This window comes from Cryptomeria japonica, chromosome 3 (assembly GCF_030272615.1).
Source record: "Cryptomeria japonica chromosome 3, Sugi_1.0, whole genome shotgun sequence".
Classification (NCBI taxonomy): Eukaryota; Viridiplantae; Streptophyta; class Pinopsida; order Cupressales; family Cupressaceae; genus Cryptomeria; species Cryptomeria japonica.
The window spans coordinates 99,445,177-99,517,265 of NC_081407.1; the positions used below are offsets into that span (position 1 = coordinate 99,445,177).

The window sequence follows — 72,089 nt, forward strand, 5'->3', positions numbered from 1 at the left end:
CTTCGAGACATTTGCCCCTATCAGCAAGATGAACTCCATTCGCTTTGTACTATCTCTTGCAACTTCTCAGGGATGGCCTGTTTTTCAGATGGATGTGAAGAGTGCCTTCTTGCATGGGGACCTATAAGAGGAACTCTACATGGAGCAGCCTCAGGGATTTGTGCAGGATAGTTCTTTGGTTTGCAGACTTCAGCGTTCATTGTATCGTCTTTAACAAGCCCCTCGGGCTTGGTATGAGAAGATGGATTCTTTCTTGCTCTCCACTGGTTTCACCCGCAATCATTCTGATCACACTATGTATATTCAACTTCTTGAGGCTGACATCCTAATTCTTGTGCTATATGTTGATGATCTCCTCATCACAGGTATCTCATCCTCTATGATTCGGCATATTCAGCGAGCCTTGATGGACCAGTTTGAGATGACAGATCTCGGTCTTCTGCACTATTTCCTTGGTCTTCATGTGATTCAGTCTTCTGATGGGATCTACATTTACCAGCAGAAGTATGCTCTTGACATGCTTCAGCGCTTTGGCATGCTTGATTGCAAGCCTGCTCCCACTCCTTTTCAGTCAGGGGTTGTTTTGATTATTGCTTGTCCCACTCCTTCAGTAGATTCTACACTTTATAGGTAGTTGGTTGGCAATTTATTGTACCTGACTCACACTCGTCCTAATATTTCCTTTGCGGTTGGCCTTGTCTCTCGATTCTCCCATGATCCTCATGAGAGTCATTGGAAAGCTGCCAAACGTATTTTGTGGTACATTCAGGGCTCTAGTTCCCATGACATTCACTATACATCAGGGGACCCTCACATTGTTGGCTACACTGACTTAGATTGGGCTGGTGATTTCACTGATCGGAAGTCTACTTCTGGCTTTGTTTTCTGTCTTGGCTCTGGTCCTATCACATGGTCTTGCAAGAAGCAGACTGCTAATGCATTATCATCTACAGAGGCTGAGTACCGAGCTGTTGTGCTCACCAGTCAGGAGATCTTATGGCTTCGACAGTTGATGACTGAGTTTGGTTTTCCTCCTAATAGTCCCACTGTTATTTGGTGTGACAATCAGAGTGTTATTCATATTTCCTGCAACCCGGTAGAGCATCAACGGACGAAGCACATTGAGCTTCACATGCATTTCATTTTCCAGTTGATTCAGGATGGTGTTCTCATTCTGGAGTACATTCCCACTTCCGAGCAGGTTGCAGACATCTTCACGAAACCTTTTGCATCGCCGCACTATCTTCAGTTGCGCTCTATGCTTGGGGTGAAGGAAGTTGTCCTTGGGGGGTCTTTATGAGGCCTTCCTTCCTTGTTCTTCTTTCAACACATGTTCTTTTATCTCTTTTTGGAGAGGAGTTTTTCCCCACTGGGTTTTCTCCTTTGTCTCCGTTTCATAGAGATTTCATTGTATTTGGGTACCTGATCAGGCCTTGTTGTCGGGACCCATCTTTCATGCTTTCAGTAGTTGTTCTAGGTTTTAGCTTCTCCTTAAGTCTAGCTTAAGGGGGGGTGTTAGAGTAATTGGGTCTTTACTTGATTAATTAAACAATATTTGTTTAATTCTTTAAGTTCCCTATTATCTTCTTACACTTAAGCTAACATTAGGTGCATAATAATTAATTCATTTATTATTTATTATGTGCAAGCCTAGGGTTTTCCCTTTTAGGGTTTCTTGACCTATTGGAGGTTAATTTGTTTTTCATTGTATTATTATCACAATATATTTTTTGGTGAATATTGAGCTCTCCTCTTTTGAGCATACTTTTCTTGTGTTTTTGTTCTTCAGATTATTTTGCTTCCTTGCTTCTCCTTGTAACAGATTGTTTTTAGCTTGTAGAAGATCTTTAGGCTCCTGTGGTGTTGTGTTTCTCAACTCTCACAGAATTTAACCCTAACCTTAAGGGACCATTCAAGGAACAATTGCAATCCACGAGTAGATCTTTTTAATCCAAATTTATAACATGAGAACATAAACTTCGCTGCAAGAATACAAATAACCTTCTCTCCTTTAGATAATATCACAAACAACTGCCTACGAAAAATGAGATAATCCACAACATACATGCAGAAGAAAAACGGTTGATTCTATTAAAACTTCAAAATGGTACAATAGTTTGCCAAAGGCTATCCTATGTATCTGATATCTCTTTCTCTTGCAAATTTATCTAGCATTCATGGCGTTTCTATCGGTTGCCATTACCAGTTGCACAACGGTCACAGAGGCATTTATTTGAATTCATGATGGAGTGACTTTATTAAGACTTGTATTGATTCTCGTGGAATGAAATAATTATTCATTTAGTAACACTTCATACTGGTCGTCAATGCTCGTCAGTCTTATGGCCGTACCCCTTTTCGATGGAATTATGCACTTCGGTATCTTAACCTTTCCTTCCCTCGAAATATCATGTTTCATCAATGTCACCTTAGTTTCGATGAAACTACCATCATCGTCAAGGAAATTCGTGAGTTCATCGAACTCTTTACTTTCATCGAAAGACTTTATCTCACGTGTTATATTTGCTCTGGCGTCGATGAAATCTCCTCTTTCGGTGAAATACAAATAGTCTCCTTCGACTCTTTATGTTTGGCCGATAATAGGTCTTCGATGGTAATCTTTCGTGTTTCATCGATGTCTTACTCTTCGGTGGAAAATACTTTTTCGATCAACGTCTTTTGCAATTCTTCGATACGCTCTTTTCCTCGAAAAGATCCTATCGATGAAATCTTTCTGTAGTTTGCTCGACATACCATCTGTCGATGAAACTAATATCTTAGATGAGCCACTTTTGGAACACACCGAAGCTCCAGTCTGTTCGATAAGTCATTTGTCGATGAAATACTGATGGGTTCCTTCAACACAGTGGGTGTATCATTTCAGTCAGATTAAATACCTCGGTAAAGGATTAATATGCATATTCGATGGCTATGGTTTGAGCGATAGTTTTTCTATTCTGATGTCGATGAAAATGTTAAGGCTTTTATCGAGACTCTTAAGGGCATGGTTGATTTTCATTATTTTTTAAGAAAACTTATGTAGCTTCTATTGAAACTATGAAATTCTATTGATTTAAAATCAATGCTCAACATGTGGATTGTATTATCGAATGATAGTGCATAGGTAGGTGTTTCTATAGGTTTTGAGTGCCCTTGTAGAATGGTGGATAAGATTAGACTGAGTCAATTGTATGCATGTTTGCGTAGATGTATTTTGTGTATTCAATGTGTTTTAATTTATGTCGGACGGGTGCCAAATATGGAGTAAAGAGAAGGGTGAGTTTCTAAAGAAGCTTAAGTCTCTTCTTAAACTCATCCGCCAGTTATTGGCTCAAAAAGAACTTTGGCCAAAGTTTATGTTGATCTCTTAGTATATGGTTTCTAATTGAATCTTATATATTTTCACTTTCTTCCATATCTTAGTGTCTTTACAATAGCATCATAGATGGTAGATACACTAAGTTGCACTAGATTCCATTCCCTGCCAATTTCGAGTTGCTAGGCGTCCTCATGCAAGTTCGGTGGTTCTTCATGTCATGAAGAACTTTGAGGAAGGGTAAATGTTTCACGGTTGGACGATAAAGTGCTTCGGCAATGTTCTCGCCCATGGTGTGCTCGTAGAAGATAGATGTTGGGAACTTCTATCAGAGTTATCATCAACCTTGTAAATTATGAGTATTGTTACATTTGACCATATGGTCTTTGGTAAACACATTTGATGTCTTATGTTAACATATATTTGAGCTTATGTAATTAGTTGATAGACTATTTTTAAGTGAGTCTCACACATCTTGTAAAAGTCTCACACATCCGTAAATATCTCACGTCAAATCTGTTAATTAGCGGTTTCCATATAATTGAGCTTATGTAATTAGCCGATAGACTATTTTAAAGTGAGTCTCACACATCTTGTAAAAGTCTCACACATCCCGTAAATATCTCACATCAAATTTGTTAATTAGCGGTTTCGGTTTGAGTTTTACTTTACGACCCCTCTACGTATGCATTAGCATGTGCCATCCTTATTGGCTGCAGCGGGGTGATGCCTCGCTTACTACCCACAATTTTACATATTCTAGTATAGGGTTTCTGTTTCGCGTGGAAGCAAAGCAAAATTTGTGGAAGGAACTAACATAAAGAGTAAATTTCGATAAGTTAAATCTGGTTCCTTATTATTTTTGATATATAATTCAACATAGAAAAATAAAATATTTAGTTTAATTTAAAATGTAAAGAGAGATATAAAATATTATTATACAAAATATTAGTTAAAATGTAAAAATAAAAAATCAAAAATTTAAAATTTAATGTCAATTATAAACATTTGATAATAATTTTTTTTAATATCTTTTATAATTAATGTTTATTTTTTACATAAATAAAATATTGATCTACAAAATACAAATTTTGATGTAAAATATAAAATGTGAAATTTAATATAAAATAGAGTTTAACGTTAAATCTAAAATCTAAAACATAGATTTCAATAAAAAAATTAAATTTATTTTAAAAAAATAAAAAATATGAAATTCAATATAAATAAAACATAATATAATTCACAGTTTAAATTTTTTATTATAATATAAAATATATAGAAAATAAAATTTAATTGTAAATATAAAATTAAATATAAAATATGTAGTTAATTGTGGAATATATAATATATTTTTTACTATAAAATGTAAACTTTAATATAAAAGAAAATTATAAAGTAATAATAAATTTTACATATAAAATTGTGTAAAATAAAAAGAATCAAAATAGATATTACCAAAAAAAAGTCACTTTTTATAAAATTAAATACAATATGAATTAATATTGCATAGTAATAAATATAGATTTAGTTTAAATTAACTATTTTAATTTCATTAATCATCAATAATATATAGTCATTGATTACAAAATTTTGATAATATAAGTATCAAATATGAACTAGTTTATATAATGTAATTATATAAATCTATTTTAAAAATACATAAAACTATTATATTATAAAATTCAATATAAGCACAAATAAAATATAATATAATCAAAATTTGCATATATTAATAATTTTTAAAAAATGTTTGTAATATATTAATTATATTTTTTATTACATATTTTATTAATATTTTAATTATTATAAATTAAAAAATTTATCTTACCTTTTTAATTTAGATAGTTATTGACTTATGAAAGTTTATTTTTATTAAATATAATTCTTTTGAATCTTGCATCTATTAAAACTATGAAAGTATATGGGCTATTAAATTTCTTAAATTTTATTATAACAACATTAAAATCTAAATATTAAACATATTCTTTTATATGACTCTCATGAACCTAATTATATTTTACTAATTTGCTTAAATTTTATTAGAATGGATATGATTAAAACTTCAAAATTTAAAAACAACATAAAATGATTTAAAAAAACATATTTAATATAAAACTAAAAATAGATCTTCTATATTATTAGTACTTGAGGCAAATACTATTGTAATGAGTTTTTCTTTTTTATAGTTAACTAGTTATTGAAAAATTTAATTTGAACCAATTATAAACAAGGTTTTTTTTTTTTTTTTTTTTAAATATTTTTATTTTCTGAAGTTACTTGTGCAATTTTTAAGTTTACATATTATAAAAATTATTTTTTGTATCCTGATTGGCCAATACAACTTTTGTTGTTATAAGCGGATTTTTCGGAAATCTAAAACAAATAATGTTCGTATAAGATTTAAGTGTATGAGTATATTAATTTTATCATTGAATATATTTTATTTAAGCTTTCCAAGTTATTAAATATTAAGCCTTCCTTGATATGGTATTTAATATTCAGAATTAAGTTCTAATCTTAAAATATAATAATAATAATAATAATAATATTATATCATTAAAATAAGAATATTAATATTTAACATAATTTGATTTAATTAATATAAGATCAATTATAAACTTAATATATGAAATTAAATTTTAATATAATATATATATATATAAATTATCAAATTGTAAGTGTGTATTTTAAATAGAAAAAAATATTAATATCTATTATATATTATTAATAGTATATTTACTAATTAAAATATTTAGGTTAAATCTATAGTATTAAAAAATAATTTAATTCTTATTATAAACTTCATTAAAATATATTTGTAATCTTAAAATTTAACTGGGCATCTTGATTTTATGTGCAACATTAAACCTCAACTATGAACAATGCTACATTTATACTATGTAGTTCCCCACTTACTTACTTGAATACTCTCACGATAACCTAAACTAATCTAATCTCATTTTAATATGCATTAATATTAGAAAAACTACTACAATGTTAGTTTTACTAGTTTGATATTATTAGCATATAAATAATTATGTGTTTTTATTATAAATTTTACAGTTCCAATTTTGCTAGTTTTACTATAAATTAAATGATTTTTTAATATATATTTTATTGTAAATTTTTTTTATATTATTTTTAATTTCTATTATAAACGTTGTACGTTTTCTATGATAAATTTGTAACTAATTACTTACTATAAGATAAATTAGGCAAGTACTTGCCACTATGTGGCACTTGTTCAAATGGTGCAACCAACAAAGACCCTTTAAACGAAAAACAAATCAAGTTAACTAATTAAATTCATTCAACATAATTGTGACCCAACTCATATGATCTAGAGATTAAAAAAACAAAAAGTAATTTTTAGTTATCTTTTATGTGAGGTAGAGTGCTTTCATTCTACCTGAACTCTCAAATAAATAAACCACTTAATCATCTTTTTTATTGTAATAAGATTTTGTACAATTTATATTTTCAAATTAATTTACATTTATTCGTATTTAGATTTGTATATTAAAATCATTTTGTTTACATTAGAAAAAAATATTGTTAAAAAATGCAATCTCTACATTCTATAATTTTGTACCTCCAACATTTTTCAAAATATATTTCATTGTTGGCTTTTGGCTTAACATTGCACCTCTTTTAGATGCAAGCGCTAGTTGACATTATATCAAAAATTATTATCATATTTCCATCTTGGTATTATGAGGAAAAACTATTTAATGTGTGCTTAGGTACGTGTGAGATTAAGTGCAATTATGTAGTTTAGTATTTTAAATAATAAGGAGGTCCTTACAAATTAGTAGCATTTACAGGGTTAGGTTTAGGGTTATCTCCTTTCCCATTTCTCTTAATTAGAGGACATTTTCTCCTAACATGCCCTTCTTTTCTACACAAGAAGCGAGCATTGATTCCCCCAAAAAACTCAATAGGGCAACAAATTACTTCATTAGGCAACTCAATTATGATTTCCTTTGGTAAATCCTTTCTGGGGTTCAATGATACCAACATTCTAGCATGCATGCGAGGAAGAAGTGAAGTAGTTTCATCTACACAAATTACATTCCCCAAATATTCCATAGTTTTGGGGATAACATTCCATATATATGGTGGAATGTTCTTAATCGAAATCCATCTAGCATGATAAAGCCATAATTTCTTTTGCGCTTGCTTTCGAATCCCAGCTCCCTAAAATAGGCGGTTCAAATGGACGAAAATTGCTGCTTAACGACTTCTTTCTAGCTATTAGGGCTTTTGAAAAAAATAATGAAAAGCCCTTTTTGTATCATTCTGCAAAATGAAAAGCTAAAGCCTAATTTATTACCCCATGTATTTTGGAGCCAATTGTTCATATAATTCTCAGAAGGTAACTTTATGTTTAGAGTTGCGAGAAAAATAGCATTATTCGTCAATCTAGACTTCTCAGAATTGATAACATTGAACATTCGATCATTAGGCATGACAACTAGGGCAAAGTTAGGGATAGTCTTACTCTTCTCCCTCCGTCATCTGTAGTTGTAAAGCGGAAAAATCGCGATCGAACCCTAGTTGTTCTCCCCTCTTCCGACTCCGAGGAGAGAGAAGGGAGGTTCGCTAGGATTCGATGGTTTTTCACTTAGGGGAGAGACTTTACATTCAAAAGAGGGGTTGAAACTCATAAGATCCAATCCCACGCAATGCAAGATTGGATGCTAAATGAATTTCAAGGGTTAGGAAAGCAAGGCTACCCTCTTTTGTAAAGAATGTTGTTAAGGAATTTAAGCTAAGCATGCATAGAAAGTCATAAAGATTCGCTTATAAACTGAGTTCGGGTTATAGGATGAAGCTGCGGACCTGGAATTAGCAGTAAAATGTCGATACGGTGCTGTCCTGCAAATTTGAGCAAAAGTTGTCGGGACGATGGCGCCCGGCGCCACGGTCCTCCGAAAAATCCGCGAAACGAAGGGGGATCTGTTCGTCTCTGCACAAGGATTCCAGATCTTCAATTTCAGCCGCGTACCTGCAACCTACACACAGAAAAGCGAAGACGATTGGGGGGGTAGGGATTGGGGGTTTTGCCTTTAGGTCAAACCCCGGTTTTGGAATTAACCAAGAAATGAGCAAGAGCTGTAAATGTAAATGACTGTAAAACAAGTACTAATACCTTGTTCTAAGGATGTTTGTATCCTTATGTGCGAAGGTTTAGATGTTGTATGTTGTATGTTGTATGTTGTAGCATGTAGTATGTGATCTCCTCTTCAATGGTTGAATCCTTGTCTTGAATGCAACACTTAGCCTTGAATGGAGACTTGAGATGATCAATTGCTTGAAGGAATGCTTGAATGCTTGAATGCTTGAGTATAATTTCCACGCCTTGTACATATATCCTCCTCATATCTCCCAAATGAGAGAGAAAAATGTAGTTTATATACTTGTCATTTAGGGCTGATAGACTGATTTTCCCGACCTTAGGCCGACCAGGGAAAGTTAATTTCCAAATTGCAAACAAAAAGACCCGAGCCCCTTAGGAGACCGGGCCCAAAATAGGACCCAGGGACCAGGGCGCTGGGCGCTCTGGTCCCAAATCCCGGGACAGCAGGGTGCAAGGAGGTTCAGGCCAGGGTGCTTGAAAAATGCAGTTTTCAGTGTCGTGAGCAAGTTTCAGGGTCTCCATTCAGGTTGCGTGTTGCGTCGCCATCGTGAAGACCGAAATGCAGTCGAAATTGCAAGTGTCGCAATTTTAGGACGCTACATTTAGCCCCCACTTTAGCGGGAGTATGTATGCTCATACTTCCGGTAAAGTACAAGGAAACAACATTGAAAGACTTTCACCACGTCAAGGAGGCAAGATACACCAAGCCCCCAGTGGACTAAGGATCTTACGACTTCGATTGACAAAGTAAAAGGGAAGATCACAAGGGAGAACCATGACTGTCAGTAGTAAGGCTCCCTCACTATGAGTCATGCAAGAAAGATATCAAAAATTTTCAAGGCAAGGCTAAATTTGCCAAGAAATTTTCAAGTATCTTGAAAAGATATGAACAGGATGTATGCCCCCCTACGTTAAAGCGATCGCACACGCCTCACCGGGGGTGATTGTTTTAACGTAGTGATACATATAAGAAAATGAGAAAGGAGCACGTTATCGCAAGGATTTAGCCCCCAAGTGTGAGATAAACCCAAGGATAATAGACACAAAACATAAAGCACAAGGTGACTTCGCTTTCCTCGGGGTCAGTATGTTGTATGATAATTCATGTATATATATCATATGTATGTATGCATAATTGTTCTTCATTCCCCAATCAAGGAAGGTCACCTAGAAGAAGGGAACACATGTGTCTTTTGAGTCAACATGAGAGAGATCGAGAGATCTCAATGCTTTGCATCGTCCTCAAGTAGACAACACCAAGGACAACAAATAGAAGAATGAGAATAACATATAGAAGAAGTAACAAAAGAGAGGGGGAGAGAGTCTACTATGCTAATGTAACTAGTCTAGCACGTCATCTACCCCCCGATCTTGCTGATCAATGTTTCGGGAAGGCAGGGAACACGCTAGAGGAGGAACATCCAACACAGCAGATGGAGCTATCACAAGATCCAAACAAGGGCTATGTTCATGTTCCGAGCCACATTGTTCTTGTCTAGGAGCTAGGATAAGTGCTTTAGAAAAATCATTAGATAAATGGTTATCAACATCAACAAGTTCATATTCACTATCAGAAGCAAGAGGAGTAACATTTTCATCATGAATAACATTTTCATCTATATCATCATCAAGATTTATAAAAATAGGATCTTTAACTCGCACCGGATCAAGACCATCATGCATCTTATGTTTAGGAGATTTTGGTTCAATTCTCGGTTGAGGAGAAAATGAAATAATGCTTGTTGAAGGTGTTTTTGGAGATTGCAAAGTTTGAGAAGCAGCTGCCTGAGCTCTAAGACGACGCTTTCGTCGGCGTTCACGTGTAGAACGATTTCGTCTAGTCTTAGTAGGAAGTTGCGAAGACTGAGGAGGAGGAATGTTCTCATCCTTAGCACTTGGGTGTTTAGGTTGTGGTCTCTTAGGCTGGATAATAGGAGAAGAAGAAGGTCTCTTCTCTCTATAAAAAGAAGGAGGAGGAACTGCTCCATATAAAGGAGGAATATTTGGTTTAGGGAGAAGACCAAGTCCATCATGACGAAAAGGTATAGGTCTACTCTTAGGAAGTTTATTAGGTATAGACATAGTCACATCCATAGGGATGGGTTGGGAATCTTCTTGAGGAAAGACATTAGTTTTATCTTTCAAAGGAAGAACTTCCTTCTCAAGAATGATAGGAATGTTAAGTTTAGGTGTTCTAGGTTCACTTAGAGATAAGATCATATCTGTTTTCCACTTTTGATAAGATTTGAAAAGATGATCACTTCGCGGAGGAAGAGATTGGAATTGTTTAGGCCAAAAGTAATCAAGAGGAACACTAGAGGTTCTTTCAGCTGGTTTAAAGAGACTATGATTGACAGTAACAACTTCACCATTGTGGGGAAATTTCAAACACTTATGAATAGGAGAAGCAATAGCTTTCATGGAAGATAGCCAAGGATAGCCAAGCTTCACACGAAATTGTTCGGAAGATGGAATAATAGCAAAGTTCACATCAAGGGATTTGTTATGGACTTCAATAGGCAATGTAATAGAACCAATTGCAGGAGAAGAAAATGCATCAAATAATTTCACAATCACATCTGTTTTGTCATAGATCACTTGATTCAATTGCAAAGTAAAAAGAAATTCTTCAGTAATAATGTTAACCATGCACGAAGGATCAATAAGCACTCCACGGCAAGGTGTATTCTTAACTTTTGCAACTATGTATAAAGGACCATCAGGTGCCCTAATGGTTTCGCTAGAATCAAATGTGATGGAAGGTTCTTCAGGGATTTCTTGCTGCTCTACAAAGTTAATCACATTCGGAGTCATAGACACAAGACCATCAGATGAGAGAGAGGAATCATTAGTCTCAATCACATTAGAGGTATGAGAAGGCAATGGATCAGTGAAAATCTGAAGATTTTGATTAGGAGGAGCTACAGATGTGTTGCCTTTATCATTCACTCCAGAAACAGAGATAGTATTATTATCAATCAAATCTTGAATTTTACCCTTTAAAGAAAAACATTTTTCAGTATCATGCCCAGGCTGACGATGAAATTGACAAAAGGCTTTGTTATCAAAATAAGGTGAAGTAATCTTTGCAGGATCAATTTGTCTTATAGGAGGAAGAGTAAGCACATTTTGTTCCAATAACTTATTCATAATACTATGCAATGATTCATTCAAAGGAGTATACTTTCTTTCTTTCTTGAAAAATTTAGAAATAGGAGGCACACCTGATGCTGCATTCACATTGTTGTTGATGATGTTTTCATTGAATTTGATGGAATCTCTGTTCGGTTTAAACTTCCCAAATGGTTGTTGACTGCTATCACCTTTATCACTCGGAGCCATAGGATGTGATTGTTCCATTTGACTCACAGTCAGTTGATAATTGTGAAGAGTGGCGCACAACTGTTGGAAAGAAGTAAACTCAGAAAACAGAAGTTTGTCTCGAATATCTTTTTGTAAATTAGAAATAAAGATTCTTTGAATATCATTGTCAGGCACTTGAAAAGAAATTTGAGCATACAAATGCTTATATCTACCAATGAAATTAGTCACTTTTTCTTTAACACCTTGTTTACAATGCATTAAATCAATCAAAGTAACTTTAGGACTTATATTGTTTTGAAATTGTTGAATGAAAGCATTTGCAAGTTGTTCGAAAGAAGTAATAGAATAAGAAGGCAACGAGCAATACCATTGTAGGGCTTTGTCTCTTAATGTTCTAGTAAATAGTTTTGCAAGCAACCTTTGGTCATAAGCAAAATCAGTACAAATTGTTTGAAAAGTCTTAACATGTGTTAGAGGATCTCCTTTACCATTATAAAGTTCCAAATGCGGGATTTCAACATGTTTAGGAGGAATAGCTCGGACAATGTCAAGAGAAAGTGGGCTCGCAACATCAAATGTGGGCACACTAAACTTAGATTGATTCATAGAGGCAATTTGTTGCTGTAAAGAAGAGACAGTTTGTGCTAGATTGTTAATGGTCGCTTCAGTCGAAGAATTCATATTGGATGTGTTAGATTGAGATGGAGGTGTTATGTTATTGAAAGAAGGTAAAGAGTAAGGTGGTGGGACCCTATGATAATTAGTCATAGGAGATGATTGGACAGGAGGAACACTACAAGGAGGAATGGAATGATTAAATGAATTGCCCCCTTGCGTCATGTTCATTTGTGGAGATGTAATAGGGAGACTCATTGAAGGAATGAATGAAGAAGTCGGATTGAATGAAGGAAGAGGGTTAATTGAAAAGGAAGGATTGCCCCCATGACTAGTGATCACAGGAGGAATGTCTTGTATAGAAGTAGCCATTATGTTTGATGTAAAAGTAGGTATGCTAGCAATAGAAGTCGTCAAAGGAATAGAATGATTGTCTTGAGTAGGAGGTTGTGTATAACCCAAATTTTCAGCACAACTCTTCATAGGCATCACATTCGAATTCACAATGTGTGAAATACCACGCAAAATATCAATTCCATTCTTATCACTTTGAAGCATACGTTTTAGACCCTCAATTAAAGGAAGAGCTTGACTATCAGGGTATTCTTGAGACATCCATTGTCGAAAATCGTCAAATTGGTTATCCAATTTTGAAAGCTGTTCTACAGAAACCTCATGGAGAGCTTCTTCATCATTAGGAGGATTAGAGGAATTACCCATGTCCTCGTTAAAAAGGCTATTCAAATTAGGTTCCATCTCCTCAATAATTAAACCTTGGAAGGACTTAATTCTAAGGCTTCGTCTAACGGGAATAGTGTAAGTAGGGCTTATTGTTGTAAAACTCATGCACTAGAGAAGGAGAGAAAATTTTGAATTTAGAGGTAGCAATTTTCAGTAAGATCAACCAATTTTCTGGATTTAAGCTGTTAAATGCAATCACAACAGTCTCCCGAAATTTCGGAAAAAATGTCCAGGACCGTGGCGCCCGGAGTGCAACACGGTCCCTGCAACTTTTTTCGAAATTTGCAGGGATGAAAGGTATGATGATTTTAGAGCTAATCTGAAAAAATTGAGTGATTTTACGATCTGTAGATAGGCCAAATTAAAGTTGTAATCTCAAAATTGAACCCTATCAAGATTGTCGAAAAATGCAAAATTTGAATTTTGAAAAAGAGAGGGAAACTGAAATTTTGAATTTTATGATTTTAGAGGGAATGTCAAAAGCAATGCAAATTTTGAAATTCAAAAATTGACTCAATTTCACGCAAAATTCAATTTTGAAAGCGGAAATCGAAGTTGTTGTAATTAAGCACTCAATTTCAAAAGTCACAAAATGCAAGAATTTGAATAAAGCACTGAAATTTTTAATGAATGATAACACACTTTTCAGATTTATGATAATAAAAACGCAATTTTGACACAAAATTTTAATTTCAATGACTTTTGAATGATTAGAAGCCTTAGACCAAGCAATCGCAAGACCAACTTTGACTGTAATTTTGAAAGTGTTATAATTGACAAAATCAGCCAAAATTCTGGATTTTAGCAGGAAAATACAGCAAGATCTCGCTCCCGAAATTTTGGAAAAAATGTCAGGGACGATGGCGCTCGGAGTGCAACACGGTCCTCGCAACTTTTTTCCAAATTTTCAGGGATGAAAGATATTGTGATTTTATTGCGGAATCCAAAGTTACAGCTGATTTGGAGATGTTTTGATTGGTCAAATTATCGGACAAAGGTTGAATTAAGAGGGTTTCAAAAATTAGGGTTTTGACATTTAACCACTTAATTTTCAGAATTAAAGCACAAATATGAATTGAAAATTTGTAATAGAAAGGCAGATCTGAAACAGGCATTAACATTTAGACATTTCGCAAGTTCAATTACCAAAAAAAAAATTTAGGGTTTTTATGCAATCACCTCTAAAATTTTGCAAAAGATCAAACATGGAAATGTAATCAATTTTTTCAGATCTAAGCATGAAAAATCAGAAAGGATGTTCACGTCGGGTTCACCAAAATGTAAAGTGGAAAAATCGCGATCGAACCCTAGTTGTTCTCCCCTCTTCCGATTCCGAGGAGAGAGAAGGGAGGTTCGCTAGGATTCGATGGTTTTTCACTTAGGGGAGAGACTTTACATTCAAAAGAGGGGTTGAAACTCATAAGATCCAATCCCACGCAATGCAAGATTGGATGCTAAATGAATTTCAAGGGTTAGGAAAGCAAGGCTACCCTCTTTTGTAAAGAATGTTGTTAAGGAATTTAAGCTAAGCATGCATAGAAAGTCATAAAGATTCGCTTATAAACTGAGTTCGGGTTATAGGATGAAGCTGCGGACCTGGAATTAGCAGTAAAATGTCGATACGACGCTGTCCTGCAAATTTGAGCAAAAGTTGTCGGGACGATGGCGCCCAGCGCCACGGTCCTCCGAAAAATCCGCGAAACGAAGGGGGATCTGTTCGTCTCTGCACAAGGATTCCAGATCTTCAATTTCAGCCGCGTACCTGCAACCTACACACAGAAAAGCGAAGACGATTGGGGGGGTTAGGGATTGGGGGTTTTGCCTTTAGGTCAAACCCCGGTTTTGGAATTAACTAAGAAATGAGCAAGAGCTGTAAATGTAAATGACTGTAAAACAAGTACTAATACCTTGTTCTAAGGATGTTTGTATCCTTATGTGCGAAGGTTTAGATGTTGTATGTTGTATGTTGTATGTTGTAGCATGTAGTATGTGATCTCCTCTTCAATGGTTGAATCCTTGTCTTGAATGCAACACTTAGCCTTGAATGGAGACTTGAGATGATCAATTGCTTGAAGGAATGCTTGAATGCTTGAGTATAATTTCCACGCCTTGTACATATATCCTCCTCATATCTCCCAAATGAGAGAGAAAAATGTAGTTTATATACTTGTCATTTAGGGCTGATAGACTGATTTTCCCGACCTTAGGCCGACCAGGGAAAGTTAATTTCCAAATTGCAAACAAAAAGACCCGAGCCCCTTAGGAGACCGGGCCCAAAATAGGACCCAGGGACCAGGGCGCTGGGCGCTCTGGTCCCACCTCCCGGGACAGCAGGGTGCAAGGAGGTTCAGGCCAGGGTGCTTGAAAAATGCAGTTTTCAGTGTCGTGAGCAAGTTTCAGGGTCTCCATTCAGGTTGCGTGTTGCGTCGCCATCGTGAAGATCGAAATGCAGTCGAAATTGCAAGTGTCGCAATTTTAGGACGCTACAGTAGTGTCTTCGAGTGATGCTTGGACAATGAGGAAATTACCACCCTCTGGGATAATTGACACTTTTACAGCTTGCTTGAAAGATTTAGCGTTGCTGCAACTCTCCCCAACAACATCTCCAATGCCATTATTAGGGTTGTAGTGACCTACACACCAAGGAGGTTGGTCGTCCTTCACCTACGCGAAGCAAACGCTCACATGCGCTAGACAACCTCGACTTCAAAAGTTGCAGACCCAAGAATTAATGAGTTTATTATGTCTGGAATGAGATTGAGACATGTCACATTAACGAGCAATGTTTTTTTTGTATTCATTAATGTTAAATGAAAAGTTATCTCATTTCACTTGATGTCTAGTTAGGAGAATCATCAAGCAAATTGGGTAGGGGAAGATATTACTCTCAATGCAAAGTGTTCAAGAAAAGTCTCCCAAATTCTAGGTGAAGAATACCTAAAACAAATAATCTAGAGCATTTCCACTTCTAATTTAAAACTTTGGCTGTATTTGGAGATTTGGATTCAATTTATTAATAGGAAAAATAATTTGATTATCTATTCTTAAGCATTCACTATTAAATTGTATTTAAAGCCTTTTACTATGTTTGCCTAGGCACATAAATTGTGTATGGTTACTATGTTTGCCTAGGCACATAAATTATGTATGGCAAAGTCACATTCTAGTAGTATGTAATATGGAATACAAACACAATGATATACAAATGCAAGATGTCAAGAGGTTTCATTACCAGAGGGTTCTTTGTACATGTTGGAGGGTTATGCTTGCGTTTTAAGAATCAACTCATGGCATTAGATTTGCAAGGCATACAATGCTAAACAAGTAATATCCATATTGGCATGAACCAAATGAGAGTAGAGTCCACTTAAACTAGCCAATGTGTATTTGCTATTGTAGATTAAGTTTTATTTTAATTTTATGATTATGTCATTGACACATGAGCATCTTAAACCTCTAGCAAAGAGACATAGCATATGGACAATGTCTTATGAATTTTTTTACAAAATTGGAAAAGTTCTATTGTAAAGGTCATACATGGATTTTGTATTTTGTATTTTATACAAATTGAAAAATTAATTACTTAGAAAATCACATATATAGAGGTTTACATGAGAGTGTTCTAAAAAGAACAAACCGTTTAACTGAAGCTAAAATGCTAAATACGCTTTAAAAACTAAAAACAAAAAAACTAACCAGGCCTTCTAATTAAAGAAGCAATAGTTACACTAATACGGCAATTATGATGACCATTATCTAGAATATATAAAAGATTATTTTAATACCCTTCCTAATGGTCATCACACTCAATACCCTATAGAAGACACTGTGGGTATTTTGATCACAAATGCAAAGAACACTTTGATGTTATGGAAACCCTCTCATGATCTGTAGAATGTTAATGACCAAGAGTACCATAAGCTGTCCAACTTGATGTAATCCTCAAAAGCTTTAAACCACGATTTTGAGGAAAAATCAGATAACCCTACAATGAGCAACAAACAAGATTTTAGCAAAAATCGCATAAACTTTTATAGAAGAGCATTGAGCATTGATCACTCCAGCAACTCTAAAATATACTGCAAGATACAAGAGTTGTAGATGTTTCCCAACAACATCAAGTGCGACCGAAAACAAACTGCAACAAACCATGATTTTTATGGGAAAAAAAACCTCAAACCCTAAAATAGGAACCTCCAAAAGAGAATGCACGATTTAAATTGGAAAAAAATAAGAAAACCAATAAATCTGAGGTTACAAATCATTGTTTTTGAGCAACAAACACGATTTTAGCAAAAACCGCATAAACTTTTATAGAAGAGCATTGAGCACTGATCGCTCTAGCAACTCTAAAATAGACTGCAAGATATAAGAGTTGCAGATGTTTCCCAACAACATCAAGTGCGACCGAAAACAAACTGCAACAAACCATGATTTTTATGGGAAAAAAATGTCAAACCCTAAAATAAGAACCTCCAAAAGAGAATGCACGATTTAAATCGGAAAAAATCAGAAAACCAATAAATCTGAGGTTACAAATCATTGTTTTTGTCCTAGATAACCAACATCCCATGTTAATTTCACAAACTACAGATGATATATTTTTTAAAGAAAAAATAAAACCCCCACGAACAATTTTTAAGAAAAAAATCATGAAAACCAACAAACAATTTTTGAAGAAAAAATCATGAAAATCCAGAATAATTTTTTAAGGAAAAAAATTATAAACCCCAAAAATAATTTTTAAAGAAAAAATTTATTAAAATCCAAAAATTATTAAATCCCTCCCATAAATCAGAAAACCGGAGCAATACTTTTTGTAGAAAAAATTAGTAAAACCCAGAAAAATAATTTTTTTTTCTATAAGAACTCAATTTTTTTTTGGGTGGGGACCAAAAAAATATAAAAACCCTAAACAGATTAAAAAAAATTTGGTAAGCCAAAAAAGTTATTTTAAAAAAAAAAGCTGCTGCAAAACCAGATGAAGAGGCCGGAATATCCAGACGTGAATCGGGCTCACAGAAACTCACGTCACACCATACAGGAGAAACGCGGCGCCAAAGAAAAACGAATAAAAACACATTCTCTGCCACTTTACTCTTGGTTGATACCTTGCGTGATACATGATCCGAGAAATGCAGGAAAGGAAGCAGACCGGGAGTAAAACACAAGGCGTCGCGAAAAATCCGTCGCAGCTCAGAAACGGTGCGAAAAAAACACAACCCCCAGGCAACAAAACGCGGGCAGAAAAAAGCTCCAAAAAATCGCGACACCCAGAACGCACGCAAAATAGGGGGATTCTGATCCAGGGGAGAAAAGTCATTTATTAGGGATGATGAATAATACATTGTATTTAGAGGGTAATGGTAGCATCATATGGATTTTCCTTTGTGAATTCTATGAAAGTGCAAATAATATGTTGTATCATAATTCATCTGTTTTTTTTATCTCTAACTTCTAATTAAAAGGCACTGTATCAAAGCTGCCTATCTTAGTTTACTGACATCACTATTGCCAGAATCTATTCTGTATGGGTTTTTAATTTTTATTTTTGATATATTTTAAATTTGCAATTGTTCTTTTCTCAGAATAAAAAGTGATGTGTCAGAGTTTCGCTAACATTTGCCATGGCTTTTGTACCGTTTTGTCCTTGTTTAGAACTTATTTTAAGATTTCAGAGTTGCAGTTACCGATATTGAAATTTGATTATTGCAGCAACTAAAGTGGCATTAGTTGCCGAAGAAAGGACAGAAGCACCAAAGGAAAGAAATGGAGGAATCCGTGGAAAATTAAATAAAGTGGTTCTGGCCTATAGTGGTGGATTAGACACGTCAGTGATCGTTCCTTGGCTGAGGTTTGTTTCTTGCTTTAACTTCGCTTCTCAATGCTGCAAATGGTTTGGTTGCTATATATCATTTACTGCCCACCTGCGAATAATAGAATGTGTAATTGTTCAATGCAAGGCACAAGTTATAATCAAACGTATTCAATTGTGTGTCTTTAAAGTGAGTAGAATCTGCCTTCCATTTTGTTTCTGCGGTTTCTATTATATTATTAGCATGCTACTATTTACGATGACATTTACTTGGCTGGATATTACTTCTTGTTTTCAAATGTTTTGTAAACATGTCCGTGAAATGCATTCTTTTCCTACATATGCACACAAATTTGAAGAGCTAGAATGTTTTAATGTTTGAGTACATCAGTAATAAAGCTGTAAGAAATTGGATAACAAATGATGGATTTGTCACCTACAACAATCAGGACTACTAGTATGCTCATAGTTGAAGTGATATGATGACTCATAAGAAATGAAAACAAAAGTGTGTCATGCAAGAATGTTTGTATTGATTACCTAGCCATTAATGGGTGGAATAATTGACTGCCTCTATCCCATATCGATAGTGGATGCGGTAATGTTTTGATCATCATCTGCAACAACAGTGATTATGATGTCAGCTTGGCAGCTAAGAACATTCTCTTCATCAGCAAACAGTTAGTTTGAGTTTGTTGGGCAAGTAAAACAGGGCATGACAACTTTTAGTGTGTCAAGGATACTTGTACTGACTAGTGTAGTAATAATCTATATTTATTGTTGTAGCATCAAACTTATATCTTATGATTGCATCATTTTTTCTTTCTATTTGGATAGAGTATCAATTACATGCAATGATAGAAAATAATAGTGCATAACAGATACTTATCAAAATATAACACAACAGAAGCTTAGTTTACTTTAGAACAAGTAGATTAGGGAAGATCATGCTAAGATCAGACACTTTCCCTGTATATGATTATTCAATATAAAAAGGGACCAACAGTCCTCAATTAACTGTTGGGATTTGCTACAGTAAAACATGAACAACTAAACCAAAGCTAATAAGTTAATTAACAAAATAGTCAGTCCCACAAACTAACAAAACATGATTTCATTTTATGATAACTATGTCATCCCCCACATAAAGGAAGTCGAAATTCGAGGCCAAAAAAAGCAATTCACTAAACATTATTGGCAAGAGATGTCCCTAGAGGTGCATCAACTCCTACTAAAATGTAAGAAGTCGTGCTAGGAGTGTATGCGCACAAAGATAGGGGGTTAAAAAGTGGCCAAATGTTCATATTTAGCCAAAATGTGCCAATGTTCCACAAAGTATAATGAGCATTTGTTATAATGTGCTCATTTTAAGGCTCAGATGTGTTTTTGGTAATGTGAACACGTTATAACAGAAATATGTTCCGGTTTCAACCAATAAAAACCCATGTCATTATCAAGCCTAAGGGTTGTGCATGCAACTTGGGTGTTCAAATAAATGTTTTACGGTTTACCAAAGACATGGAAAACATACAAATGTTGGGCGTACACAGCATTATAAAAGTATAAATGGAATTCAATTTCTTGGGTTTAAAATGGGAAAAACTCAGCAAAAAGATGGAAAATAAATATGTACTATTTCTTAAAAATGAGGTGGGAAAACAAAAATTTAATTTTATGTGGAATATATTGTGTATAGATAAAAGCATACGTTTTACATATGAAAAATGTTGTTGATAAGTTATTTATATGGCTTAAATTTTTTATCTTACATTCACCTAAGAGGGTTTATATTATGAAGCATGACTTCCTATTTCAGGTGCAACTCTATCTTTTTTAACCTAAACTCTCATCGGGGTTTAAATTAAAAGAAAACTCCTTTGAGAGTATAAATAAAAAACCTCATTGTGGTCTAAAATTTATCGTCTAAGAGAGATCTATTCAATGTTTAACTCTAAGACCTTCTCCCTTTACCAAAAAAGGTTAATCTTGCATTTGCTTTTTTATCTTTGTATTTAAGTGCAAAATGTAACCAGAAGAGATGTATAACAATTCAAAGTTTCAAAGTAGTTTTTGAAAAACTTGAGAAACAATACAGCATAGGTGGTGGGTTGTGATTTCTTGGGGTTAATCACCTTTTTCTTGTGTGTAATACTATTACGATCTAGATGGATCATGCTATAGTTATTTACTTTTCTTTCTTCAATTAAATTAAGTAATAAAAAAATACGTAGTTAGTGATGAGTTGGTAGCTTGTTGACTCCTATGTGCTGTTTTTCAGGGAAAACTATGGCTGTGATGTCGTATGTTTTACTGCAGATATTGGCCAGGTATGCACGTGTTATATATTTGTGCCTGTTGGAAATTTGGTGGCATTATACCACGAATCCATATTGTGTGTTTGTTGCTGGGTAGTCTTGAAGGATTTCGTACTTTAACGGTTAACCAATGTTAGAGCTTTCCTGTTGTGAATTTTAATCTGATGCATTTGTGATTTCTTCTCCATATTTATGGACTGCACCCACTACTGACATGCATTCTCATCTGCGACCTTTCTATTCTGCTCTAATGCTCCTAAGATTGTTCTGAATATTAGATGTAATATCGCAATTCTTAGCTTTCTGGTTTTTAATGTGCTTAATTGTTTTGCATCAATGATTATCATCCCTTCTCAAAAATAACAATTTAATTACAATGAAATTCCTGCTTAGAAATGCTTGATGAATTCAGAAGGTAAGTCAGATGGTACTGTTACTATTATTGTATATATATGCATTTAGCTAAACAAATTGCATTGGCCTAAAGCTCAAAAAATCACAAGACATATTTCCTTGGATTCTAAATCATCAAATAGGTTTTCAAGAATCTCTGGCTACCTACAAATTCCTATAAATATGCTCTCTTTCATTTTAAATTTAAAAGCTTTTAATGAATAGTCTGGCATTGTTACACAAATATCATGTTCCAACATGTTTGGCTCTCTTGGAAAGCTGATATTGTTTCTAAACAAATGGTAAGGAAAGACTTTGAATGCAATTACTTCATGAATATAAAACTGCAGAATAATAGGAGCATTTGCCAATAAACTAAGAATCAATAACCCTCCTTTAAATTTGTGGATGCAATACATCAGGGCACTTATGGGGGAAATCTGCTAGATCAAATTTAAGGAAGCTTAGAAAACAGAATACAAAGTTGGGCATTTTCTCATGGGATGCAGCTTGGGGCATAACTAGAAAAATACTACATGATTGACAGCCAGCACCTTAGAGAAAAAATAGAATTTATTAACCAAAGCATGCTGGCTTATCAATCTAATAAGGCATTTATTTATTTATTTTGTGCATAATATATTACTGTAAATCAACAAAAAATGCATAAAAAGAAAATAGAATGCCTAAGAACACAAAATTTCCCATATGCAAGTCCATTTCCATCAGAATGATTTTTTCATCTTGCCCCTTCCAGATTAATTTTCTGTATTATCTTCTCTACATGTTGCTTATCTTTGGTCATTGATATACATAATTCTAAATATTAGACTGTTGGTTTATGGAAGTTTGGTCTATAGGCATTATAGACTTAAAAAGTTGAAAGCTATATAATCTGCGGTATTGTTTGTGTTCTTGTTCCACTCAACCAATTTTTTGGTGTTAATCATCTCACTTAAATAATGGTTTTGGTCATATCATCAATTTTATTTATTTATTTTTGGTTATAGTTTGAATATGAAGCAAATTTTTGTTACGAGAGAAATACAAATTGGCCTGTATGTTTGCCTAAATATATTAATTTTGGTTTTTAAGTTAGGTGCTGATATTCTGACAATATTGTCATCTGTGAGAAAGCCAAAGATGTTTGCTCTTTGGTGTGCAAGAATATTTAGTTTTTGATTGTGAGATTCTATAATCCGACAATAGCAACATGGTTCATATAGGTGGCAAGTGTGGTTGTTGCAAAGTTGGGATTGTCAGAGGTATTTCCACACATTTAATATTCTAACTTATGTATGTGGGATTTTATTTTGAAGGGGCTTGGTGAAACTGAAGGCTTAGAAGAAAAGGCTACGGCCAGTGGTGCAAGCCAACTTATCATTCGGGATCTGAAAGAAGAATTTGTGAGAGATTATGTCTTTCCATGTTTGCGAGCTGGTGCAAGTTATGAAAGAAAGTATTTGCTAGGAACATCAATGGCCCGACCTGTCATTGCAAAGGTCAGTTTTAATTTTCACAAGTTACTATAAATATATTTTCGTTTAGTATGTCAAGTGACAGTTTTCATGCAGATATCGTGTACCCTTTAATGGTCTCATACTAGGACTGGCCAACACACGAAAGACAAGCAGTCCACATTTTCAACGCATTGTTTTTATGCAGATATCGTGTACCCTAGTATGGTATCATACTAGGACTGGCTAACACAAAAAACAAGCAACCCACATTTTCAACGCATTATTTAAATTCTAAAACATCTAAATACTCTGTTTTGGACAATCTGTAGTTACTAATATTGCAATAGCACTAAATCAACTTTGATTATTTATTGTCAGCCATATATTGAATCTTCTTCAGACAATTTCAGTTAAACTTTTGACAAAGCTTGGTCTTTTTGTTTGTCTTTGGATGTTACTTTTTGGATGGTCTTGCTTTTTAATGTATTTGGTGTTTGATGGGTCAACTCCTAAGAAGTATTGTTTATATGTTGTTTGATGCTCATATGATTGCTAGCGTATTTTGGTTATTTTTGTCCATTTAGCGCTAATATTATCAATTTTATGTATTTTGGTTATAGTTATTTGTGTGCTTTGTAAGTGAAGAGCTTGAATGTTGGAAAAAAATTTAATTGTATTTTGTGAGAGAATATGTTATCTGCTCATAAGTTTCTATATTCTAACTCTTGTCTGAGATTTTCCTAGATTTTTCCTAATTTATCATGTTAAAGTTAAAAATGTCTTTATCTTTTGATTTGCTGAAATTTTTTGGATACAGATAGTTGCCTTATGGTATGTAGTACTGTGGAGGTCAATATCTTGTCAGATAAAGTCTGAGAATATCAAAGATTGAAGCAGCCATGTCTTTCTTCCTATTTTTTTAAAAATTTCCGGTCTCCATAGCAGTCGTCGCTTTTGCACTCATTCTAATAGTTGCTAGGAGGAAATAAATATGTAATCCAAATTTGTTAATAATTCAAGGAAAATCTATTCTAACATTGATAACTGTCAGAAATAGCTTTTAAACAAATATACCTATTTCTTATACACTTACAGTTTCACGTACATTTGTAGGCTATGGTGGATGTTGCTAGAGAAGTTGGGGCAGATGCAGTTGAAATGGATGCACAGGAAAAGGAAACGATCAGGTTTGGCTATGTAGGGATTTGGTTTTAAGAATTGCTGGCTTTTCATATAAGCTAAATCGAAGTGTTGTCTTTACTGCAGGTTAGGTTTGAGTTATCTTTCTTTGCACTAAATCCAAAGCTGAATGTTGTGGCACCTTGGCGTGAGTGGGATATAAAAGGAAGAGAAGATGCCATTGAGTACGCTAAGAGACATAGAGTTCCTGTTCCAGTAACTAAGAAATCAATTTACAGCAGAGATCGAAACCTATGGCATCTTAATCATGAGGTGATATGAATTTCTTTCCTCTTGTTTTTCTGCGAGGTGCTTGCAAATAGCTGTAGCTTCACTTAGGCACACTGAGCTTTATAACTGCATTCATACGAACATGTGCATTGAGTACTGTGGTGACCATATATATCAACCGCCTTGGTTAATGCATCTATCAAGTGTGTTTGCATTGAAGGTTTTGTACCCTCAAAGGTGGTTTATCTATTATTTTGAGATCTGTCATTTTTTTTTGGTAGCTTCAATGTTAAATTATCAAGCTTAATGCAATATATCATCTGGCTAATTTTCTTTTTATGTATCTGTTGGATTATGTGAACTTTAACAGAACACATTAACTTTTTCCAGTTTTACAAATATCAAGATTTTAACTGGCAAATAATAAAGGTATTGGTTGTTATATTTTAGGGAGATATCCTTGAAGATCCAGCTAATGAACCACAGAGTGACATGTTTCTGATGACAGTGGACCCAGAGAAAGCACCAAATGTAGCAGAGTGAGTTTCTACATACCATCTTTTGAGATGCTATTTTATTTATAAATACTTTGGGCACTTTAAGTTCTATGCAGATAATGATTTAGATCTGCAAGTAATAATTTATGAAAACAATGAGTTGAACAAGTTTATGTTGTTCGAATCTTGGAATGGAATTGTAGAAAATTGCAAAAAATGAAATTTAAATGTAGTGTTTCACATCTTTTTCTGTCAAGGGTAACTGGGAACATTACCGGGCCGAGACTGGTTTTGGAAGGAACAAGACCCGGTCTTGGATGTGTTAATACATGTGCAGATGCCCTACAACTTATGGGCCACTTTATTTTAGTGTAATGTTTTGGACTTTGGGGGTCATTCTTCTGAATTTTCTTTACCATTGTATCACAATTTTTTGGACAAGAACTATAAATTTGAATGTAACAACATAGACATATTTACTAATCTTATGTTGAATGCGTAAATTTATACAATTTCTTAAAATGTACAAAGCCATACAAAATGATAATGGTAGAGTTTGCAAGTTGTATTTTAAAGTCAAACAGATCACTCTACAAAAGCATAAATAAATAATAAATATATTCATCCTCTTCCAATATTTGCCCCCTCCTTGCTAGATTTGTAATGTCCCCTTCTAAATTCTGACCTATGAATCGTAAATTGCATAACTAGGGTTAAAGATTATACCTTGTCAACTTAGAAACATAAGATTAAATGTAGAGTCCTGCACATAATAATGCAAATAGAGACATTCCTTTGATAAATAAGCATGCAAGATTTACATTATGATATGAATTCCAATTTATATAGACATGATGTTTGGAAGGGGGATATTATGAGGACTGCTTTAGAGTCTCTCTACCCAAGCCCAAGAGTGGTTGTTTCCTTCAACCTTCTTGCTCCACTTGGTGATTCTAACTGATCTCCTCATATATCAACCTTCTTCATGGCTTACTTCCTTGTGAGTTTGGGATGAGGCTGTAACCAGGTTGCTAGACTCCTCAAGGTAAGTGCTCTCAAGGTCGTAGACGGCTCTGGGGTTGTTCTAGGACAACCAACTTACGAGTCTCTCCTAACCTCTCTATTACACCTTCACTCCCTCCCTCACAAGTAAGTACTGTAATTCTGATTTAAATACTCTATATTTTTATCAGCATGTTCCTAAGGAATTTAGAATCCATGATTCATTACATAGCCTTTCATATTATTGTATACATCTTGTATTCATTCCGTGAGATTGCTAATAATTGCTGAGATAGTATATATTTGATTGTGTAAGTTACCATTAATTGTAAATCAGTATTCAGTATATTAACCTGCTTATGTTATTTGTACCAGTTGTCTTACGATTGATGAAGTTATTTAATATTGTTCCTCTATGACTGTAATTCTGTGACTGTGGATCATAACAGCATACAGATATGATACTAGTAAGTAATCAGAATGCTTTGTCTAAATACTGAACTTGCTTGCTTGTGCGATCTATCTTCTCCTGTGTCTCTATGCCCTCCTTGGCATGTGATGGCTGGTCTTTATATATCTCCGCCCTTGAATGGGAAGGTTGCTTGGGAGAGGTCGTACCTCTTGCCTTTTGGCAATCGTACCCTCCCTTACACTTGTAAAGAATGATTAGTTGATCGCACCCCTTCCATAACTTATCTAATTGCATTTATTGGTTAAGACTCAGTCAATATTCACTAGTGATTCTTGATTAGTAAATTCGCTGCTCTATTTCCTGACTTAATGTGTGATACTTAGTACTCTGAGAATATCTCCTTCTTCTTATGCCCCATTTCAAATGAATTCTTCTCCCTTTTATATCATCCAATATGAGGGAGAAGTCATGCCTCTTCATTATCATTGCCCTTTTGAAAGGGTCACAACCCTTGAGCATTGATTATATTTTAATTATCTTTTATTCTAGGAATTGGTCTTGAACTATTTTCTTTATTTAATTCAATGATCATTATTTCCCTCAGACAAATATTAAATGTCTTATTTAAACTGGTTTTTTCTTATAAGCCAACCGTCTGGAATACAGTTTAAAGCCTTTGATGTTATGTAATCAATACTGCCGCGACTTCTCAATTTGGTGGGGACATGACTAGGTTCTATGCCTGCAGACTCTTTAAACTCCAGACAGAACTTCTTTAATGCCTGCCTTTAGGATCATGGATTTACATCTTCTTGAACTTAATTCAAAGCCTACGGGGAATTTTGAAGGAGCATAATGTTTGTTGTCAATAAGTATTCATTTTTTACTTTTTTTTGGCAATTTGAAAGGGAAATAATTTTATTTTCACTAGACCGATTAAGGTACACTGTAGTTTCATTCACAAGGCCATGAGCTAATTACATTAAAAAAATCAAATATAGTTTACTGATTTAAATTTATATGAAAATGGTAATTATCAAAATTTGGATTTTAACAGTAACACTGTTGAAACCTGAGGCTGAGATCTCAATTTTGAACGCAATATTTAATTTTTGTTGTCAATCTTGATAGTCAAGATAAAGTGCAGGTCCCATACTCCTCCCGTCTTATTGTTTTACACTATTGCTTTCGTTTCTCATGTTGGCGGTTACATGATATGATTAAAAAATATGTCTGTGGACATTTGTTAATAATAACACACAACTATGTCTATCCTGTATAGAAGTTGGAAGTTTTAAGCGTCTTCTACCCTCTCCTCATGTCATTAACTATGTTTGTCCTGCATTTCTGTATGGAATCATCAGATTAGGATGGGCTGTAGGATGGATAGATTGAAGTATACAATATAGCTTATCATGTTCAAAATATTTGATTTGTTCGAGGGGTCAAAAATATTTGGGAATCGGTAATTTTCAAACAAGAAAAAAAATCACTACAATTTCTTTAGGAATTGAATAGTGTGTACTGGATCAGACAAACCTGGCCAGTCCAAAAAATGGAGATCTGGCTGGGTTTAATAATTAATATTTTGGTATGCATTGTATCTCAATCTCTCTTAAGACTAGAGAGATCAACATTATTATAGTACCCTTTCCTGCATCTTTCTTATGGAGATGTATTTGTCTCGTAGGCGAAGCCAGGCAGTGCCACAATTTGATAATCTTTGCAACAGGCGTGAATTTTACAACATCTGTTGAAGGCCATAAATGAGAATATATTTCACCAATGTTGAGATTCTCAATCGTCCTGTGCCTAGCTGCATTTTGTCTTCCTCCCTATCTACTAGACATCTTACATTCATTTTGATACTACCAGTTCTAAACAGGTTTTCAGAAAGGAACAAATGCATGATCTACAGGCACAGGCACAACATAGGGTAAAAAACAAAAATATTCCCAAATATCAGAATTTATTGGGTTTTTAATCAGTTTTTTCTTGGTGAAAATATCATTGACCAGTTTTTAATAAAACTATCACAATATTTTTTGTGAATTCTTGACACTTCTAGCAAGAAATGATTTTTGGCCATTTCTATGGTTGGGAGCTAAGTCACTAGGTTCGGCCGAATTTCTTCCTTGAAGTTCGAAATTCGCCAACTTTAAAACGGAGTATAAAATTCATTCAAATTCGTATATTGAAAAAAGTAAATATTTTTTAATCGCAATTTTAGGGTTTTTTGGTTTTTTTTTTATAAATGAGTATTAGAAACCCACAATCTTCAGTTCGCCGTGAGTCGTCGCTGGAGAAGTGTGGAAGCCGAAGGAAGTCGCGGGAGAAGTGTGGAAGCCAAAGAAAGCGACATAGTGAATTCACCTCGGCTCTCTGCCACCGTGTTCGATGCCCTGCCTCTGCCGCTGTTCTGCCGTGTTCGACGCCTTGCCTTTGCCGCCGTTTTGCCGTGTTCAACGCCTTGCAGTCTCCTTGCCTAGGTAGGCTTCACTGAATTTTTAGGTTAGATTTTTTTTTTATTGGATAAAACTAATATTTTTAGGTTATTCAAACAAAATATTTTGTTTATTTTGTATATTGTAATGTGACATTACAATATACAAAATAAACAAAATATTTTGTGTATTGTTTATTGTTTATAATATTATATTATTTAATCAAAATATTGTATTGTTTAATGTTTAGTTTTTATTAAGACATGATATATAGTTTAATATTATTGTATTAAATTATTAATTGTTTTGACATATGTTGTTTATTATTTGATTTTTAATTTTTATTTGTTTTATAAAGTTAAAATAAAATATAAATAATTTTTATAGTGTTGTTTAAAAAAATGTAGTGTGTTATTATTTTATTTTGTTTATAAATTTAGTAAACAAAAAATAAAAATTAGCATTTATTTATTTTTTGTTAAAACATTTAGAATATATTAATAAATATTTTATTAAAATTTAGTATTTCTATTTTGAAAGGTTGAAATAAATGTAGTGTCTATTTTGTTTTTTAATTTTTCTTTCCAAACATGCAGATTTTCATTTAATGGCTCCTCCTAAATCAACTTCTGAGGCGTGGAAGCATGTGACTCGAAATGAAACTCACATCAAATGTAACCTATGCGAGGGAACTATAATTGGAACTTTAACAAGGCTTAGGAACCACTTCTTTGCTAATACATGGGGTCCAGGTGGAGGTGTTCAAGCATGTATAGGTGCGACTCCAGAACTTAAAGCTATTCTAGAGAAAGAGTTGGCTGCTTCAATGGTAGGAAAAATGAAGAGGGCACAAAAGAAACAGAGAATTGAAGGAGATATATCTAGATTCACATCTATTATGTCTTCCTCTTCTGTGCAATCCAAACCGGTGAGCATATCAAAACAGAGTGGAACACTGAACAACTTTTGGAAACCAGTAGAGAAACAATAGGTGGATGATGTAGTTGCTGATTTGTTTTACACAAGTGCTATTCCATTCAATGTTGCGAGAAATCCACATTTTCGTAATGCAGTTCACAAAATTGCAGAGTTTGGCAAAGGGTACACACCCCCAGGTTCAGCGGCTATCAAGACAACTCTTTTGCAGAGGTCAAAAGATAGAGTGACTGAAAAATTAGCTGATGTCAAAGCCACTTGGAAGGAAACAGGTTGCACTATATTGAGTGATGGATGGTCAGATATGTCTCAAAGGCCATTGATTAATGTTTTGGTGTCTTGTCTTGAAGGTGTTGTGTTTTTGAAAGTCATTGACACCATGAACCACAAGAAAACCTCAGAGTATATTTTTCAAATATTAGAGGAAGCCATTCTTGAAGTAGGGGTGGAAATTGTGGTTCAAGTGGTAACTGATAGTGCAACAAATTGTGTGGGAGCTGGGAGGTTGATTGTAGAAAAGTAACCACAGATATATTGGAGCCCATGTGCAGACCATTGTCTCGATTTGTTGCTTCATGACTTGGCTAAATTCCCATGGGTAAATGAAGCTATTCATAGAGGGAGAGCAATTGCAAATTTCATACGGAATCATTGTCTCACATTGAGTATTTATAGGCAACATGCATCAAAGGAATTGTTGAGGCCTTGTGAAACAAGATTTGCTTCATATTATATCACTTTGAAAAGAGTGGTTGAAGAAAAAATAGCTTTGAGATCTGTTATTTGTTCCAATTAGTGGGAAAGTTCAGTGCTTTCTAAAGGCCCCAAGGGGAAGAACATAGAGCAAATCATCCTAAACAACAATTTCTGGGAAAGTGCAGCAAAAATTTTACTTGTATGTGAACCAATTGTCGATGTGCTTCATATGGTTGATGGTGACACTCCTTGCCTTGGCATGCTTTATGAAAGCATGGACCAGTGTAAGGAATCTATTCAAAAAGCACTAAATAATGAAGAAGCAAAATATATGCAGATATGGGAGACAGTTGATTGGAGATGGAAAATGATGCACACACCTTTACATGCAGCAGCTTGCTTTTTGGAGCTTAAGTTGTTTGCTATTGATAGAAGGGGTGATAATAAAATCATGGCAGGGCTTTACCAAGCCATTAGCAGGTATGTACCAGATCCAGAAATTGCAGCACTAATCAGAGATCAAAGTTGGCAATACAAGAGAGGAGAAGGGATGTTTGGAGGGGTAGAAGCCAAATATGATTCGCCACATATGCCTAGATATAGATGGTGGATAACTTATGGATCATCAGCTCCTGAACTGCAAGAGTTTGCTATTCAAATTTTGAGTCAGGGAGCAAGTTCATTAGCTTGTGAGAGGAACTGGAGTTGCTTTGACCACATCAATTCCAAAAACAGGAACAAATTGTTGACTAGAAAGTTGGGAGATCTTGTCTACGTTCGCAACAAGTTTGAAATTGTTGATGAACATATCAACAAAGAACACTTCTTTAGAACAAACTCTTGAAGGCATAGCAATGCCAAGATGTAGATGAGCTTGACTTTGCAGATAATGAACTAAGTAGTGATACAGATGATGATGATTTGGCATCCCAGCCAAGTGCTCTTGAGGACTTAGAGTTATTTTAAAGTTCTAAAGTCTTTGACTGTTATTGTACCTTTTTGACAAAAGAACATCTTTGCAATCGTGAAAGCACATGTTTCCTATGGTTTATATTTTATAAATGTGTCATCTTTTTGTACTATTAATCAATGGTAAACTATTTAGGCAATTTTATAGATATATTACATATATTTATTAAAAATTAAAAAAAATTACATATGGCGAATTTAATTCGAATTTTATTCATTTCGATTTTTTTCCTCATCGAACTTAATTTGAATTTCAAAGCTGTTGAACTTCAAATTCGAATTTGAACCTGGTGACTTAGGTTGGGAGAATCGCCAAACTGTATCAACCATGTCAAGAAAGCCCTGAAAGTCACAGTTTCTTCTGTTGAAAAATTCTTATTCAAATTTACCTTTGTACTAATATGTTTCCTCGCTTTTTAGGTACAGGATTTGTTTTTCTTATTATTTCTACTTGGATGAATTATTTTGATGTGATTATTCATCTCCTTTTAAACAAAGAAGCCTTTGTTGCAGTTTGGTTTATGATTAGCAAGATTTACATGTTAGTATAACTCTTTTTAAAGCTTTAAGCCACTCTCCGCATCTTTGGAAGACTTACAGTAATGTTTTAAACAACTCTTTTTGAAACATGTTTTTCTAAAGCTTCACTTGTTTATTGGAAAAAATTCATCTAATATTATCTTTAATAAAATTTGATGTCGCAGATATGTCAAGATAGGCATAAGATCCGGAACACCAGTTTCCCTGAATGGAAAAGAACTTTCTCCTGCAAATTTATTAGCAGAATTGAATACAATTGGGGGAAGACATGGTATAGGACGTGTTGACATGGTGGAGAACAGGTTGGTTGGCATGAAGAGCCGGAGTGTGTATGAAACTCCTGGAGGCACAATTCTAAATGCAGCCGTACGGGAATTAGAATCCCTCACACTTGATAGAGAAATGATGCAGGTTAAAGATACCCTGGCTATAAAATATGCAGAGCTGGTTTATGCAGGTAGATGGTTTGATCCATTAAAATACTCATTGGATGCATTCATGGAAAAGATCACAGAGACAACTACAGGAACAGTGGTATTGAAGCTCTACAAAGGTTCTTTGTCTATTGCAAGTCGAACTAGTCCTTACAGTTTATATCGTCAAGATATATCCTCTTTTGAGGAGGGTAGCGGAATTTACAACCAAGCAGATGCTGCTGGTTTCATTCGTCTCTATGGCCTTCCAATAAGAGTTCGAGCTATGCAACAAAATGGAATATAATGTTAAAGAAGGATCTTTGCCATGCTATTTCGTACTTACTTCCTAGGAAATGACACATACCAGTACTACTTTGGCTCAGGCCTGCTGAACTATGGAGTTTCCTTTCCAAACATGCTTGTTTAGCTTGCTATGTTATTTGGAAAACTTTCTACAAGTATTTTGCCTTTTGAATTTTGAATTTTTGGGGCTCCCTAGCTGATTAGTTTTAAGGAAGCAGTGTTTCCATAGAGCATCAAATAATTTGAGGTATTTTGCTTGGCTTAGATTCAGTAGTTTTGTGTCAATCTCCATTTAACCATATGAGTAAAAACAGTACACCTGAAATAATTATTAATACGTGACTTGAATATATGTTGCAGAAGCATCACGTATTAAACTGATGCAATTAGAGAAGGGCCGATTATTATTGGATTTTGAATGCCCTAGTATACTTGGACTAAGATGTGCCGCATTATGTCTGTTACGCACATGTGCACACACAGAAGATAAAATTGATCCTATAAGAGAATATTACTAAAAAATTTCGTACTATAATTAGTGATCATCTATCTATATATGATCATTGATATTTTGAGGAGCCTTTGCCTATAAACATATGGATAGACTATTGAAATTAAGCCTCCTAGATGAAAGGTAATATTACCATCTGTTTTATTTTGTTTTTTAAAAATTTGCTTGGCTATTGAAAATTATTTTCAACGAGTGGTTGATATGGTAAAACAGTTAGCATTGATGTTTAATTTTTTTTTTAATTTGTTGTTGGTAAAAAAATTATTTGTAGGGAAAAATAACATGCTGTGTAAGAAACATTTTATAAGTTGGACAGGTTCCTATGTGCAAATATGAACAATAAAGTAAATTTATGCACGGACCGACCTATAATTCTGCAAAGAAAACTCTTGCATTTCAATGACATGACATGAACATATACAACCAAAGTCAAACTCAAATGAAGATAAAGTACTCTTTATTAAAACATATTGCTGCACTAACAAAGAATACTACTTGCGTGGATAGATCACACGTCATGAATATAATAACACACAAGAATGAGGGGATACCTTTATTGCATTGGGTACTCTCTGGATACAAAGCACTGGTAATAACAATATCCTTAATGGTTAAGACATTTGACTCGTTATTTGTATTGCCAAACATGACCGTTGACACAACCTGACATACAGCGACGTACAACTCCAAAAGGAAGTATGCAAGAATTAATAAGTTGGTTGCCAAAATATTTTATTTAATAACATGTTGTCAATAACACTTAACATTGCAGGCTATTATTCCTTCATTTAAACAGGTTGGAGTACTATATACATAATGATAAATAAGAGTCAAAAGGAAGAAAGAGAAAATTCCTAGATTAGTTTGTGAAATGCATCCAAATTTCTTTGCTAAGAAGAAGAAGAAATGTATGAGAACAATGCTGCTGCTGAGTGGTAGTGTTTCTTCACACAAATTCTATAATTGATATGGGCGGATTGGACATATTGTTATACAAGAATCGGGATCCTCAATCATTCCAACGTTTTTCACCGGAAATTAGTATTTTTTTAAGGCATAATTAGGTGTTGTCATAAAATACACTTGATCTTTATAATGCGTTTTAGGAAGATACGACTCTCCTCGCAGGAAATAACTTAGTCTTAACCTGTAACAATTATGTTAAAATTCCTTGAAACGATTTGGTTCTAAGCTGGCAAACATTGTGCTTGTACGGTAATATGTTGTGTAATACATATAATTATTTTTTTCTTTGAATGTCGTGAAAGGAAGGGTTGCCCAAATTTTACATGGAAAGAACAAGAAGCTGGGGTGAAATTTGACAGCGTACCTTAGTCGTGCAATGAATTTCGTGATGGTAAATCATTTTGAGTGACAGTACTTCCATAAATACAATAAAATTGTTTTTCATGAAAAATTGGCATATGAGTTCACAGAATAATATTTACGCATAGAGTACAACAGCTTTGCTATATATTCAATATAATTTCTGTGCAGTCCACCACTTAAAAAGATTAAAACATGACACGAAAGAAATTTAATCAATAGGTTACTACTGTATTTGAAATCAAACAAAATTTATTAAAACTACGTACAGTATTAATCAAAACGAGGGTTTTTGGAAAAGGACCGTAAACAGTCCTAATTTTCTGTGAAGAAATAAAAACATCGGAAAACTTAATCAACTCTTACCGTATGGAAAATTGAGAACAATATGCCAGGTAATCATCGTGCCGTTTATAGAGACCGTATCACGGCAGATCAGGCGCATGGATCATCGCACGACATTTGCTTGGAAAAACTGGCGATTGTAGGAAGAATACTGCATAAGAAAGAAAATTGGAAGCATTGGCCCTGCACAGGGGCCTGTAACTTTATAGTCATTCCAATGGCTTATAAAGGCATTCACTACCGGACAGTGTTATTACTAGATTCGCATTAATTAAAAGATGCCTAATCACCATTGAATATTATGAAAGATATTAATTAATTAATTTTTTCCATTGGTATTGTCATTGGATCGACTTTTCCTGTAGTATTTAATATTCTGTTTTTATTCTTTCAAAAGCGTCATCTATACGTCAAACTTCTCTATTGGCGAAGGCGCTATACTATTGCATTGATATTTTCTAAACTTCCAATTAATGAATCCAAATTAAACCAAATACATGCTATAATTTTCTCATAAAGATCAGGATCTGTTTTTGCTAGTCCGAACATGGAAATTTCTTCATTAAAAAACAGTAACAAACAAAATATTATCTTGATTCTTACTGGTTCAGTAGTTTGGAATAATCTTATTCTAACCTTCACAAGAAAAGCATTCTGACATTTTTAATGTAAATGTCCATTCTGCAGGATTTGTGCTTCTAACTGTAGACACGCTTAAAATTTTGTTTTAACGGAATAAATAATCCACAACTGCAAAATTTACTTGTCTGGAATAATCTTCTCGGTAATAATATTTGCTTCCATACCTTCCCCTCTGCCTTATTTCACGGGATAAATTTAAAGAAAACGATAACAATTCTGTGTCGCGCTCGCAATTATCCTGTACAAAGACCAATATTCTTCTACAATTCCTCCCCCTTCGATCCTCTTGATTCGTTCTGATGCCCTGGTATAAACACGTCTTTGTACGTCATTAGGGGATCTTTAACCTAAACTGGAAAAGCTTTTGCAAGGAATGGTGTACAAGGATTTCAAAACATTACAGACAATGTGCACATTTCATACGCTAGAAATTTGATGTGACAATTTAATTGCTTGCTTTATTAAAATCAGTATCTTGTAAAGATCAATGTACAAAATAAGAACGAACAAAGAAGAAATAATTTGTTTACAGAGCGATGAGGTTCAAAGAAATTCTCGTTTGCTTTACACCAATGATTTCCCTATACATTCCTTTCTACATTACAACAACGTTTTAGACGATGCTTTTTGGTTTTCAGGTTGGGACCCCCACGGAAAAAATATGTTTGGATGTCTTTCACGTCAATGTCTTTTTATAGTTATAATTTATGTTTTAATTAACTATTAGAATTTGTAATGTTAATTTTTGACATATTTGTAGGTTTTATTTAGATTTTCCTTACATGAACATGACACTATGGTCCTTGTCTCTCACTATGAAGGTCTCTATGTGTGATAAAAGAAGCAATTCAATTTTTTTTAATTTCCTATTAAAATCTTACTTACCAAGATCAAATATAAATACTATGTTCTAAAATTATCTTAGGATTAATAGTCCAAGCATTATGTTCAAACTTGAAGTATATCTCAAACCTTTTATTCAGGCTTAAGTAGAAAATAAATTTATCTTCTTTCATGCTATGATAGAATTTCATTCTATTTATTCTTGGAACACCTTGCAAATGGAAATATTTTATATTTTGTAATTTGATAATATTGTTTAGACAAGTTTGTATATAACATTGTAAATGTAATTGTGCTATTGTTGGTTTTGATGGCTCTCCCACCTCTCTCAAACGGCTCTCCCGCCTCCCTCGTTTTGAACGCACCTGAATCTGTTGCAGATGTCAGGGGCTCTGCTTTCCCCCCCTTCCTTGTGCGGGATCCTCGACTCCTACGATCCTTGCTATTGTCGTTTGGTCGATGACCCCTTTGGTGGTTGTTGATGCACCTGGTGCTGCATCCACCTCCCCTCCCTGGTTTCCTCGACTGTGGTTCCTGTTGTTGTCGTCTCTCTGGCTTCTGGGGAAACAACCTTGTCGCCTGCTGCTGATGTTGCTTGTCCTTTGCCCAAACTTGCTAGTAAGCGTAGATTTGCTTGTGTGGCTAGATCTTCTGTCCAACCCTCTAAGGGGGTCCGTCCTCTCCCTTGTGCAAAATCCTCCCTTGTGGTGGTTTGCGGGCATGATGTTGTGGATAACATTGGGTTTTACCAGCGTTGTGCTTTGGTGTGTAGATTCTCTGGGCTCTGGTCTTCCCTACCAAACCTTCACAGTTGGGTAAGTGTCTCTTTCCAACCTTTGGTTGCTCTCAATATCGAGCTTTTTCCCTGTACTAAAGGATTTTTCGTTGCTTCCTTCACTTCTTCCGCTGATAGGGATTTGATTTTGAGCAAGCTTTGGGCTTGGGGAGTGCACTCCCTCTCCATCAAGCCTTGGATAACGTCTTTCAACCCTCTCATTGAACCACTTAATGTGCGTCCAATTTGGGTTCTGCTCATCAATCTCCCTCTTCATTTCTGGGAGCACTCTTGCTATGAGGCGATCGGTAACTCTATTGACTGTTTCTTGAAGGTCGATGATGCTACATCCTCAATGGAAGACACTACCTTTGCCCACATTCTTGTTGATATCGATATCTCTGATCCTCTCCTAGGTGATGTGGTTCTTATGGTGGGGGATAGGCCTTGGTCACAATTGCTAGATTTTGAAGGCCTCCCCTTTGGCTGCAGAAGATGCTTCTCTACTGGCCATCTTGCTTCAAGTTGCTCTTCTCCATAACACAAAGGGGTTTCTACCTGGTGGAAGAATTCTATTACTGACCACTTAACAGTTGTTGCTAAAGATTTTGTGTCTGCTAGCTCCTCCCATGAGGATGATGTCGTGCCCCCCACAACTCCTGTTGCTCTTATTGATGTTTTTGTGGCCTCGACTCTGGAGGCCCCCACTTTTGCTTCTTCTGTCCTGGAGCCCTCCCTTTCTATTGGATTTGCTACTGCCGTTCTATCACAACCTACTGATGTTGTTGTTCTGCAACCCCCTACAACCCTCTTCTAGCCTTCTACTGTCACCGGTGTTGTTGAACCTGCGGGGGCCTTTCTAGTGGATCTCAGCATTGCCCGGTCTGTGGTTGCTCGCAGGTGCAAGGGGAAATCTTCTCCCCTACCCCATACCCCACCTAGTGGGGGATTGGGTTGCCTGTCCCCTCGTTGAGTGGGGTTTGTTCCCTGGTTGGTTAGGTTCCTGTGTTTGTTCCTTTCCACCTTTGGGTTGTGGTTCTCTTCCAACATCATCTCTCTTGATGTTACTTTTTGTTAAGGATCAACACCCTAGTTAATGCTGCTTTTTCAATAAAAAAACATTGTAAATGTATCAAAAATGAATGATGCATTGGAATAATAGTTAAATGAGCATATGGTAGTTGGGCTTATTATAAAAATGCATTTAATGCTTTTGGATAATTGCAAAATGCATTTAACATTCGTAAAAGTATTTAATGCTTGCGATACATGTGGATTGACTTGGTTGAGAGAACAAAGGGGCCACCATAGAGATGCTTGAGCATTAATTACTAGTGCATTGGATGCATTGAATAATTTAAATTTGGACATTAAGTAACGATGACAAAGGAGGCTATGAAGCTTTTAGTTGATTTTCCCTTGCTTGTTTCTTTCTTGCTAGTCTTGGGATGAAGTTATTCATAGCTTGTTGGTAATCATTTGATCATCTTATACTTCCTCATTGTTAGTGGAACTTGGTTTGGTTGCTTCTTTAGATCATGAGGAATATGGAGTAGGACACTTTGACTCTCATTTGTTTTATGATTGGTTTCATGGAGAGCAACAATAATTGCTTGTTGTTGTAGGTGGTCATATCTTGCATGATTTCTCCATGGTTGAGAGAGTTGATCTCTATGTTAAGACTCTAAATCTAATATTGTACAATGACTATTTTGTTATTGAAAATACATGTTTTTTAATGTTTTGGAGGCAAGGGTTTTCTCGAAAGGTTTGTTTTTTAAAGAATACATTAGCTTGTTCTATTTTGTGTGATTATTTTCTCTTTCATCCTTGTCATGTGTGGTTAATGCTAGAATGTTAGGATTTATGTAGACTAGGGATTTCATTGTAACATCTATTTTTGTAGGCTTTTAATGAAAAATTAATTTGCAATACATGATTAATGTTAGAAAATTTTCTTTATTTTCTTATGTTTGGTATCCATTTAGTATCATAATATGTTTATGATTTTGGTATTGGTACTTGTGTTTTTCCTTCTATTTGGTATCGATCTTGGTTTGGGGGATAGATGAGAAGCCTTCCCAACACAATGATATTAATTGTTGTTCAGGTTGGAGTTGTAGTTGATCTTACTTTAGGGACAATTATTGCACACATGTAGAATGAATTTGAAGAGGACCAATGGAGAACAGTTTGAGCTTTGTGCTCGAAATGGATGATTTGCTTGACTGTGACATAATCATGGATCATGTTGTTGGTTTCCTTAGTGTTCATCCCCGCATTGTTGGAGTTGGTCATGTAGTGGCCTAGAGCTTGTATTAGCATTTTGAATGATTTATTGCCTACATGGAGGTTGCAAAAATTAGTTATTTGGCCTCTCATGTAGAGGTTGCTAAATTTGGTTATATGATGACCTAGAAGCATCCTATGCATGAGTTGAATTTTTGGTATGAAATGGTTGTATCTGTAAGTTTGTCACAAGGATATCATGATGCCATGGGTAACTCTAGAACAATATTAGTGGGATCTTTAGTAGTGATATGTATTTTCCAGTTTGATAGATGATCTTTTGGTATTTAGAATGTGTAATTGTAATGTAGTTGACTCTAGATTATTGATTAGATTTTTGGCATGATATGGTTGCTTTTGAGTAGATTCTTCAATTGGAGATAGGATATTTTGATGTGAAGATGTGAATCATTGAGATAAGAGAGTTTTTGGAGTTTGTAATCATCATGTAGTTGGAGAATGGATTATGATTTAGAGATAACTTACTACTGTTGAATATAATGATATGTGGAGTATCAACAATGCGATTTTTGTGCAATAAGGAGATTCACCATAATAGTGGTGGAGGAAAATTGCTAATATTTTGATCATCTCAATTATTTACTTTAAATCATTTTGATTTGTTGGCATTTGACCATTATGGAGCATTGAAATGTTGCTCATACTTATTAAATAACCTTACAATCTACTATCTCATGGCTCCAATATATAAAAAATTCAAAAAAAAGAAACCATCAAGTGGTATTAAAAACCATGAGTCAAAATCATGATCCATGGAAAAAATTCAACACTCTTATATGGTAATTGTCAATTATTTTAAAATAATATGGAATTCCTCTTTAATCTCGTACATTTCTTACACTCATGTTATGTGTGATGGATGTTATAAATTCTATTATAATGATCAAATTGGAAGATCCCAATCCTAAGAGCTCCTTGAGGGCATTCAATATTTGTGTTATAACACAAAATCAACAAGATGACTTCTAACTCCTAATTTTGACATTTTTAATGTAACTTACATATACAATTTGTTTTGACACAGTATCCCAAGAATATTGAAGAACAAATAATAAATCAATAATGTCCCCACCCACACATGGGCATCACATTTTTCCCATTCCATGATGTTAGGAGATCATATGCTATTGATCATCCACATTTAAGTACATTAATCTAGAATCAAGATCAATAGGTGAAGGCAACCCATATCTTAACATTCTCTACCACTTTACATTTATATTCAAATATATAAAGGGGAACAAAAAATAAATTAGATGCTATAAGAGATAAGGCCCATGGCCTCTTTGCACCAATGCCAAATATCTTAGTAGAACATTTGTAACATTAACCAAAATCTTAACCTTTTATATCATGAATATTCCACCCTCAACATCTTGTGGATAAAGATACTAAAAATCAATATTCTTTGTACAAGCATGGTATATTAGCTTCTTTTTCAAATAGATGACACTCTAATCGTATTTATTCTTGACTTGTCTCCACTTATAACCAATACATGAACACAATATTTGTAACCAAACTACCTCCATACAAGAATGTGTCACAACCATATAATCTATTTTTCTATTAGAGATTATAGGTTTTCACTTACTCTTCTAACTAATAGCTCCTCCAAACAAAGCAATAACACGTCTTCTGGATTTACATTGTCCAAATCAATAACCCAATATAAATCAACTAAGCCTCGTGTATAAAACAAATTTTTCATGTCATAAATCACATGATAAGATACACCACAAATATAATTCCCTATAAAATATTAAAAAAAATATTTTTTAAATAAGTCCAATGCATTCTACTATGGTAGGCATGAACTTGCTAAGAATTTCCATTGCTTGGGTAATGTATGGTCTTATACATATCATAATCTAAATTAGGCTACCTATGAAGCTATTATATGGAACATTGAAAAATTCTTTAAATAATCATTTGACTCAAGGAATGCATCTACTGATAAATATAATTGATAGGTAGAGAATACTTACTATTTTACAATCTTGTACAACAAACCTTTGAAGGATATTTTGAACTTACTTTAACTAAACAAAATATTTATATCAAACAAATCTTTTCTAATCTCTATATCTAGAATTTACTTTTAAGCTCCTAAAATTCATCATATCGACTTAGTATTAGATAATTGATTGTTGAGCTACCTAATCATTCCTTTACTAATTCCAATTATAAATGTCATCAACATACATGACAATGGTTAGTTATTAATCATCAATCAATTTGTAATAATCATAATAATCATATCGACTCATAAAAAATCCAATGTCTAGTATAAAAGAATCAATCTTTTGACACCACATTCTTAGTGACTATTTTAGATTGAATAATGACCACTTCAACCTATAAAATAAGTTCTCTTTCCCTTTTATCACTATATATAAAGTGAACTTCTAAATCATAAGCAACAATAATAGACTAAAGCAAACAAAGGTCAATTTTGTTAGTTACTTTGATTTCTAATTGCTTAAGGGAAGACTCACTTCTTGCAACAATTCACGAGCCTTAGCATGGAATCTTCATTAACATTCTCTCTCACTATGAATTCATCATTTTTTATTCGAAGCTTCTATAAGGAGATTTGCTATCAATCAACATTGATTCCTTTTCTTTAGAAATAGGAGGAACAAAAGGAACCTCTAAATTTTGAGAAATAGGGAGAGTTCTAGATGGTGCCAAGCATTTTCCTTTTTGTCCTTTATACGATGATGAATGTGGAACCGCAACATACATGCTAGGAATTTTATGAGTACGAAGGATTCCCACTATAGGATGTGGTTCACTCACTACACATGGTGTAGGAAGAGTTACTTTTGTATCCATAGACATTAAATGATTTTTAGGGGTAACACTCACAATGGGTTGTACCTAAGAATAACTCAACTATTCTTTTGGATTTAAACTTTTGGTAAGATAGGAATAGTTTATCTTCACAAAGTTTGATGGGTTGACGTTGTTGAGGCTAAAAATATTCGAGTGTAAAGTTTCCATGTCTAAACAAGGGTTGAATCTATTATGAAATATATTTTGCACTTGTCCTTCAACTAGGAAGTGTTGGTGTAATTATTTATTCTTATAGGATATAATTACATTTTACTTAAGTTGACTTAGGATAATGCATCTCATCATAGTTTGGATATGAGACACTTAGGGAAGTGTGCACATAGGGATGATGCTTGTAGGAGAAATTCCACCTTTTGTGGTATTATCTTGTTGTTACATTCCACATTCGGTGAGTGATCCACCTCTTGTGGAATATTATATTATTTCTCCTACCTACCCCTACATTTTCTTGCCTACCCTTTTTTCTCATTGGGCCACATGTCATGATTGTGTGCTCACATATCCATTTGGCCTTGCCTATATAAGCAGGCCCATATTCATTGTATTGGTTAATCCAGTTGATTCCATTTGCATATTGATGAGAATTCAATTTGTTCTTGTCATACTTTTGTCTCTCTTATTTTTGCTTTTCATTGTGCCCTTGATCTTGGCAAAATCTCATATGGTATTAGAGCCATTGGGGCTTCATTGTTTGGTTTTTGGGAGACATCTTGGAAGGCTTCTAATTTCGAATCTGAGGTACTGCGCATTTTGGAGGCATCCTAGAGCATTTTTGACCTCATCATTGTGTTTGAAAGGTCGTTTCCATTAAAATCAAGTATAAATTTGTCTATATTAGGCAAAAGTGCATTTTGGGGCATCAGAGGAAAAATCTACCCAATTTGGGTAGTACGGTACAGATTTTAAAAAATACATATATTTTTTTTGTTCTGTGAATTATTTTATTTCATTTATTTTGAAAACTCTCTGAATTTTTTAGTCTAGAATTCTTTTATTTATCAAAAAAAAAATCAAAATTGCTATATTTCGGGGGGGTGGTTATGTTGACCCCACCCCTAGACTGTCAGACCTACGTCTGCGGGGCCCGTCGATCGTACCTATACCTTTTTCCTCTCATGGCTACATCCTCCTCGCTCCCGCCTCCCCGACGGCGACGATCTCTTGGCTCCCGGCTCCTTGGCGGTGACCTTCGGCTCCCGGCGGCGACTTCCTCCTGGCTCCCTGCTCCAGCTTTAATCCTGACGACTTTCAACTCCGACCTGTCCACGTGAACCACCATGCACCGCCACGCAAATGCTAGCGACAACACAATGCCACACAAGCTCCAATAGACCGCCACATAGACAAACACGCAGGTGCCACCTTGGCATACAGACTGCCACGCACCCTGCCACTATCAACAGACACCTCAAACCTATGTCATCTAGACTATACAATACAATCTCTACGGTCAAGGGGGGTTACGTTGACCCCACCCCTAGACTGTCAGACCTACGTCTGTAGGTCTCGTCGACCGTACCTATACCTTTGTCCTCTCACGGCTGTGTCCTTCTTGCTCCCGCCTCCCCGACGGCGACGATCTCTTGGCTCTCGGCTCCCTGGCGGTGACCTTCGGCTCCCGATGATGACGTCCTCCTAGCTCCCTACTTTGGCTTTAATCACGACGACTTTCAACTCTGACCTGTCCACGTGAACCACCGTGCACCGCCACGCAGACGCCAACGACAACGCAACGCCACATGAGCTCCACTAGACCACCACACAAACAAACACGCAAGTGCCACCTTGGCATATAGACTACCACGCAGCTTGCCACTATCAACAGACACCTCAAAGCCACGTCATCTAGACTGTACAATACGATCTCTACGGTCAACGTGCCACATCATTGTCCATACACTACCACGTCAAGTTTTTGTACAATTAGTAGGGAGGTGTGATGGTTTTGTGATGGCTAGACAACCGTCAAATTTAACTTAGTGAATTACTTATGTTAGCCTGCATCAGCACTTTTTTGAAAAATTTAGACCCCTCACCATTGAGCAGTTTGATTTTTTGGGTCAACTTTGGAGGCCCATAACTTTCTCAATTTTGCTCCGTTTTGGGTGCAATTTTTTTTATTTGGGCTAATTTTTCGTGCTCTTCATAGTGGTGTGGTTATTTTCTAATTTTGGTGGATAGATTTTTCAAAATATGCAGATTTTCTTAGCTAGATCTGTCCAATCCTCAATTTCACAATTTCAAAGGCTTCGTTTGTTCTCATACGATCTCCTTTTTAGGTGTCATTTTTTTGAAAGTGCATTATTGTTTGTCTGCTTTCATAATATATCATCAGTTTGCAATCATTTTGAGTAGATATTACTTTCAAAAATTGGTCCTTTTTGGCCTACTTGGTACTTGTAATTTGCTTGGAACTTAGTGTAGATATCTTGCATTATCAGTTTGAGTCTCTTTTGGCCTATTTCAAGTAGTTGTAAAGTTGAAATCAGAAGTCCACTTTGTCATTTTTTCCAAGTGCCCCATTGTACATGCACTACGTATAAAGTGCCAAATCATCATTTTTTCATTTTTTTTGGGAGGGGGTTCTTTGATTGAGTGAATTTGGGGGGGGTGTCTTGTGTGATTGTTCCTCTCTTTCCTTGTGCTCTTTCATTTTTGTTGCTATGGGTCCTCATAAATTTCCACCTTTAACTCCACATAACTATGCATCTTGGAAAATAAAAGCATGGAGCAAACTAATGGAAAAATGACTCACGCATTAAATAGATGGTACAATAACAACACCAACAGATCCTAAGACTGGTCCTAATTCTCAATTAGAATGACTCACTAAAAATTGTATGGCTCTTGGAACTTTGTGAAAATATGTATCAGATAAACTCATTTTTCACATTGAGAAGTGTACTACAATCAAAGAAGCTTGGGATATCTTTCAGAAATTGTATGGTCAAGTTGATGAAATCGGAGGCTACAAGATTGGCAATGAGTTCACCAACTTGGATCCCAAGAGTTTTGATACAATCCAAGATTATGTCACTAAGGCAAATGAGCTAAGAGCAAAGCTTAAGGATTGTGGAATTGACAAAAAGGACGCTCAATTGATATTCAACTTGTTGCACAAGCTTCGATCCGAACATGCAACATTTATTTCTAGCTTCCAAACCCATCGCTTAACAGTGGGAAGTTCCTACACTATGCTACATTTGATGATTTCTTATAAATGTTGATGTTGGAACAATCTAAGTTGTTGAGCATGGGAATTCTCAAGTCTTCAAAGTCTAAGGCTTTGGTAGCTAATCAAGGGAATCAAGGGAATCAAGGTAAAGGTTCTAAAAAGAAGCAGAAGCATTCTAAGTCAAAGCCACAACAGGAAAAAGAGAAAGCATCCTCTCCATCACAAGGTGAGTCTTCATCCTCTTCCAAGAAGGGGAACACACCTAAGAAGGAAAAACCAACTTGTACTTTTTGCAAGAAGTATGGTCATGATGAGCATCGTTGTCACACCAAGCAAGTTGATGAGTTGACAAATCCCCTTAAGAAGAACAACATCACCTTGCCATCCACCTACAACAAGAATGAATCATCTTCTTCCACTTCCTCACAGTCTAAGGGAAAAGGGTAAGCATTTGTGGCTACAACAAGTTCTTCACAGTAGTGGATACTTGATTTAGGTGCCTCTTATCACATGGATTATACAAAGGAGCAATTTTTTTCATTGGAGCCCTCTAAGGCACCTCACATTTACATAGGTGATGATACACAAGTTGAGGTAGAAGGGAAAGGTTCGGTTTCCATGGATGACGAAACATTTGAGAATGTTCTTTATGTTCCTAACTTGTCAACCAATCTTCTCTCTATCTACCAAATCACTCACTATGGGAATGAGAAAAAGGTTGAGTTTACACCTGATTCCATTGTAGTAAAAGAACTTGATAATGATGCCTTGGTAGCGGTGGGACAAGTCAATGACAATTCAAGGCTTTATTAATTCTCCCACTTTGAGCCAAGATCTCCTTCTATGGCCTTGCTTACTCATTCAAATTCAGAAATTAAGCTATGGCATGAGCGGTTTGGTCACCTCAACTACTGCTATCTTCAACAGGTTAGCACTAAAGACATGGTCACAGGTCTACCTCGAATCAATTTTTTAGAGGGTGTATGTTCAAGATGTTCCATGGGAAAGCATCCTGAGGAGAAGTTTGATAGCAGGAAAGCTCAGAGAGCTTTGGAAGTTCTTCAACTTGTTCATAGCGATGTAGCAGGTCCATTTCCATCACCTTCATTTAGTAGGGCCCGCAATGTCCTCACCTTGATTAATGACTACTCCTGCTTCACTTGGGTCTATTTTCTTGTTCATAAGAGTGAAGTGTTTGACAGATTTCTAGCCTTCAAGGCTCATGTGGAGAAGCAATCAAGGAAAGTGGTCAAAATCCTTCACACAGATAATGGAAAGGAATATGTGAAAAAAATACTTGAGGAATTTTGTACACTTGAGGGGATTGATCTTCAACATTCAGTTGCCTACACTCCATAGCAGAATGGAGTCGCAAAAAGAAAGAATAGAAATATCGAGGAGATGGATAGATGTATGATACATGCACGTTATCTTGATCCCACCATTTGGGAAGAGGATATCAATTGTGCTACACACATCCAAAATCGGGTTCCTCACAAAGCTTTGAAGGGTATCACTCCTTTTGAGGCTTGGGTTGGTAGGAAAATGATTGTGAGACATTTCAGAGTCTTTGGGTGTCCAATGTGGGCTTGCATTCCTCCGTAGAAATGCAAGGCATTGGAACCTCAAAGTAGGCCTTGTATTTTCATTGGATATCCCAAGGGTGTTAAGGCATATCGATTGATGGATCCAGAGACACATGAGGTGTTTATTGAGAGGAGTGTTCATTTTGAGGAAAGCTCTCCTAGATTAGCCTCACTTTCTCCTTCACCTTCCTCTATTGTAGATAGCGATGAGAGTGATTCAGATGATGAGACTCCTTCAACTCTGACTCATAGGGTTACCCCTCCACAGGTTCCACTAGTAGTTGAGGAGTCTTGTCCTCCACCTCCACCTAGACCTTGTTGGCCTTGACAGACACTTGAGTCAAGGGTTCTCTTGTTGGGGATCCTTCAGATACACAGAGGGCTCGATCACAACATTAAGACCTTCCACATGCATACATTGCTACCGCTTTTGATCCATAGACATTTCGGGAAGCATCAGGGGTTCTTGAGTGGGACCCAGCTATGGAGGAAGCGTACAGTTCCTTGATGAGGAACAACACTTGGGAGTTAGTCCCTCTCCCTAAGGGGAGAAAGATGGTTCGATGTAAGTGGATCTATCGGACCAAGTTTGTAGCGGATGGTAGTGTGGAAAAGTATAAGGCTCGATTTGTTGTGAAAGGTTTCTCATAGGTTCCAGGTGTTGATTATACTGAGACCTTTGCGCCCATAGCCAAGATGAACTACATTCGCTTGACACTTGCTATTACCATAGCTCATGGTTGGGTTGTACATAAGATGGATGTGAAGAGTGATTTTCTTCATGGGGATCTTGATGAGGAGATATATATGGAGCATCCATAGGGTTTCATCCATGATTCTTCATTGGTTTGTCGATTGAGGAAATCTATCTATGGCCTTAAGCAAGCCCCTAGGGATTGGTACGCCAAGATGGATTCCTTCCTTCTCTCAACAGGGTTCACCAGGTGTCATTCTGATCCGAATGTCTACATTTTGTGACAGGATGACTCACACTTGATACTTGTGCTCTATGTTGATGACTTGATCATTATAGGGAGCACCTCATCCATCATTAACAGTGTCAAATCTACTTTGCATGACAAATTTTCTATGATCGACTTGGGTCTTTTGCACTACTTTCTCGAGATAGAGATTTCACAGTCACCTTCAAGGATTACACTTTTACAGCCCAAGTATGCTCTTGATCTACTTACACACTTTCATATGGCTTATTGTCATCCTGCACCAACTCCATTTCTTTCAAGAGTCAAGCTTGAGGCTAAGTGCTCTTCTCCACTAGTTGATGCCACATTGTATCGCCAACTTGTGGGTAGTCTCATCTACTTGACTCACACACGCCCTGACATTTCATTTGTGGTTGGTATGGTTTCCCACTTTATGCAAGCACCACATGAGCTTCATTGGAAAGCAACCAAATGCATCTTACACTACATCTAGGGTACACATCATTATGGGATTCACTGTGCAGCAGGCACATGACTTCACTTGGTTGGATACACATACTCTGATTGGGCTGGCAATCTTGATGATCATAAGTCTACTTTTGGTTACGACTTCCATCTTGGTTTGGGCCCCATTTGTTGGCAGAGAAAGAAGAATAATTTTATTTCTCTCTCTTCGATCAAGGCTGAGTATCGAGGGGCTGTTAACACAATAATTGAGGCTATTTGGCTTCAGCATATTCTCATGGAGTTTAGGTTCTCCACTCCACAACTAATAGTTCTGCATTGTGACAATCATAGTGGTATTGCGATCTTGAGGAACTCGGTCCAACATTAGTGGACCAAACACATTGAGATTCATATGTGCTATATCAGGGAGTGGATTTAGGAGCAGGTCATTGATTTGCAGTATTGTCCTACAACGGAGCAAATTGCCAACATATTCACCATACCCTCCACTGAGAGTAAGTATCAGCAGTTGTGAGCTCTCTTGGGTGTGCGGGATGTTTCATCAGGGAGGGTCAGCTAACTTCTCCTTCCACTCTTATGGGGGGGACTTTTTCCTCTTTGAGGTTTTGTCCTTCTTCTTTGAGAGTCTCTTTATACATATCTCTCTCTTTTGGGGGGGAGTTTTTTCCCACTAGATTTTCTCCCTTTCTCTATTTGTAAGATATTGCATTGCATAGGTTTGCTTGCATTTGCATATTGTACATGGGTACCTATCATGGCCTAGTAGTCGAGACCCATCTTGCATTGGTTATCTTGGGTCTTCATTCCCTTAAGTTGCACTTAAGGGGGGGTGTTGGTGTAATTATTTATTCTTATAGGGTATAATTACACTTTACTTAAGCTGACTTTGGATAATGCATCTCATGGTAGTTTGGATATGAGACACTTAGGAAAGTGTGCACATATGGATGATGCTTGTAGGAGAAATTCCACATTTTGTGGTCTTATCTTTTTCTTACATGCCACATTCAGTGGGTAATCCACCTCTTGTGGAATATTATATTATTTCTCCTACCTACCCTTGTTTCTCATTGGGCCACATGTCATGATTGTGTGCTCACATATCCATTTGGCCTTGCCTATATAAGCATGCCCATATTCATTGTATTGGTTAATCTAGTTGATTCCATTTACATATTGATGAGAATTTAGTTTATTCTTGTCATACTTTTGTCTCTGTTATTTGTGCTTTTCATTGTGCCCTTGATCTTGGCAAAATCTCATAGGAAGGTTAAACACATATGGACTACATAATGGATTGCCTTCATGGAGGTGAGCCAAGGATGAAGCAAATTCATATGAAATTAGTTTGAGGTAGGGATAATGGTAAAATGAATATATAAGTTTTTAATTTAACTTTAACTTGAAGGTTATGGAACTAATGGTGGGACAAGTGAAATTGTCATGTACCTTAATCAAGACATCATATTTGTGGTAAGTGTCTGGATATAATACATGTGTAAAAATATTCATTTATAACCACATTAACTATACATATTGGATCAATATGCATCCCACACATGGGTTTTTCATTAATTATAGTAGGAATGTATAGGGGTCATCAAGTGCATTTGAGCTATCACTTTGGGTAAAGGTGATATTTAGTCTAGGCCCAGGCTTAGGTTTCTCTTCTTTAGGACAAGGTTCAAGCACATTCATTAGATGTTTAACATGGTTGAGTTAGATACCAATTTCTATATAGCCAACATTAGGTTCAATAAAATTTATGTAATGGGAAGGAAAATGATTGGTAAACATTTGCAAGTTTTGATTAGGTGATGCTACAGATTTATTCTCTTTATCATTCTCACTATCCACCTGTATGATATTAGAGTCGATGAGATCTTCTTGGACTTCATGTCTAAGATGCATACATATCTTGTTATAATGTCTAGGAGTACAATGATATTGACAAAAGTCATTTGAGTTGAAAAAGGAGGTGAAGGTTTAGAGGTATCCATGAGATGGATGGGGAGAAGCTTAATCAATAGGAGAACATTCAAGGTTTTTAAACACCTATCATCATATAACGAAAGATTTCTTCTAGGAAGGTTAAATGCATATATGTCAATAAATTTGTTTATGAATGTATAATATGACATAGAAATACATATGAAATAATAAATACCTCAAGACTCTTACAATCATTAAGCATTCCAACACAATGTTGGGAGGAAATATCAGTGGACTTCATTATGAACTTGCCAAAGTCTAAGAATGTTGATGTAATTTTGTTTGTTGCAGATGAAATCACTAAGTATGTGGATTTTTGTAGACTCTCTCATCCATTTCATGCTAGTACCATGGCTAAAGTATTCATGGAAAATGTACAATAACTTCATGGTAATCCCAAAATCATAGCGAGTGATCATGACCCTACCTTCACTACCATATTTTGGACAAACTTATTAATAGCATGGGGTATAAAACTATCTCACACAATTCCTCTTATCATCCATAATCAGATGATTGAACAAAAATTGTGAATAACTGTTTGGAAGGATATTTATGTTATTTTGTATCTGATAAACAAACACAATGATCCAAATGGATACTACTAGCAAAGTGGTGGTACAACACATCATTTCAAACATCCACTAGCATTAATCCATTGGAGGATCTTTATGGCTACCCCTCACCATTAGTTACTTATTTATGATCTCATCCTAAAGCTCATGTAGTAGAGGATCATATTCAATACCAACAAGACATGCAACAAATATTTAAAGATAATTAGTAGTGACTCAAAATAGAATGGTTCAATGAGTTGACCAACATTATAGTGAGAGAAATTTTCAAGAGAGAGATTGGGTATTTATTCGAATACAACCTTATAAAACATTTCCCTTAAGAAACACAAATATGAAGTTTCCAGCTAAATTTTATGGTCTGTATAAGGTTCTCCATTGAATAGGAAGTGTAGCTTACAAGTTAGAACTTCTATCCTCTTCCAAAATTCATCCTATCTTCAATCTATCTTGTTATGACTCAAAATAGAATGAAACAACGAGTTGATCAAAATCAAAGTGAGAGGAATTTTGAAGAGGGAGATTTGGTATTTATTTGATTACAACCTTATAAAACATTTCCCTTAAGAAACATATTTATGAAGTTTTCACCTAAATTTTGTGGTTCGTATAAGGTTTTCCATTGAATAGGAAGTGTAGCTTACAAGTTTGAACTTCTATCCTCTTCCAAAATTCATCCTATATTCAATCTCTCTTGTTTAAAAAAAGTAATAGGTAACACTATTCCAATTCAATTAGACTTGTTAGAGTTAGATGAAGAAGACAAATTTATTTTAGAATCTAAGGAGGTTATTGAGAAAAGAGTGAAATAGTTGCTAAATAGAGCTATCTTGGAGTTCCCAATGAAGTGGAAGAATATGCCAATTGAAGATGCACATGAGAAGATGAACAAGTTATACTAAAACATATAGAATTTTTTAGCATTGAGGACAATGCTTTTTTGAAGGGGAGGGGCTTGTTAGGTCTCTAATATTCTAGCTAATAGTATGACTCTCAAATATTATATTCATAAGTATAATAAGTTAAACACTTGTGACTTTCTTAACCTTAACATTAGTTATAAATAGTACCTTAAATACTCTTAATTGGGATGAAGGGGTATGCTCGTACATAGTGAAGCTTATACATAAAGGTGGAGATGTTTCTCCCAAATCATCGTATCATCAAATATTGAATTCAAAAATTATTATCTAATTTTTCGAGGTCAACCCCTCAAAATGATTTTATAAATTTCTTATTTTTACATTTATTTGCAAGAAACAACATAACATCATATAAAGGTATGGAATTTTTTGATGATTCATTGAGTGAGTTTAATATCATCCTATCATCAATTGAAACCAATTGTAATGCAAAATCTAGAGAGGTAGTTGATCATGGAGGTGCAAATGAGGTAGGAAACTAAGATGATAGATTGTCAAGCAAAATAAAACCTATAGGAAATAAAGGAAAATGTTTCTCATATGGACCATGAAAGGAAAGTGTTTAAGCAACTACATAGTTCAAAGCTTCAAGGGACAACGATTATGACAAGAGAGTATGAGAAAGAAACAAAATTGTATGGAAAAAGACCTTTTGGTAAATTCCAAATCTCCTAATCTTGAACATGATAAAGTCAAGTATGTTGAAGTTTTTACATTAGAAAATGGTGAAGAATTAATACGTGATTATATATATATAGACACACACACACACACACACACACACACACACACACACACACACACACACACACACACACACACACACACACACACACACACACACACACATGAAGAAGAGAGTTCCTGGTAGCTTTAGTCTATTCCATTTAGAGAGTTATTTTATAGAAATGAACACTCAACTAGAACACAACGATCATGCATTTATAGATCAAAGCCATTATAGGTGAAGTATGCAAACTTTCAAAACTAGCTAATGCATTTTTGAGTATTTATGCAAGGGGTCACCATCCAAACATATTGGAGAGAAGCAGTGCACCTTGAAGGATTATGGAACATAATCATTGTCCTAGTGTTGATGTTATCATGCAAATCAACCATGACTCAAGTTAAATTGCATGCATACAAGTAAAATAGCAAGATAATTGTGACTGGATAGGTGAAGGAGTGAGACTTTACTTGCATCAGAGTATGAGTATGGCTGACAACATTGGTCACATTTGGGAGGCAATGCAATAGAAATAATTTAGATGGTTGCCAACGATATTGAATTTGGAAACTTGTGATGGTGACTTGATAAGTTATGCTCACACTTTCAAGATATATGAAGATTTAAAGATTTGGGATCTAAGAATTCATATGATTATTGGATGGTTTCACAAGGTAAGTCATAATGATACATTTTCTAGTTTCAGTTATATCAAAGTGGAGCATTCATAAGATTGATTTGGGATCCTAGTATTGGTTTTGGCATACAGGTTCAAACTGCTTGGGGACAAGCAAACTTTAGAAATATGCTCTAGAATATCCTCATTTTGGGCCCAAGAATTCAAACAAAAAACTAGTTTAAATAATTAAATTTAGTTGTCTAAATCAATACTTTTGAACTTATATTTATTAAGTATATTTATTGAAAAAAACTTGTAGCTAAATAATGACAAATTTCCACGTAACACAAAAAAGAAATCTATGCAAATAAGTACTCAAAATCCACATGCAAGAGAATAGATAACATACCCATCAAAGATGACACAAGATATACCCTAGGAAAACCCTCAAGAGGGAAAAACCTAGCCTCCAAACACATGAACATGAATAATGTATTATTCAACAAAAAACATTACAATACATCTTCAAAGTCTCCATTAATACCTTTGAAATATCAAGCCTCTTTAATGCATCCTCTATGTGTCCAAGCATGATTTTGCACATCCTATGCCATGCTTCACATATGCACTCTTCGGAAGAAGACTCAAAACCCCAACCAGCCAACCTTAGACAACTACCCTTGTGTTTGCTTTTATAGAAACAAACTCACACAAAAACACCAAGTGGTATTATATAAAATCATGTAACTAATACCATGAGATTACAAAATCATTAACCCCACATTTAATATTGGGTATTTTATTAAATAATTTTCTCTAATATTAAATAAATACAATTACATCTTACATTCAACACATAAAGTAACCCAAAGAATGCTAACTCCTAGCAATGCACATACTTCTAGGTCCCCTTAGGTGCACCACACACATACTAAAAAAATAAATATTATAAACATTATACAAGGTGTACAACAACTAATTCCTATAGCCACATATTACCATCAAGGAAGCAAAGTGCTAGACGTGCTCCATCAAGATACCTGTATCAAGAAATAAAGTGACCACCACCCCAAGCATGAATGCACCATCCTCCATCATGCCATTGAATAAAGATAAGATGGCATCAAATGAGAAGCCATATAATCTATCACAAGAAAACATACATCGTACCTCAATTGATATCCCAAACACAGGTACTCAATTGAAAGGTGTCAATGTGCATCAGTAGTTGGCAAGATAAAATCCACAATTGAAATAACACCCAAAATAAGTGCTAACACATCCAATTATCCATACCTCTAAGGTATAAAAACATAATAAGTGAATCTCATGCCACCAACATATACAACCCATAACATGCAATCATAAGTTCCAAGTGCCAAATCTGTTAAGAAAGACCATACACACCTAGGAAATCCCATTGCATAGGTAATGCCAAATTTGAAAGTGATTGGGACATCCAAAGATCCACTAATAGCATCATTTAAAAAGTGTAATCATAATCACATGTAGTACCAAGGAACATCCACAACAATATGAATAACTTTCAAACCAATAACTTGTAAGTACAACTCTCACTACAAGTCTCCATAGCTCTTCCAAGTTCTTCACACTAAAAAATGGAAAGAGATAAAGGAACCCCCGTGTCATCACCCAAAAACATACATTAGAGAAAACACATGACCACAAAACTAGTGCTCTAGCTGAACCTCAAAACTAATATCACGTGAATCCAAAAATCAAGGAGGATAACCAAGACCAAAGAGAGAAACTACAAATCGTAAACACCTAGCATGTCCTTCTACATACACCTCTTGTAGTCACATAAATCTGTCCACTTAATTAAATGAATACTTAGTATTTATTTGATTATTTAACCATCAATTAATAATTTAATTTTAGAGTATTGTTGTTATACTGGCATTAGCATAGAGCTTTTTCATAGCATCACTATCTACTCTTGCATAGTATTTGCTTATCATATTCAACCATCTTGAATCTCCATATGGCATCCATGGCTAGTGCTAAAAGCTGAGAGCTACACTCATTTGGGACTTGGAGAGGAGAGAAACAAGGGAGAAGCATCAAAAGGCATCATGGAAGCATCTTAGGGAGGCTCTTCTCCTTTCTTTTATTTTGTTAAACTTCTTTCATGCTTTTTGAAATCTCTCTTGATATGTTTGGAATGGTTTTTAGTTCTTTGTTTTGTTTTATGGTTGAAACTAACTTATTAACATTGAACTTTGTTGTTGCCTTGTCCCCATTTCCATGACATCACCTCTAAATGTAAATTTGTGGTAAGTATGATCTCCTCCCTAAAAATTCAAAAAGAATAGCATCAAAAAAACCCAACCATTCATAGATCAAATATAACATATATTATATAATCAACATGGATGTAAGCATCTCAAACCAAGTACATTCCCAAACCAAGGGAATAAGCCCAATAGCATCTCCTAAATTCAACATCAATAAATATCATCATAAATGAATCACAATGCATAAGGATATAAACATGCCAACACTCCTCAAATGAAACCTCCAAAAGTAACTACCGTAGCTCAAGTTCTATATGCATGAAGAGACAAAGCATAAACCATAATACACTTGATATCAAATTCATCACGACTCATCCAAGAACAACCTCTTGATAGGTCCATGTTGAAATCATGTCCAACCAAGGTGTAGGCTCCTCAAACTTTCTTGCTAAAAACCTCATCAAGAGTATCCATCTCAACACATGTCTCTAATTATAAGAGAAATCCAAGCCTCACCGAAGTCTTTATGTATCCATAGTCACTTGTATCCAATCAATCCATGCCAAACTCCAAAATGCAACATAGTATCATAATGAAGTAATCAAGAAAATGATCAAGTAATGAATACAACGAGAACCAAACAAGATCAATGTCAGAGTCCAACTATATAATTAGGAACATAAACATGACAACATGATCTGACATATCCTAAAACAAGGAAGAATATATGTTGTAATAAACATATCAAGCACCTATATCATGCCAAAACTCCAACACATGCTCAAGAGTATATCATTACATAATACAAACATCTTGTTAAACAATGAAATGACAAAGCATGAGCAACACCTCAACCAAATATTCCAAGACTCTTTCATGGCTCAAAGATGCCAACATATCAAAATCACTTGAAGAAACTCATCCCCTATCAATGAAATGCAAGATGCCAAAGAACCCTCATTGCATAGAAGAAACAATATCCAAGAGTCCATCTATGACACCAACATACACAAAATATCATCCACCAACCAATGATGAATCCAACATTATTGCCACAAGATCACACTAAAACTAATACCAAACTCTCTATGGAATCATGACAAACCATCCTCTAAATGAAGAAAATTTGTGGGCCTAACATGATCAAAGAAATCAACACCAAGAGATCCCAAAGTGAAGAGTCAAACCATGTTCTCCAAACCAAGAGGATACAAAACCACCAAACGTCACTGTCACAAGCTTCCATTGTAATGTGCAATCAAGTCATCCATGATATCATGATAACAATATACTAACTAAGAATCAACCAAGGCCCTCATACATTAAAATAACTCAAATGTGATACCATGATCCTCAAACAAGAAGATACACTACCATAACCAATCAAGAACCCAATCTAGCATCACCAACAAAGCATCTGCATAAACAATCATGTCATGTTGAAGTTCCAAAGCACAAGGAATATCCATTACATCATGATCACCACCAATTGAACAAGCATCTAACTCCCATTATGTCACACGTGTCTATATCACATAGTCAACAATATAGGTCTCAAACCATGATTGCATTTGGTAAAACCATATCTCCTCAATCATGACAATCAAACCAAAAAATGAAGTGACTAAGCCAAGCCACCAATCTAAATATGCATCAACATTGAAAAGTCTATGAGTACAAACAACCCACATCCAAGCCATGTATGCAACATTTAATGATAGATTGCCTACAACACTGCAAAACTTGTAGACCCAACAATGCGACCTACAAATCCAACCAAATATTGATAAAACATGTCAAATGAGAGTAATCTGAGATACATAACCAAGTATATAATGACACAAGCACCAAATCACCGAGATTTGACTTGCCATAAGCTCATAGAACCACAATAGTTACAAGACACTGTAAAAACTTAGCTAGAAATAAAAAACAAATAAATCATGTCAAAACAACACCAAAACTAATCCATTGTGTAGTGCTTTGAACATACTTTTTATTGACTATTTGAAATAAAATGTTGAAAAATTGACACTCTTGGCACAAGTTATGTTCGACTGAACAAAAAAGAAGAATACTACTACATATACAACCCCTAGTGGTGCTCTAGTGGTAGATATGTGGTGCTTGAGCGACCCACCAACAACATTAGGTGGCATGTTGGCCAAGTGTTGGTGGTGACATTTTATAAAATAGGTCAAATATTTTGAATTTAATTAAAACTTTTAATATTTAAAAGGTAAAAAAAATAAAATTGACTAAGATATTATTGCCTATGGTGGAGCCAACCAATATCAACCTTACCAGCATTGATTGAGTCAGATGACCAGACAATACCGATAGGACCGGTACTTGTGCCTAAGTACTATTAATTATTTTTTTTTAAACATTCGTATAAAGACCAATGAATATTTTTTTGTGCATGTAAAAAATTATTATTTTTTAATTCACCTCTTCCATTAAGTTCGTATGGCCATACAACAAGTTAGGGGAGACAAAAAAGATTGCTATTTTTTTTTAATTTTCTCAAATAGGGTGAAGTTTATGTCAATCTTTGTCTCTCGGGCCTCCTAGATCCAATGGTGAGGTATGTTTTTGTCCAAGAGTTCATAAAAAAAATTCCCTCGTAATGAACACCCATTAAAACCCTTTTTAAAATAAAGATTCATAAACTCATATCTACAAAAAATGACCATAAATCTACAACCTCAACACCCCAAATTTGCAAAAAAAATAACTTGCACAAAACCCTCATATCTTGCCATCTCTTCATTCTTTTATGCAAACCCTAGATTCAAACTTAACAACAAATTTACTCCAAAAAGTGTTGTACAACAACTATGGCTTCGATTCCAAATGAAAGGAAACATGCAATCACGCAATTACAATTTTCACATAACTCAAAATTGAAATCTAAGCAAACAAGTACTCAAAATCTACATGCAAGAGAATAGACAACATACCCATCAAAGAAGACACAAGATATACTCTGATAAAACCCTCAAGAGAGAAAAACCCATCTTCCAAAAGCATCCATGACTCATGTATTATTTAGCAACAAACATTATAATTCATCTTTAGAGCCTTCATGAATACCTTCAAAACATCAAGCCTCTCCAATGCATCCTCCATGTGTCCAAGCATGAATCCAGACATCCCATTCCACACTTCACATATGCACTCTTCCAAAGAAGACTCAAAACTAGCCAACCATAGGTAACTACTCTTTTGTTTGTTTTATAGAAATAAGCTCACACCAATCCAACAAGTGGTATTACATAAAACCATGTGACAAATACCATGAGATTACAAAACCATTGATCTCACATTTAATATTGAGTACTTTATTAAATTCAACGTATAAAGTGGCCCCAAGAATGTTAACACGTAGTGATGCACATACTTCTAGGTCACTCTAGGTGACCACACCCAATAATAAATTAAACATTATGTAAGGTGTACAACACCTAATTCCTATTATTTATAAAGTTGAATATTTTGTTCTAATTGACTATGCCAAATGTAAAATAAAATAAAATATTGTAAGTCACTTTATGAGAAAAAGAAATTAGAAAAAAAAAATGATTTTATAATTTCATATTCTGAAATGTTCTTTTGGAAGTCATAAAAGGGGGTTGAGGGGACAAAAGACATTCATTTAAGTATTTTAATTTCTCTTTTGGAGTTTTGTGCTTGTGACAAGATTTCTCACCAAAGCAATGAAAATCTCAATGATTTTCTTGACAAATGAAAACCTGGAAGGCACCATAGTTCCAACCAAGGATTGGCACAGGAGTCACCTTTACATTGAATGTTTGTGATTAGGGTTTTTCAAGAAAATTGATTTATCTTGCTAGATTTGTACGTTTGATTGATAATCAAATTTATTTGAAATCTTGTAGGCAAGAAACAAGTGTGTTCTCTAGAAGTGGTGTTTATTTAAAAGTACTTTATTCACATTCAATTTTGCCTAACCACACCAAATTGTTATCTTTATTTGATGGGAAAAAATATGTGTTTGAATGCATGCAAAAATTTAAAGCAAGTCTGCTAGGATCAATAAAGACATAATAAAATATTCAAAACTTTGTGATATTGTCATTCGTCATTCAAGGAGTCACATAGCTTGGAAGAGGTCGATGCACTTTAATTTTCTTTTAGCAGGTTGTTAGCTATCTTGTAGCCCTTGTAGGTTATCTTTCTTCCATTGCCACCAATAAAGGAGTGAAACAAAGCCATAGATAGCCAAAGAAAGAAGTCATTTTTGTAATCTACCATCCTACACTTGGTTGCAAGTCCTTTGGATGGGCATAAGGCCAAGGAAAAGAAGATTTTCTATTGCCATGTCAACTGAAAGAAGTTGCATGGGTTTTCAACAAGGATAATTCTGGTTTGGATGTTGGCTAATTGTGCACCCCTACCACACACCTAACCATGAATGTTGAAGTTGAAATAGGGCGAACTCATTAATTTGTCAAGTCGTGGTTATTGGAAGTAGAAGAACAAAGGTCATTCTTCATGTAGAAACCTAGTCACTTGCATTGGAAGGTAATGTGTTGACAATTTATAGTTGTTGGAGTAGCATTTGAGTCAAAAGAAATCGCAATTGCTTTGGAAATAAGAGTAGGAAGGTGGGGAAATCTCTTGGGAAAAGGTCACTACCACTATTGGGAAATATATGAGGCATATAAAGAAAATTAATTATTTTGAAACTCAAACTTCATATATATTAACATCTAGTCAATAAGAGTTAGCATAAAAGTTCTATATCAAAAGTTTAAACAAAAATATCTACACTCAAGGTTGAGGTAATGAATGTTGTGATTATCAATAAATTACCAAATATATTTCAAAACAATTTGTATCTCATGCTATGTCTAAATTTTTGAATTTGAATTATATAAGAAATATATATTAGATCGATAAAATGAGAATTATCTATTGGTATGTGGGAACTTATCATGCTACTGTGCTTAAATTTTGGTGACTTTGTCAATTGCATTTTCCTCCCAGATCAATTAATAGGGGTGTGTAGGAGGTAGAGCCCCTCTTGTGGTGCTCGAGGGACTCATCCCCTCGGTTAGGGTTTGGAGCGGAGCCCACAATAGGGGTCTAGGAGCAACAACCCTAGCCAAGCATCAGGGGTTGCTCCCCTAAAATAAAAATTACCATTTTTTAATGAAGGAGTCAATCATTGTTTTGGCATAACTAGCCTTTGTAAACCATCAAAAAGGCCTGATAAATAAGTGGCTACGAAAAGTGAACTCATTGGATTATAATTTGCTCTTTGTTGGATATAAAAGAAAGTGGATGTTTTTTTCTCTATGGATGTAGCCCACATTGGATGAACCATGTTAAATCAGTGTGTTATTGTGAATTATTATTTTTGCCTCTTTGTTATGCATTACATTTAATATGGCTTATTGCTTTGGTCTACCTAAACCCTAACATTATCTTGTGGTGTCTTGCTCAACTAATTTGAGGGTTATTTGAATATTTTATTATGAACAACATGTTTGATGGAGTGTTTGGGTGATATAACTAAAGAAATTGCAAGTTCATACAAAATATTCTGGTACACAAAGTGAGTAAAATATGCAATGGTAAAATTTGCATAAACATGTCATTTCAAGTTTCTTTTTGTGTTCATTTTGGGAGTGTTTTAACAAATGTGCATATGGACAAATGAAACAATCTTGTGTGAAGTTGGACTCATTCCCTTAGCATTTGCCTATCCCCATATACATGCCTTCCCATGCATTTGCTCACATCTCCACATATATTCATACATCTCTCATTTAATATGATATTTATGATTTCACACATCCCTAGATATTCATTTCTAGTATATGTTGGAAATGTGCCTCTAATTCACTTGACCCTTGTTCATATTGATCGGGTTAACTCTGGTCGATGAAACAGTGTGAAGGAAATCTGTGAACTGTATCGGTATAACTTTTACCGATGAACTCGACATATCGGAGCTCGGAGTAGCAGGTTTGAAGTCATTCCGATGACCCGACGAAGTCAGCTTCGGTCATCGGGAGTGCTATCAGCTATCTGATAGACTTGTTTCGTCTTATGTCGATACCCGATGAATCCTCCTTGAGTCATCGAAGCGCTATCCACTATCGAGTAGACTTGTTCTGTGTTATGCTGATACCTGATGAAGTCATTTTCGATCATCGGGGTAGCATTGGTTATCAGATGGATGAAAGGATAAAAGGCGTGCAGTTTAGATCCTGATCAGATGGTCATCACTATATCGCTATGGCAAGATGCACAAGATTTATCCTATGCTACTTGGTGACCATGGTGGGGCCTGACAGAAGGAGCAACTCAGACAGTTTAACGAGTGAGCAAGTCTGGGATGATCAGACGACTGTCGCTATACTGCCATGACAAGATGCACGAGATTTATCTTATGCGACTTGGCGACCAAGGTGGGACCTGACAAAGGAAAGCTTCATTCCGAGCGGTTAGTAAGGTCATGCTGAGATGGCAGGGCAGGGACCCCAGAGAAAATCAGAGGGTGCCACGTGGCAGACCACAGGATGAGAGATTGAGAAGATCAGTTGATTGAGATTAAGGATAGTTCGTCTTGCCGATGACCTGACGGAATCGCCTTCGGCGATCAGGTTTGTCATCGGCCACCGGAGAGGTAGTCTTGAAGTTACGCCGATACCCAATGGAGTCGACTCATTTGGACCGGTGTATTTGAATACGAACCGGTTCGATTCCTAGATGGATGTGGGATAGTTGTTTTCTCACGAATGCAGACCGACACAGACAATTAGATGTCTAACCAATTGGTGCAAACTGACAGTTGAATGGTTGACATGAAAATGTATATGAAGCCAAGAGGAAACTCGAACAAGGCGGTTGTTCTGATAATAAGCCGTATACTGTGGTGTGTAACCGAACTGATCAGAGTGAACATTTGTGTTGTGATAACAGACTTTATTGTAAAGTTTCTTTGCTGAGAATAAAGTGATCTTGTTGTCGGTGGTGGGTTTTTTCTCGAAAGGGTTTCCCACGTAAATTCATGGTGTTTATCTCTGTGTATGTTTGAATTTTGACATTGTCTCTATTTTGTATATGCTAATCTTAGTATTCTATAAAGTTATAAAACACACTAGTCTTGTTTCCCCTGCAAATTGATATTAGGGAAGCATTTTTCCGCACTGTGCTTTCCTTACAAGTGGTATCAGAGCCTGGCTAGTTGTGTTATCCTTGTGGGTAGGGTTGGTTTTTTGTGTACATTTGTTTCAATGGGAGTATGTTAGTGTGTCTACTTGTTTACAGATTAAGATGGCAAACACTTCTAGAAGAATGGATATTGAGAAGTTCAATGGCTCCAATTTTGAGTTATGGAAACTTAAAATTGAGGACCTGTTGGTTGACCGAGATTTTTGGATTGCAGTGAGTGGACAAAAACCTTCAGGCATGAGGCAAGAAGATTGGGATTTAGCAGACCGGAAAGCCAGAGGACTCATAAGACTAAGCCTTGCAGACTCAGTACTGTTGAACGTACATGAGGAGAAGACTGCAAATGATTTTTGGAAGAAATTAGGAGACATCTATCAGGGCAAAACCTTGGTGAATAAACTCTTCCTTAGAAAGAAGTTATATTCACTGAAAATGGATGCAGGAACACCCTTGGCAAATCATTTGAATGCATTTTACATGGTCTCGCTCAATTCACATCAGTTGGTGTAGCTATTCAAGAAGAAGAACATTGCATGTTGTTGCTATGCTCATTGCCAGATTCTTGGGAACATTTGGTGATGGTCATTGGCAGTACTACGTCCCAGCTCAAGCTGGACATTGTGGTCAATACTCTTTTGTCAAAACAAATGAGAAAAAAGTCTTCTGAGATGACCAAAAGTGCACTCTCTATTCGAGGCAGACCGAAGGACAACGACAAAAAGAAAGGAAAGAAGTCCAAGTCCAAGTCTCAAGAGAGGTCCAAGTCTCCTGAAAATAAGTCTAAGGTGAAATGCTGGAACTGTGGACAAAAGGGTCATATTCAAAAGGACTGCAAAGAGGAGAAGAAGAGAAAGAACTCTTTTGATAATGAATCTTCTCACAGTGATGTAGACGTCTTTGTAGCAGCTCTGGCAGTGTCTACTTCTGACAATGTGTGGTTGATTGACTCAGGGGCATCTTTCCATATGACATCTCACAAGGAGTAGTTCTCAAAGTATGAACCGTATGTTGGTGGGAAGGTGTACTTAGCAAGTGATTCAACACTGGAGATTGTTGGGAGAGGAAGAATTAAAATCCAATTTTCTAATGGGAGAATAAAGGGAATCAATGGAGTTCTGCACATACCAGGATTGGCAAGAAACCTACTTTCCGTAAGCAAGCTGAATGATGCTGGAGTCCAGGTAACATTTGTGTCTGGTGGTTGTAAGATGAATAGAGGGTCTATTAGTTTGGCTAAGGGTGAACGTGTTGGTACATTGTACAAGTTAAATGTTGAACCCGTGTGTTGTAATATAGTCACTAAACAATCTAATAGAACTACCGAGTTGACATATGATGTAAATTCTATGGAAGCGAAACTTCCTGCAGAAAAGACAATTCTCTGGCATTATATACTTGGTCACATTGGTGAAAAAGGTTTGAAAACTTTAAAGAGTAAAAAACTGGTAGAAGGACTTACTGATTGTAACCTTGAGTTTGATTTATATGAACATTGCATATATGAAAAAAAAAAACCGTGTTTGATTTTATTCAAGTCAACATAAATCTTCTGACATTCTGGACTATGTGCATTCTGATGTGTTTGGTCCAGTGGATGTACCTTCTTTGTCTAAATCAAAGTACTATGTATCTTTTGTTGATGGTTATTCGAGAAGGACATTTGTTTATTTTATGAACAGTAAGTCATAAGTGTTTAGTCGATTTAAGGAATTTAAGAACTTGGTTGAAAACTAGACTGGAAGAAGAATAAAATGTTTAAGAGCTGATAATGGTGGTGAGTATCGCAATACAGATTTTGACAAGTACTGTGTAGACCATGGAATCAAAAGACATAGAACTACGCCTTATACTCCACAACAAAATGGAGTTGCTGAAAGGTTGAATCGGTCTCTAATGGGGAAAGCAAGAAGCATGTTCAGTAGTGCTGGACTAGAACATAAGTTTTGGGCAAAAGCAGTTGCTACAACATGTTACCTATTGAACTGGTCACCTATAATAGCTTTAGTAGACAAGACACCTGTGGAAGCATGGTCTGGTAAGAAACCTTCTCTAAGACACATTTGTGTGTTTGGTTCAGAGGCATATGCACATGTGCTTGATGTTAAAAGATCTAAATTGGATAACAAAGTAGTCAAATGTATTTTCATTGGATATGGAGTTGGAGTTAAAGGATACAAGCTTTGGAATCCTAAGACTGGAAAGGTTGTGTACAGCAAAAGTGTCATCTTCTAAGAGTTGAAACCTATGTCTATAGATAAACCTACAGAGAAGGAAAAAGAGAAGGATGTGGTTGAATTTCCACTAGGAGAAGAACTGAAAACTCCAGATGTACTTGAAGATGAAAATGAAGATAGTTCAAGTAGCTTTGAAAGTTCAGAAGAAGAACAAAATCACCACAAGTGTTAAGAAGATCCACACGAGAGAGGTGACAACCTGACAGGTTTACCCCAGATAGGTATAATTTTTCAATGTTGAATGTATATTGTGCCTATGCTTTACTTGTTGATGTTGATGAGCCTAGGACTATAAAAGAAGCCATGGATATGCCAGATTCATATTCTTGGTTGGAAGCCATGAATGATGAAATAAAATCATTGGACAAGAATGGAACATCGAATCTAGTATCTTTGCCTAAAGGCAGAAAGTCGGTGGGCTGTAAATGGGTTTTCAAAAGGAAGTATGGTCCAGATGACAGCATTGACAAGGACAAGGCCAGATTGGTTGCGAAGGGGTATTCTCAAAAAGAAGGTATTGACTATGGAGAAATATTCTCTCCCATAGCTAAGCTGACATCTATTAGATTTCTTTTTGTCACTTGTAGTTGCATCTGATTGGGAAGTTGAGCAAATGGATGTGAAAACAACATTTCTTCATGGGAACCTTGAAGAGGAAATCTATATGTCCCAGCCTAAGCATTTTGTGAAAAAGGGTAAAGAACATTTGGTATGTAAACTAAAGAAGTCTCTTTATGGTTTGAAACAGTCTCTTAGAATGTGGTATCAAAAATATGATACATTTGTGTTGTCTTTGGGATTTGTGAGATCGAAAGTCGATCATTCTGTGTACTACAAGGTTGAAGATGATAAGATCCTTATTATTGCTTAGTATGTTGACGACATGTTGTTCTTTGGAAATAACAAAGGTATGATCTCAGACTTGAAGTCCCAATTATCCTTGAAGTTCGAAATGAAAGATTTGGGGTCAACAAACTACATTCTGGGAATGGAAATCAAAAGGGACAGGTCTAAGAGAAAACTCTGGCTCAGCCAGAGAAAGTACATCACTAGTGTTCTTGATAAGTTTATTATGTCTAACTATAAACAATAGGTTGTTCCTATTTTGCAGGGAACCAAACTGTCTGTGCATGACAATCTAAAATCTCTAGAAGAGATAGATGACATGAAGAGTATACCTTATGCAAGTGTTATTGGCAGCTTGATGTATGCAATGGTTTGTACAAGGCTAGACATTGCCCAACCAGTGGGAGTATTAAGCAAACTTATGTCAAACCCAGGAAGATCGCATTGGGATGTTGTTGTAGACGTATAAAAATGACCATATTCCTAAATGAATATTTTATGTTCATTTCTCTATTTAATTAAATTAAATTTAATTAAATTTCCCACATTCTTCTGTTTAAATTAAGTAAATTACTCAATTTATTTAAATTAAATTCACTATACCATTTAATGAATAAATCATTTTATTCAATTAAATCCCTTCTATCCACTTTTTAATTAAATTCAAATTTAATTAAATAGTTATCCTAAATTGAATAAATCTAATTTATTTAATTTTCCCAAATTACAACCAAATTGAATTAAATTAACTTTATTTCAATTAAATCCTATTATCCCTCCATCCACTTGCATTTTCCTGCATCTCCCACTTGCTTCCTAAAACCCCTTCCTAATTTCTTCTAGACCCTTCTAATCACTTCTAAATTAACCTAACCCATCTTCTAAACTTTGTCACATCCCTAAACAAAGGGAAGTCACTTCTCAAACCCTTAAAGTCTTTGATAACCATTAAAGGCTTCAAGTCTTCAACCACTTAATTTTACAAAGTCTCCCAAACCATTAATGGTTAATTCAACCCTCTTACATGGTTAGAGACTTTTTGCCTAACTTAACCTTCATCCAACCCAAGGGTCTCATCAAGCCTTTAATGCTTTGACCATGATTATCTCTTAATCATTTGTACAAGAGTTTATCCTTGGATTAACTCTTAATCCAATGGGTAAGCCTAACTTAAGCTTGACCCTTACCCTCTAGATAACCATGAGGTCTTCTCAGACATTTAATGTCTCCAACCCCTTCTCTCAACCCAGCCCTATGTTGACATTTGTCACCATTTCATTGGTGCCAATTGCAAATGTGGATTCCCAACTTTCAAACTCAACCCTTGATCAATTCTTTCAATCCTGACCATCCATTGCCCTATTTTTGCTATAAATAGAGCTCTCATTCCTCCATTTTTATCATCCAAGTTTGTAGTATCATACTTATGCTCAAATACATTCAAGCTTTCATATCATTTTATGCTCATCATTTCAGCCTCTCTTTTAGATAGAAATTAGTCTAAATATGCATATTTAGAATACTTTCTTTATCATTTAGCTCAATCATAGATTAATATATCATGCTAGGATAGTTTGTTTACTAACCTTGTCATCTTATAGTTAGTTTATTGCATTTCTAGAATCATGCATAGCTTAGGATGCATCTCATATTAAAATCAACAAAAAACATCCCTCGTTATTGTATTTGCCATCCCTAAACCATTTTTCTCAGTGATCTAAGAGCAAAAACATTGGTTTGAGGGACCGTGTAAGATAGAGAACCATGGGACCCACCTTGGGAAGCTGAGTGATACTTCATTACTCCATAGCTTGCACCAAGAAGTCCTGTAAGTGTGTGAGCAAGGCTCCATAGAGCTCTATTTTTCACATATTGAGTTCTATCGACCCGCTTTTCCTACATACATTTCTGGTGCCCACCGTGGGGCCCTACCCCATATATCTAATCGGTTTTGAAATATATCCACTTTTGCAGGTATGCGGAAAAAATGAATTAGCGCGTTAAGTTAACTGTTTAGCGCATCTGGTTAACAGCCTAGCGCATTCGGTTCACTGTTCAGTGCATGGAGTCCATCATCTAGCGCGTAAAGTCCATTTATCAGCGCATAAGATTACTAATTTTTCCTGTAGGTCTCAGCACGGGAGAAAAACAGAGCGGCGCTTTCGGCACACAGAGTAGCGCATCCCGAAAACAGTGCGGCGCTTTGAAGACTTCTTTTAGCGCATTACGGCTATTATGTAGCGCGTAAAGTTTGTTTTGTAGCGCATCACAGACAGAAAAGAGAAAACTAATTTGTAACAGAAACTAAAATTTAGACTTGTGGAAGTCCATGAAATTCACCTTTTTGCTAACAAATTGACTGGTTTTCTGCAGGTTACTGACAGTTGACTGCAGGTTTTGAATCCATTCTATTTAGGCTACAATTAAAGTAGTTTAAATTTTTACTAACTTTTCTAAGTTAGGAAAAGTTCAATTTTCTTTCTTTTCTTGTTTAAATAAAATTGAACTCACTTTTATTTTGGGCAAGTAAAACGAACAACAAATCAAAAAAAAAAAATTCTTTTTTTTTTAGGAGAAAATTTCTCACTTTGGGCTCTAAAAAGAACAACACAAATTTTCATTTTTTTTTGCAATGGGCTTAACAAGAACCTCACCGTCCTTTGGTGCATAAAAGAATTCACTTTTGAAAATTTTGCAAAGGAAAGAACCTCACCTCAAAAAGCTTTGTTGCAATTAAAGAGGGAAGTTATTCCCCTTTTGTTTACCGATTTTTATTTGTTGACCAAATCGAACCTTTTGCTTTGTTGACTCAGTTATTTCCTTAGATTAAATAATCATTGCTTTGAGGAAGTAAAATTAACACCATGCTTTTCTTGGAGCAACATCTCTCAGTAGAGGTTAGAAAATCACTAAATTGAAGGTTTAAAAAGAATTTGTGATTGCCTTGAATCGAAAGAGGAAGGTATATGCTCTCCCCTTAACTGGGTGATCCGAAAAACCAGACCTCTCTTAAAAAGCTTTCTTTTCTTCAAAGCATTTACATCCTTTAGCAGACCTACCTTCCCGAGGAGTTGAAATTAACTCTTAAAGCCATTTATGGCCAGTGTGAAGGGAACGACCTAAGTGGGGAACGACTTTGACGCCAAGTATTCCAACCCACTATAATCAAAAGTGAAAAGTGATGAAAGTCCTTTTCAATGGTTGTGCACAACGATTAGCCTTCCCCCAGTATCCTTGAGATATGTAAAGCCTTTGTTCTAAAGGTTGGGAAGCCTCCTAAGGGAGTTTATCACTGACGGTCGAACAGGAAGCCTAATTACGAACCATAGAAATAGAAACTTTGAATCGAGTCAGTAACCAGACATTTATAACATCATAGTGCAAGGGTGGGGAAGAATCCGCCCCCAAGATTACTCACCATATATCTCCCAAGACAACTACTCAACTGTGAAGTAATTCACTTTGAGTTAATTTCTGGCAAAAGGCAAAAAAATGGGTGCCCTCTAGGGGGTGACACGACTGTTTGAGCTGACGGAGTATCAAGACTAGTGGGCTATGATGTTATTTATGACCTTTGAATAAAGAGTCTTTCTAAAGTATATTATTCGTATCCAAACCTGTTGAAACATTGGGGATTTGAACACATCCTCGCAGAACATACACTTTTTGTTAGATTAGGAAAAATGGTTGTACCTTTTGTGCTATGCTTGCATTTATTACTTTAGAAAATCATCCATCTAAACTGAAAAACTCACGATAAAAACCAAAAATTGCAAAAAAACCAAACTGAAAGAAAAATCAGGGCAGATTAGCGCGTAAGGACAACTCTTTAGCACATAGGGTATTTTAGTTAACGCATCAAACCATCCAATTAGAGCATTTGTTCCAACCACTAGCGTTTTATCCCAAAATCAAAACATTGTTAAAACATTTAGTGCATTAGAGAAACAGTCTAGCGCGTGGAAGCATCAGATTAGCGTGTGGCGACCAAAAATTAGTGCATCAAGTTTAAAGGTTAGCGCATAGCCTTTTAAACAGAGAAAACAAATTTTTGAGCATTTAACACTTTAGCGTGTGTCTGGGGGCAACTTAGCGCATGTGGTCATTCTTTTAGCACGTGGAGTAATTTTGGTAGCGTATTTCGTCCCTGTTTTAGCGTGTGACCAAAAACATGTAGACAGAGGGCAAAACAGTGAAGAATTTTAAAAATTTTTGAAAACATTTTCAGAAGCCTCTTGTTATCAGCAACATTTTTCATCAAAGCGGAGTAGTGAAAACAAACCGTTAAAACTATTTCTTGAGCTAAATTGGTGTCAAAACAAACGTTGTAAAAATCCTAAACTGATCGCATGATAAAACATATCTATCTTATCATAATCCGGAAACCTCATCATAAGTATCAACAGAATACTTTACCATCTCACGGATTTCATCTCACAAACACTTGTTTAAAACTTTCAGCTTGTCAAATCAAGTCTCCATATCGGTAGGCTTTTATCCATATCATTTGATACGCTTTGTCGTGAAGGGGCATCTAAACCTTCATTTTGATAGAGTAAGACTTGAAATTTTCCAAACAAGATCAACTGAATCCAAACCAATCAAAGGAAACCATTGACCACTCATGCATGACTAATCCCCATATTCTAAGAAGAAAGAACCTTTATCGTAACGTCACGTTGAAGAAACAACAACCTAGTTTTTCCAAATTCATCAAGAGAAATAAGTTTTTATACATCAATCGTCAACTCTTCAAATCTCATCGGGTATTCCTTCATCACGTCAAATGTTATATCCAAAACAAATCCAACGAATTTGACAAAGAGCCTTAAAAAACAAGGGCATATTGTCAAAAGTCCGCTTTTAATCAAATCATAAACCGCGGAGGAAAGATCAATCCGACATTCTTGCCCGACGAGTGTATCACTTATAACACATCTCGACCAAAACCACCCACCCCCGAGCAACATATCAACGAGGATTTTATCCCCTTCGTCACTGAAAGTTTCTACTAAAATGCATGTTACTCGCTCTCAAAGAAACCAACAAAGTGAGACACATGCAGAGTCTAGTATGAATCGAAGGTTGTCAAATCCTTTTGAAGGTCTACACCTAGAAGAGACTGAAATTTCTGAAGAGCTTCTTCAGGAATGTTAGGAAAACCCTTCATTCCAAAAGCTTGTAGAAAGGCTTATGGAAAATGACAAAGAAAAATATTTGCTCATGTTCACAAGTAAAGGCGTTAAACTTCCCAAAGATTTAGACACAAACATCTTTAGAACTGGATCTCGACAATATGCATATCAAGAACAACAAAGAGAAGAGGAAACTCGTAACCTTGAACAACACATACCTGAACAACACATTCTAGAACAATGTATACCAGAAATGCATATACCCGAGCTAGAAACTATAGAGCAAAATATACCATTTAACACACCTTTTCAGCTGAGAACTAATGCAAGGGAAGAGTTTCTTCCTCGGCAAAATAATGCGCCTTTGGTTGCTCTTACTCAACAAATGCAAATGTTACAAAGACAAATGCAAGACATGCAACAAGGGACAACAGTGCGGTACTCATTAAATGAAATTTGTCCTTATCCATTTGACAAAAGATTGAACATGGTGCCTTTTCCTCCAAACTCAGACGTTCCCAAATTTGATAAATACAATGGGAAAAGTGATCCTCGAGATCATGCCAGAGAATTTTGTACCATGAGTCTTGAGTTTGCTCATGATGACACCTATCTGATTAGATTATTCCCAAGAAGCTTGGGAGGGAAAACAACGAAATGGTTATCCAAAATTACACCACCTATCAGATCATTTGATGAATTGGTTAACAAATTCATAACACAATACTCCTATAACATTCAACACCCCATAACCATGTTGGACGTCTGCAACACCAAACAAAAGAACAACGAAACATTCATGATATTCCTTCAACGCTGGTAACGTATGGTATCACGATATCCTTGAGATATTCCTGAAAAGGAGAAAATGGAAATCTTCATTGACAATTTGAATGAAGAAATGAGTTAAAGGCTAAAACTCCAATGTATACCATCTTTCGCTAAATTGATTGAAAATGGCATTCAAGTAGAGGAAGCGTGTGTCAAAAAGGGAACACTCAAATTCTTCAAGGAAGGAACAAACTCATCAAACTACAATAACC

At 35.4% G+C, this 72,089-nt stretch overlaps 1 long non-coding RNA gene and 1 pseudogene across 1 annotated transcript; one reads left to right on the top strand and one right to left on the bottom strand.

Moving 5' to 3' along the window:
• Nucleotides 1-16,704: 16,704 nt before the first annotated feature.
• LOC131046043 (uncharacterized) lies at nt 16,705-35,183 on the bottom strand. The gene is made up of 3 exons (XR_009371923.1): nt 34,948-35,183; nt 19,492-19,568; nt 16,705-17,121 (listed from the first exon to the last, which is right to left on the bottom strand). It is a non-coding gene; the product is annotated as an uncharacterized LOC131046043 (long non-coding RNA).
• Nucleotides 18,091-32,923, top strand: LOC131046042 (argininosuccinate synthase, chloroplastic-like; annotated as a pseudogene).
• Nucleotides 35,184-72,089: the final 36,906 nt, after the last annotated feature.